Below are 72,089 nucleotides of genomic sequence, written 5' to 3' on the forward strand. Positions count from 1 at the left end.
GTATCGGGCAGCCGCCACGGCTTGTAAGCACAGCGGAAAGCCTTGTTCTACCGCATCAAGCTTTTTGCTGAAATAGGCTACCGGACGTTCCCTATCTCCATGAGTCTGAGTTAACACGGATCGTGCGAATCCCCCTACTGCATGGGTGAAAAGTGTGAAGGCCTTTTTATAATCGGGAAGGCCCAAAGTTGGGGCCGTTATCAGGGCTCGTTTGAGTCCTTCGTAGCAGCGTATTCGACTGTCCGTCCAGTTCACCATCCGTGGCTGGTCGTTTTTCGTCGCCTCATATAGAGGTTTTGCTAGTAACGCATAGTCAATTATCCATGTACGACAGTACCCTGCCATTCCCAAAAATCGCAACAAACACACTAACACTTCACTGTTATCCTTCACTTCACTTCAAAATTTCACTGTTATCCTATCAATACCTGGACATTTTTTCCCTTCCTTCCTAGATACGCGAATTTCACACCAGTATAAACCCACTGGAAAAATTATCTGAAAAATAACTAGCCTCCCAAAACCATTTCCCTGCAAGAGCGGGGTTAGCCTTGCGGTCCACATGACAATCTTTTTTATTTTGCTCTATCACCTCCCTTTGAGCAATAATTTAATTGGTGTGATTCCCATATACCCACTCCTGGTGGAGTTCTGTTCACCTGGTCTGCAGAGCCGTGATCCAATCTTCACCAGCCCCCAATCACCTTCTTATCACAAAACAACAGTCCATAACTAACCACTTTTCTTTATTTCCCGTCTTTTCCATCAACTTTTATAATCTTTTCCCCTCCCTTTCTTAGCAAACCTTGCAAAGTCACTTGTCATTGACAAATGATCCATCTAATTCGACTTTCCTTTAACATCTTCGCACTTTCCATGACCTTCTTCACACTTACTTTAAACCTTTTCTTCAGACACAACCCACATGAGTTATGAATACAATTTCCCCTTCCAGGCACGTGTCTAGTCACTCACAAAGTGTCCATAAGACAACGTCATCATATTTCACAGAACTCCACCACTCTATTAAATCCTAAACATGCCCAATGGGCAATCCACAAAAAAATCAAAGCATTTTCAGTCCCCCTTTCAGGGAAGTCAAATCAACCACCATTAAAGCACAAAACAGAAAACGACCATATACTCAGAGTATATGCCATATACTCAGAGTGAGACCCGAAAATCAAGCAGACAGACCGACAATCGAACCTGTCTTTCGACACTGCCGAACGACAAGTTCGCAGACACTGAGGGAGTGACATTCGACCCCCAGTAGATACCGCGGACACCGCTTTGGTCCGCACCAGCAACTCCCTCAAAATCAGTGTTCAGAGACATGACTCCATAGACAGCCAGAAAGCCAGACAAATACGGACACACACACACAGAGATTAATATATTTTTACAGATTAATATACAGAGATTAATAGATTAATATAAACAATTAATATATTGTCCACATTCATCTTGGTCAACCCAACCCATTCTGGCTCTCCCCAAGAGCTCTGTGTCCGGACAGACAGACAGATAAACGGACCGGGTGAAACCATAACCATCCATCCTTCCGATTGGACTCACGTCAGCATCACATGTCATTCTTGCCTTCATTCAACGCATTCTGTCATCCCACGTCGGCCAAATACAAGCCCCGGCCATGCCGTTGAATAAACACCCTGTCGGTTGACAGCCTATTATTTTTGACTTTCACTCCCATTCTCCCTTGCTACATCTGGAGAGCCGTTAATGTGGGGATGTAATTGAACACTTGTTTTAAAGCCCTGTCTACACATGCTCTCCATAACATTCTCATTATTCCCTGCCAATTTTACTCATCCGGATTGCCCAACGCCCGTAGGCAATTTGGGGAATCCCTTGTCAGTCAATGACACACATCAATGACACACACACAATAAACACAAATACACGCTGCAATGACAGATCATTCATTCCCTTATACACAAATACCATGTGACTGACCTTTCATTCTCCATACAATACAGTATAAATTCATGCACACTCATGCACACTTCAATCCTACTTACCTGTGAACTCTAACACATCCAGTGCGTAGCTTAACTTAAAATACTCATTATTCTACCTTTCTTGGGCTAGTCCCTCCTGGTAGTCCTAAGATCGGGTCGCCCCCCGATTCCTAACCTTAAACGCAGTTCTCACGCCGGAGTAACTTAATACCTATTATCTATCACCCACATATGGGTCTACCTGCTTCCCACGCAGGAAGCTTACCTGAGGGATATCCCTCCTTATCTCGGGCGCCCTGTATAATCGATTCATTACCCACTGCTGCTCTGGTTTAAACTAAATATGGTTCGGAATGCAAGCCAGGTGGTACAGCCGACAGAGGTCCACACGTCCAAAGCAAGGCAGGAGGCTTCAATTTCGATGTGCAAAAATTGCTTACCCAAATTAGGTGCCGGCAGGCCTCCCTCCCGACCTGGAACGTGAGGGTCCACCTCGTCTGCACACTTGGATGATCCCACTCCTGACACCAAAATTGTCGGTCGAAGACCTCAAGGGAAGGAAGAAGAAGAAGAATCAGAGCAACAATGTTTAATGGGATCGATTACAAACACACAGTGTGGAGCGAGGCTCAAGAATGCACCGCCTAACACGCAGCGGGCAATTCCTCAAGACACTCGCTAAAAAATAAGTGGAAAGGCATTTCATTTATAGCAAAATATTAGACAAGAATCTGCGCTAAAGACATAGCACTACTGGGCCATAAGGACAACACCTCCCATTGTCCCTTCCTACAGAAGGCCAAACTTAGACAAACAGATGTAAGCATTGGATGGGCTGAGCTTTTTTGGCTCTTTATCTAAACATATCAGACCCGAGCGCAGGCCGAAGTAAATATTCTCATACACTAGGCTAAATGGTAGATGAATGATTGGATACACGTGCTGAATACATTAACAATCAAGGATATGTAATGTCTATATTTCTCCCGAGGTTGGTTACGTCTTTGTTTTTAGGAGACATACTAGAAACTACAAAGATATATAATTAATTATTCCCTTTGCGAAGAAGGCGTTTAGCGACATGTTTTCTCTGTACGTGGGTCGCGACCATATTATCTACTGTTTGGCACATACATTCAAGGACTTGCTTACTGGGCTAAGGATCCACCCTGCACGTCGAGCCTCGAAACCACATTTTGTCCACTCGCCTCTGCCTGCAGCTGAGTTCAAATCAGTTTTCAGAAGCACGATATATAATTTCAGATGTTATACTCAATTGAGTCATGGGGTTTAAACCCTAATGGCTGACATATATATATATATATATATATATATATATATATATATATATATATATATATATATATATATACTAGAATATAAGACCCGTCGCTTAGCTGACGGAAATACCAATCTTTGCTGTGATGGCTAATCTATGGGGGAAGAAAAAAGAAAAATGAATCCTGGGAGATCTTGCTCTCTGTGCAGCGATAACCAACGTCACGTGTTGGCATTTGCAGTTTTGACTTGCATGTCCATGTACCCATAAAAAAAAATTGGGGGGGATCACAAACACTCCTGGAGTTACCCGAATCCACAGTAGTTGGATTTATTGAAATCCGTTAATCCAATCTCAAGTTATATATAACACGACAAACACGGCTCCTTTTATAATATAAATGTTTTGTGTCTGTTTATTTTTTTTTTTGTGTTTAATGTGTTAGCTTTCACATGAGCCTCGATTTTGTATACAGAAAAAAAAAAAGACCTCTTTTACCATCAAGACCCTTTCAATACTTTAGACACCTTTAGTTCCATTCACCCTTCCAACCTTTTATACCCTTTAAACCTTTACACCCATGGTTCTTAACCTGGGTTCGACCGAACCCCAGGGATTCAGTGAGCCAGTCTCAGGGGTTCGACGGAGGTCCTCCTAAATGCATTGCAATTTTTTTTTTTTTTTAAAGTTTTGTATCAATTTTGAATCTATGTGTAACTACGCTTATTATTAATATTATTATTATTTTGCTATGTATGTTACGAACGAATGGAAATGTTATTTGTAATTGTATTCCCATCCCATTCATGGTTTCTCTGGTCTGTGTTTAAGATGTTGTTTCACACTGACTGTAGCAAGTTGAATCAATGAGCAACTTGCTAATTATTCTGTTGATGGTGCTTACTTGCTTATTCACTTACTGGATTTTGGACTTTGCAGGTGTTCGGAAATTCCAGTGAATAGCCTTGATTAGCTTGCCGTGTGCCGTGCGTCATTGGTTGCGCCTTACTTTGGAGTTACTGATTAATTGAAAAGTAAGTTGGAAATGTTTGTGGATATGCAGGGCGGGTTCAGAGTTATATTAAAGTCAAAAGTGGATGGTGATTATAAAATATGATTGAATTTCTCAGAAAATTAGGTGGAGGTGATATAACTCCTTTGGTCGCAATTCAAAACTAACAATTCGCAGTTTTCTATGCAATATTATAATGGGATTTGAGGTGACAGAGTTGAGTAGATAATAAATCCCGTCATCGTAACTATAAGTTATGTTTTCTTCGTTAAAATTTCTCAGTTTTCAGAGAGGTACTGATTATATTTAAGCATGTTCCTTTTTTAATTTTTGTCATATAATTATTTGCCCGAACTCAATTAAGATCAGTTTTACTTTTTTTTTTTTTTTGCAGTATGTCGAGCAAAAAAAGGAAGTGGTCGGAGGATTACGTGCGGTAAGGGTTCACGTGTTTGATGGAACGGGATGGAAGTCAGCGTCCTCAATGCATGCTTTGCAATGTCAAGTTGAGCAACTCCAGCCTAGCACCAGCAAAACTACGGGAACACTTCAAAAAACTGCACGGCGAGGAGCAGTACAAAGACGCAACGCTGGATGAATTCAAATTGAAGAGAGTCCGATTCGACGCAAGTGCTACCTTGCCCACTCTCGGCTTCGTTCCAATTGACAAACTGATCCTCACCGCGTCGTATGAAGTTGCGTACCTGATCGCAAAGCAGGGCAAACCGCACACCGTTGGCGAGACACTGATCAAACCGGCCGCGTTGAAGATGGCCAACATCATGCTGGGAAAAGCTGCTGAAAACAAGTCGTCTCTCGTTCCACTCTCAAATGACACCATCAGATGCAGAATCAACGACATGAGCAACGACATCCTCGCCCAGGTAGTTGCAGATTTATTCGCATGCCCGACGAAATTCAGCCTTCAACTCGACGAGACCACCGACGTTTCGAATTTGAGCCAGCTCATCTTATTTGTGCGTTATGTCAAAGGAGACGAGATCAAGGAAGACTGTTCTGTTCTGCAAGCCTCTCATAACAACGATGAAGGCAGCTGACATGAAGAAGCTTGTGGACGACTTCTTCAGAAGCAACGGCCTCTCGTGGAACATGGTGTCTGCAGTTTGCTCGGACGGAGCTCCAGCCATGCTGGGATGCAACTCCGGTTTTGGAGCGCTGGTGAAGACCGTTGCACCACACATCATGGTCACGCACTGCGTCCTGCACAGACACGCGCTGGCATCAAAAACCCTGCCTCCAAAACTGGCCAATGTTCTGAAAATCGTCGTTGAAACTGTGAATTACGTGTGAAGCCGTGCTCTGAATCATCGCATCTTCAAAGAGCTGTGCAATGAAATCGGCTCTGAATTCGAAGTCCTTCTCTACCACTCTAACGTTCGATGGTTATCACGAGGGAAGGTAGTGAGCCGTGTTTTTGCCTTGCGTGTGGAATTAGCCCTGTTTTTGTGAGAACACCAGCATTGCCATGCAACGAACTTCCAAGAGTCAGAGTTCATCCTCGCCTTGGCGTACTTGGCTGACATCTTTGACACACTCAATCATCTCAATTGCCAGATGCAGGGCGGTGGAGTGAATGTCATCGAATCTGAAGAAAAGCTGAGCGCTTTCCAAAATAAGTTACCGTTGCGGAGGCCGCGAACAGAGAACGACAACTTTGCGAACTTTTCGCTACTGGACGAGTGCGTGAGCGGGATCGAAGACGAGTCTGAAGTTGGAGGCACTGCTGTATCGGGGGAGATGAAGCCAGCGATTGCCACGCACTTGGATGAGCTGGGAAAGTCATTCGACGGCTACTTCCCCGACCAAGAGCAATACCCAGCATGGGTGCGGCAGCCGTTTACTTTCGACATTGCAATGGCAGATGTCAATGACCAATACCTCGACGACCTCATCGAACTTCAGCAGAGCCAGACTAACAACAACTCTTCGGCACAACAACACTCTCAACGTTTTGGTGCCGCCAAATGGAAGGGTATCCTCACATCGCTAAAATTGCCCTCGAGATCCTCACGCCGTTCGTTACAACGTATCTCTGCGAGCATGCGTTTTCGAAACTGGTGGACATTAAAACAAAGAAAAGGAGCAGGCTTGCATGCGAAAATGATTTGAGGGTGGCCCTTGCCAAAACAAAACCACGCATTTCCCAGATCGCCTCCTGAAAAAAATAACAGAAAACGCATTAAGATGCAATTCTTCTTAATTTTTTGGTCAAATTTGAGGGGTTCCGTGAGTGTTTGGTGGGTTTCGTTAGGGTTCGGCGCCTTTAAAAAGGTTAAGAACCACTGCTTTACACCATAAGTCCCTTTTGACCCCTTAGACCTTAACACCAGTTAGACCCATTACCCTTCAGACTGATGACAGCTTGGACCCTTGACCATTTAGGGACCTTTTTTGGTTGCAAATAAATAATATAACCAATATTACATATACATTGATACAAAATAAATGTTTGTATTACGATTGGTATAAATCATGACAACACAGCAACATTTGCCACAGTCAGGTCATTATGCTCAATTAAAACAAGCCCGCTCCTCTGCAGTGATGATGTGTGGCGAGGCGAGCATTGCGAGCCGATCCATGCAAGTAAGTGTATAAAATCTGGTCAAAAGTCAAGGTCAATGCCATCTAAAACATGTAAAGCACCTATTAGGCCACAATTAGGAAATGTATCAACCTAATTTTTTATGCACAAAATTCCATCATGTAAAGCAGTTGATAGGTCAAGTTTTCAAAATTACCAAAATGCTGTTTCCATGGCAATTATTGTTTATTTGGATTTCACAAGTATTGTGCTCTGCACAACACATTTGTTTGTTTGTTTGTCTGCACAGAATGTGCCAACGTAGGCCACAAATGCCACCTAGTGATAGCCAGTAGTACACACTCTTTTTTTCAACTGCGTACATCTATAAAGCATGTACAATTAGAATGTGAATGTATTTGTAAAAATTATGTATAATTGTAATGTATAATTAGAATGCGAGTATGTCTATAAAGTATTCCGGTACAATTAGAATGTGAGTATGTCCATAAAGCACAAACCAGTATAATGTGAGTACGTCTATAAAGTATGTACAATTAGAATGTTCGTACGTCTGTAAAGTATGTACAATTAGAATGTTAGTACATCTATAAAGTATGTACAATTAGAATGTGAGTGCATCTATAAAGTATGTACAATTAGAATGTTAGTACGTCTATAAAGTATGTACAATTAGAATGTTAGTACATCTATAAAGTATGTACAATGAGAATGTGAGTACATCTATAAAGTATGTACAATTAGAATGTGAGTATGTCTATAAAGAATGTACTATGAGATTGTGAATAAGTCTATAAAGTATTTCGGTACAATTAGAATGCGAGTTCAGTGAATCTATAAAGCACATACTATAAAACCACACAAACAGGTCCTGGTGAGGGTATGCAATTTTTGATTGGTTGTTCTAGTTCAACTCCTTTGTTAATTCCTGAGAGGGAGATTACAAACACTTTTCTTCTTTCTGTGCTTGTGGAAGAGGGGAGGAATCCACACGATGAACATCCTTTTGCAAAATGAAACTGTTTGGAGGGTCAAAAACACATTAATGGTAGGTTTGATTCCATTTTTTCAATAACAATTGCACTCGTGGAAGCTTCTAAATGATCCTTTTGTGGTTTTGATCCTCTTTTGACAGATGCTGTTTTCTGGCTCTCCAGAGAGTAGACACATACTTGTTTGCAGGTTTGTGGAATGATCTGAGGTTGCCTTTGGTCAGATTTGCCTTCTAAATGGAGAATGCAAGTTGTTTCAGGGCAACCGCCTCACCACAGGATTCAGTGTACCAAGGGCAGGAAAAGGGTACGTTAACTGAAGACGAGATGGGATGAATTTGTGCACAAGAGAGAGAGCAGGATTCTGTGGAAGAATTCCCAGGCAGAATTAAGTCAGGGGCAGTATACTGTATATGAGAGACCAGATCTGAAGTGTGATGGGTGTTTGCAGTCCCTGGCAGTTTGCCCGAGTGAACTGCCAGACACGTCGGTGCTAAAGCTGGTCTCTCAGAACGGCCAGAGATGTTGACCTTCACAATCAGATGAGTCAATTGAGGCAGAGGAAGAGCAAGATACTTTGTCAGGGAAGTTAGTCTTCACCAAATCCAGAAGGGAAGATTTGTGATTGACAGAAATCCGGGTGGGGAAGTTTCCAGATCGAGTCAGTCCCATGGAGTAATAATCGAAGAAGAATCTAAACAACAGAAAAATAAATGAAAATTAACAAAACTTGGTTTGTAGTTTCACTAGTCCAATGCATTATTAATTATGTCGAAAGACAAGAATGCTATTGCTCATTGGAAGGCTTGCCAGGGTCTCGACATGATCATCAAGTATGTACATCAATGACAGGAGAATTATTGATTAAAAAGTTAAACCGGTCCCTAATTTGATTCATTTATCTTATGCATATCTTATCTTATCATATCTTATCATATCTTATGCATATCTTATCATATCTTATCGGGTGCAGCCCGAAGTGGAGATCGGTTTCTGAGGTTTGGGACATGGAATGTGGGGACAATGACAGGGAGATCAGGAGATGTGGTGGAAGTATTGGTCAGAAGAAGAGTGGACATATGTTGTGTGCAAGAGACGAGATGGAAGGGAAGTGGTGTGAGAATGGTGAAGGGTAGGCAGGGACAGAAATACAAGTTTGTGTGGCAAGGGTGCCCGGAGGGCGTGAATGGTGTTGGTGTCCTGTTTTCTGAGGAGTTTGTAGACAGTGTGGTGAGTGTGACTAGTGAGTGATAGGTTGATGATGGTGAAAATGATGATTGGAAAGCTCTTGGTGAACGTCATCTCGGGATATGCTCCGCAGGTTGGTCGAAGCGATGAAGAGAAGGACAAGTTCTGGTGTGCGATAGAGAAGCTGATGGAAAACGTGAAATATGAGGAAGTTGTTGTGGTGGGAGGAGACCTGAATGGACATGTGGGAAGGAGTATGGATGGTTTTGAGGGAGTTCATGGGGGTTACGGATATGGTGTGAGAAATGGAGAAGGTGAAAGGATTTTGGAGTTTGCTGATGGAGCTGATTTGTTGATTTGTAATACTCAGTTCCAGAAAGAGGACAATAAGCTTGTTACAATGTTACATACACGTCAGGTGGGTCGACGACAACCGTTGACTACCTGATGGTGAGTCGGCGAGATAGGGGGCACCTCCGGGACACAAAGGTGATCCCGGGGGAGGAGGCTGTTTCACAGCACCACTTGGTTGTCTGCGACATAAGGGTGAAAGGTGCGAGGAGAGCTCGGCGGGTGAAGTACCAACCGAGAATGAAGGTGTGGAGGTTGAAAGAGGTGACAGTAAGGGAGGCATTAAAAGAGAGGCTGAGTAGGGTAGAGGATGATGTGGTTGAGCTTGAAAGTGGTTGGATGTCAATGAAAGCTAGTCTGTTGGGAGCCGTTGGTGAGGTATGTGGATGGACAAAAGGACCACCGAGGCACTCGGAAACATGGTGGTGGGATGTTGAGGTTGGAAAGAGGATTGACGAGAAGAGGAAGAAGTTCAAAGAGTGGCAGAAGGCGAAGGGTACGGGAGCAGAAACAGCAGAGCATGAAAGTTATAAGGCAGCCAGGAAGGCTGCAAAGAAAGAGGTAGCAAACGCGCAGGAGGCATGTAGGAAAATGTTCGGAGAACGCTTGGATTCGGAAGAGGGTCAGAAAGCAGTATTCAGGATTGCAAAGCACATAGCGAAAGAGAGGTGTGATGTGATGGGGGTGAGTTGCTTGAAGGATGAAGTGGGACAAATCGTTGTCGACCCAGATGGAATTAAAGGAAGATGGAAAAGATATATGGAAATGCTGTTGAATACAGAGAATGAATGGGATGGCAACATCAAGAGTAACCCAGTTTTAGGACCGGCAGAGAAGATAACTGAGAAGGATGTTGAGGAAGCGATAAAAGCAATGAAGAGTGGAAAAGCGGGAGGGCCGACGGGAGTTGTGGGAGATATGTTGAAGGCAGCAGGAAGTTGGGGTGTGAAGAGAATGACAGAGATCTGTAATCTGGTGGTGAAAGAAGGCCGCATTCCAGTGGATTGGGAACTGAGTACCCTCGTCTCTTTATACAAGGGGAAAGGTGACCCTCTGGAGTGTGGCTCGTACCGAGCGATAAAGTTATTGGAGCATGGAATGAAGGTATTGGAAAGGGTGTTGGAGAGGAGGATAAGGAAGAAAGTGAAGATCGACGAAATGCAGTTTGGATTTATGCCAGGAAGAGGAACGACAGATGCGCTTTTCATTGTGAGGCAGTTGCAGGAGAAGTACATGGATAAGAGGAAGAAGTTGTTTTTTGGGTTTGTTGATCTGGAGAAAGCATTCGATAGGGTTCCACGCAAAGTATTGACATGGGCATTGAGGAAGTTAGGAGTGGAGGAATGGTTGATCAGAGTAGTGATGGCAATGTACAAAAGAGCACGCACAGCTGTAAGGACGAAGGACGGGAACAGTGGTGAGTTTGAGGTGAAGGTGGGAGTGCATCAGGGGTCGGTACTAAGTCCACTACTATTTGTAGCTGTGATGGAGGTGCTGGCTCAGACCGTAAATGAGGGTTTACCGTGGGAGTTGTTGTATGCAGATGATCTGGTGTTGATTGCGGAAAGTATGGATGGACGGAAGGAAAAGATGAACAAGTGGAAGGAATGTATGGAGACAAAAGGTCTGAAGGTGAATATCGGAAAGACAAAGGTGATGGCAAGTGGTAAAGCATGTGGTGAGGTGGAAAGAACTGGGAAGTGGCCGTGTGCTGTGTGCAGGAAGGGTGTCGGAGTGAACTCCATTCAATGTACAATGTGTGCTGAGTGGGTTCATCAAAAATGTAGTGGTCTGAGAGGGTCATTAACCAGTGTGGCAGCTACATTCAAATGTAAGGTGTGCACAGAGGGAGCTGCAGATGGAGGAAATGTTGAGTTGGATCTTGGAGACGGCGTGAAGCTGGAAGGTGTGAAAACATTTTGCTACCTCGGAGACATGCTGAATGGAGAAGGTGGATCAGACTCGGCAACGGTTGCTCGAGTGAGATGTGCATGGAAGAAGTTTCGGGAACTGAGTGGCGTGCTGATGAGGAGGAGAGTGTCGCTGAAGCTGAAGGGAAAGGTGTATGCTGCATGTGTGAGAAGTGTTATGATTTATGGGAGCGAGACATGGGTAATGAACGTAGAGCAGCAACGAAGGCTGGAAAGGGTGGAAATGCGAATGGTTCGATGGATGTGCGGAGTATCGTTGAGAGAGAGGAAGACAAATGATGAATTGCGAAAGATGATGGGAATATTGCCTGTGATTGATGCTGTGAAGAGGAACAGGTTGAGATGGTTTGGTCATGTATTGAGGAAGGATGAAAGTGACTGGTTGAGAAGAGTGATGGAAGTTAATGTAGAAGGAAGTAGAGGACGGGGAAGACCGAGAAAGACTTGGCTAAAGATGGTGGAAGAAGAAATGCGGGCAAGGGGGTTAACAAGGAGAGATGCAGAAAATAGGGCAAAATGGAGAAGATTGTCATGGGGACCGCAAGGCTAACCCCCGCTCTAGCAGGGAACATGGCCTTAAAATGCATGTTGTTGTGTTGTTGTATCTTATGCATATCTGAAGCATCCAGGTGAGTAAAGGTCGAATGTGCTGATCTTTGATTGGTGAAAAAAAGCACAAGATGACCAACCGCATGAGAAACAGAGATAGACTACGATGGGAATAGAATCCAAAGGTGTATAAAGGTCTTATTTGGAGAATTCATTGTAATTTTCCTAAAAACAACCAAAGAAAGAAAGATGTCACACTCAAAGGTCCTATCCTCCCCTAAAACCATATAACATACCCACAGGTGAATAGAAACAGATCAATATGTTTATCTTCATTTAGAAAATATTTTGGAGAAACCGTGCTGGCCATTTAAAAACACAAACGAGACAATTGAGCAAAGAATTGACGATTGTTTATTGGGAGATAAGGGTATTCATCAGCAATATTACCACGATGAAAGTGACCATTGCATGGATGACAAAAAAAACAAAACACACAACAAATGTAAAAAGTTTACAATTGTTTCAATGACAAGAGAAATACATTTGAAATGTTCCAGTTAGTCCTTTTGGAAGGACAAGGGGAGACTATGGGTCCTTCTTGCATTAAGACATGTTCTCGGTACATGATGTGTTGCTCATTTCCATGGGATTAGCAGAGATGTGCACCATGACCTACCTGGGGGGGAGGGGAGGGGGGGAATTGAGGAACCATCGTACACAGAGTAGGTAGATTCATCTGCAAAGTGTAACAATCGATTTTCCAGCAACAAAAAGGTCAAAGATGAAAAATGAAAAAGAGGTTTGGTGCCAGAAATCTACATGGATGGACACCAGCCTCAGCAGGTAGAGAGCATGGGAGAAACCTCCATTCAAAGCTTCAGCTTGTAAGTGTATAGATAAATGCAAAAGGCAGTCTCAAGAAAAAAAGTTGAATAACATTGACAGTTTAGTAATCAGGAAGAGTGCCAGATCCAATGTCAATCGAGAGGGCCATGACCTCCTGTCTGAGAATGCTTCAATCAATGTTCACACCAAAGCAGCGGTATGTCAAAGGTGCAATAACCGAGGAAGCCAAATAGAGTCGAGGGGGGCGGATTTGGCACGATTGTTACACATTGCCGATTTTTCCATGCACAGAGGTGGCCTTTGGAGAATCATCCGGAAAATGGCAGAGAAAGAAAGAGAAAGAGCTGATGAACAGTTTTTGAGTGTTAAAGTACTGATGCCGTCTGAACGAGTCAAGAATTGCAAGGAATTTCTCGCCTTAGGTTGGAGGCAAGGTCACACTGTAGGATATTGTCGGTGTGGGAGAGGAGGAGTAAAGGAAGAGGGATGAAGGACCTTTACCTTTCGTACAAAGGTAATTAGGCTTAGCGCAAACATTGTGCATTGCAACCCTATCCTTCGCAAGGTGAAGGAACAAATGAGTATTGCACTCCAAAAACGGCCTTGCAAGCACAATATTGTTGACCATTTCAAAGGTTTACAGATTTTAGTTTGCAACAAATCCGATAACTCTTTATTTTGACACAATATTCTAAAACGAAAATATAACAGAAAGTTAGGAATTAAATATTTGCTTTTAGACACTTCCAAAGTGCAAAACAAGTTTCAACAGCAATGATGATGTGTACAGTGATGGCTGATATCAGTGCGAGGTCAAAGTGTGGATATGTTGAGGGTGGGAAGGGGGTGGAGGGTAGGAGGGGCAGTTTGTACACAAATAACAAAACGCCCCTGAAGTTATATAAACTACTCCATTGAAAGTAAATAAATGATCGAAATGCATGACCTTATGGCCAGCCTGTATCCGTATGTAAACTGGGTATTCAAAAAGGAGAAGCATTGCATTCTGGGACCAATACAGGATCGTATTTTATTTAACCCAATGGTCTAAATGAGAAAGAAAAAAGAAAAAAATCAACATCCACTGGAATCAGAGGAAAATTTGAAGGGAAAGCAACGGGTAGGTTTGGAGTGGAAGGGAAAACCCACAGAAGATGAAGAAAACGAGGAAGCAATGCTATAATGCTCCAGGAAGCATCGTTTTGATTACCCCACAGTGGTTTCCTTAGGCTTCGTCGTCGTTCAGTCCTGCTTCCCTTCACGCCACTGTCGGGCTCCATCATTCCACGCGACGTACACAAACATAGCGAGAACTACGTGAACCGCAACGACAGCCACGATGGCAGCATAGAAGTAACTGTCGCGGTTGGACATTCCAAATGTGCCTGAAAAAGGAAGGGAAAAGGCAGTTAATCAGGAAAAAATATCTTCGTTTACACATCAATGTACTCCGTCCGCCGTACTTTTAAAAAATGATTTGTCACGGTAATATGATCGTGATAGGTGGTAACAAAGAAGGAAGAAGAGATTCAACAGGTGTTCACTCTAAGGCGCACTCAAATGATAAAATTGGACGGATATCATCGCAGAAGGAACTAGAACGCCACTCAGTTGAGCGCATACTCCCGCCGTGGGTCAAGTTGGAATAGTACGATTTCACAAAAGTTTGAGGGAGTAGTTCAGTGACAACACAAGACAAGACAACACAAGACAGACACTGCACAGAGATATATTTATATATAAGATTAAAAAGACAGCCACAAAACACGAAATTAAAAACACTTCACAGCCACAAAACACGAAATTAAAAACAACTCACAGCCACAAAACACGAAATTAAAAACACTTCACAGCCACAAAACACAAAATTAAAAACAACTCACAGCCACAAAACACGAAATTAAAAACACTTCCCAACCACAAAACACGAAATTAAAAACATTTCACAGCCATGAAACACGAAATTAAAAACACTTCCCAGGCACAAAACACGAAATTAAAAACACTTCACAGCCACGAAACACGAAATTAAAAACACCTCACAGGCACAAAACACGAAATTAAAAACACTTCACAGCCACGAAACACGAAATTAAAAACACCTCACAGGCACAAAACACGAAATTAAAAACACTTCACAGCCACGAAACACGAAATTAAAAACACCTCACAGGCACAAAACACGAAATTAAAAACACTTCCCAACCACAAAACACGAAATTAAAAACATTTCACAGCCATGAAACACGAAATTAAAAACACTTCCCAACCACAAAACACAAAATTAAAAACACTTCCCAACCACAAAACACGAAATTAAAAACATTTCATAGCCACAAAACATGAAATTAAAAACAACTCACTGCCACAAAACATGAAATTAAAAACATTTCACAGCCATGAAACACGAAATTAAAAACATTTCACAGCCATGAAACACGAAATTAAAAACACTTCCCAACCACAAAACACAAAATTAAAAACACTTCCCAACCACAAAACACGAAATTAAAAACATTTCACAGCCACAAAACATGAAATTAAAAACAACTCACTGCCACAAAACACGAAATTAAAAACATTTCACAGCCATGAAACACGAAATTAAAAACACTTCCCAACCACAAAACACAAAATTAAAAACACTTCCCAACCACAAAACACGAAATTAAAAACATTTCACAGCCATGAAACACGAAATTAAAAACACCTCACAGGCACAAAACACGAAATTAAAAACACTTCCCAACCACAAAACACGAAATTAAAAACATTTCACAGCCATGAAACACGAAATTAAAAACACTTCCCAACCACAAAACACAAAATTAAAAACACTTCCCAACCACAAAACACGAAATTAAAAACATTTCATAGCCACAAAACATGAAATTAAAAACAACTCACTGCCACAAAACACGAAATTAAAAACATTTCACAGCCATGAAACACGAAATTAAAAACACTTCCCAACCACAAAACACAAAATTAAAAACACTTCCCAACCACAAAACACGAAATTAAAAACATTTCACAGCCATGAAACACGAAATTAAAAACACTTCACAGCCACAAAACATGAAATTAAAAACAACTCACAGCCACAAAACACGCAATTAAAAACACTTCACAGCCAGGAAACACGAAATTAAAAACACCTCACAGCCACAAAACACGAAATTAAAAACACTTCACAGCCACAAAACACGCAATTAAAAACACTTCACAGCCAGGAAACACGAAATTAAAAACACCTCACAGCCACAAAACACGAAATTAAAAACACTTCACAGCCACGAAACACGAAATTAAAAACACCTCAGCCACAAAACACGAAATTAAAAACAACTCACTGCCACAAAACATGAAATTAAAAACACTTCTTCACAGCCACGAAACACTAAATTAAAAACACTTCACAGCCACAAAACACGAAATTAAAAACACTTCACAGCCACGAAACACGAAATTAAAAACACCTCACAGCCACAAAACATGAAATTAAAAACAACTCACAGCCACAAAACACGAAATTAAAAACATTTCACAGCCACGAAACACGAAATTAAAAACATTTCACAGCCACGAAACACGAAATTAAAAACACTTCACAGCCACAAAACACGAAACTTAAAAACACCTCACAGCCACGAAACACGAAATTAAAAACACTTCACAGCCACGAAACAAAAAACACTTCACAGCCACGAAACATGATTAAAAACCCTTCACAGCCACGAAACACGAAATTAAAAACACCTCACAGCCACGAAACACGAAATTAAAAACACTTCACAGCCACGAAACACAAAATTAAAAACATTTCACAGCCACGAAACACAAAATTAAAAACACTTCACAGCCACAAAACACAAAATTAAAAACACTTCACAGCCACGAAACACGAAATTAAAAACACCTCACAGCCACAAAACACGAAATCAAAAACAACTCACAGCCACGAAATTAAAAACACCTCACAGCCACGAAATTAAAAACACCTCACAGCCACGAAATTAAAAACACCTCACAGCCACATGATTTAAAAACACCTCACCACCACGTCATTTTACACCTCACCACCACATAATTCAAAATACCTCACCACCACGTTATTAAAAACACTTCACAACCACGGAAATAAAAGTTTCAGGGAGTAGTTCAGTGACAACAGACACTGCCCAGATATGTAGATATATACAGACTTGGCATTTAATATGGAATTTTTATTTTTCTTGACGGGTTTACTTTCTGAACTCAGTATATCAATCTGCTGAGTTTCTTTTACCCTTCGGTGATGTCTTTGTTGAAAGAACCATGTCACTGATTGTCTTTCGCAGCAAGAAGTCAATAACAGGATGATATCACAGGTGGCGTGACAAAATGTAAGGACAGGTACATTTGATGATTGGCTTCACAATCGGGTATATGAGGGTTGTTGCATTCTGGATTAGTGGAAAACAACTGCTGCACGTCTACAAAAGTTATTGCCGCTTCCTCTGGAGATGGTCCGTCAACTTGACAATGCTGTTTGTCATGGAGTGGTGGCTTTACGAAATTCTGGCATGAAACAGTGTGCTATTGCTCGGCAGTATGGCATCACTCAAGGTCAGGTGTCAAAGATCCTGAAAAGAAATGCTCAGAGGGGTGTCCCTACTCCAATACCGAGGCCAGGACGTCCACGCAGAACCACAAGGAGAGATGATCGCCAGCTGCACCGGTTAGTCTGCAATGGCCTTACCAAGTCAGCTAATCGGCTTAGGGCTGAGTGGCAGCAACTGACAAATGTGCCTGTATCCAGAAGGCTAGTCAACCAACAACTGGTTCAAGCAGGCGATCGTGCCAGGCGTCTCCTGAGAAAGCCAGGCCTGACCAGACAACGCAGCCAGCGCCGATTGCAGTGGGCCAGAGAGCACCGTCAATGGCAGCCAGGACACTGGAATCACGTGACCTTCAGTGACGAGTCTAGATTTCTGGTCTATCATCAAGATGGCCGCGTCCGAGTGTGCAGACAAGTGCATGAAGCCCACAACGAAGATTGTATAGTGCTAAGAGTCCAAGCTGGAGGTGGTGGGGTGACCGTTTGGGCTGCTTTTCATGCAGGGGGCAAAACTGACCTGGTTGTTCTGAATGGAAACCTGAACCAGTTCAAGTACAGGGTCATTCTGGAAGAAACATTGCTTCCATTTGCTCGTGCAGCCTTTCGAGGAAACTTTGTCTTCCAAGATGACAATGCACGGCCTCATCGTGCTCGCGTGATCCAACACTTTCTTGCTGACCGTGGTGTAGAGCATATGGAGTGGCCTGCCATGTCCCCGGATATGAATCCGATAGAGAACTTTTGGGCAGAATTAACGCGTCAAATCAACAACTTGGACCAGCAGCCTACCTCTGTGCGTGAATTGCAGCAGACTATTGTCACTGCATGGCAAGCGATTCCTGTCTAAACCTTGGCAAATCTCGTGAACAGCATGCCTCGACGTGTACGTGCTCTCCTGAATGCTCGTGGGGGTTACACGAAGTACTGAACTGTAATTTTACTGTCCATAATCCCAGTCATAATTTAGCTTTTGTTTTTGTTGAAAAAAAAATTGGCTAATGTGCAAAATCAAGAGATACTTCTGGAAAACGTACAGAACTTTAACACAGTACTGTCCGTGAATTGAGTTCGATATCAGTTTATATCACTTTCAAGGATCAATTTATTTGCTTCGAAATGTCAAATGTGGTTTTTGTTTGTTTTAAAGGTCACATTAACAAAATCTAGAATAATTTCAACATAATTCCAATGAACTTTTGGTTCGAAGGCATCTTGAAAAGTAAGTTCACCCCCACAAAAAAAATATTCCATATTAAATGCCAAGTCCATAGATAAATAAACCTGAAAATCGCAGAACCAGAATTATTTATTTGGTCTGGGAAGCCCATGCGAGGTTTCTTCTTCTTCAGCCTCTCACAACCCTGGGTGAATATGCGATCTTTTTTTAAAAAGTTGGAATTTTGCCAAATCTGTTTTATTCGTTTGTTAATATACCTCGGCCATTGACAAATCTGGAACTAAGTCTTTCTAAGTTCATCAAATACTGACACCGCGAATGACATTCACTGAGCTAAATGTTGATATCTCTTCCGAGGTATAAAAAAAAAAAAAGGTTTAACGCATTATACGTACCAAACGATACTTTTTATGAAATGGGGAAACCTAATACACACTTTGGTGGTTTTAAAATGACAGAATATGTCTTTATTAGGAAAAAAAAAAGAACACTGAAGCCGACGCTGCTAAAAAAAAAATACACCGCTCTAATGCATAACTACGAGTTTAAACTACATTTACAACAAATATGAAAACTATTTTCATATCACAATGTTAAATAAAGAATATATAGAAGATAATGTCAAAAAGAAATGAGCCCTATCTTCCAATGGTAAAAAAATCCTTCCAAAAATTCCTGGATCGGGAATAATATTCTGAGCTTCACCAAAAACTAATCAATTCTTCCTTATCCCAAGGGCAATCATCCCACCAACTTTCATCCAAATCCGTTCAGAACTTTTCCAGATATCTTGTTCACAAACACACACACACACACACACACACACACACACACACACACACACACACACACACACACACACACACACACACACACACACACACACACACACACACACACACACACACACACACACACACACACACACACACACACACACACACACACACACACACACACACACACACACACACACACACACACACACACACACACACACACACACACGAATGCATTACTCCTGCACAGGAAATTTCATACATTCTTCTCATGGGAGGTATGGAGGAAAGACAATCGTAACGTCTCCATGAGGTCATTCCACAAATGCTTTCATATCAATGGACCAAATGGTTGAAGAACAGCCGTCAACGGGATGATAAATATCCAGGAGCCATGAAACGATACTTTGGCCTGTTTGTCCTGAAGCAGTTTTCTGTTCTTTCTTTGTAATTTTCCTTGGTTTTTTCACTGTCGAGGACAATTTTGATTGAGGCATTTTAAGTTTATTTTGGTCCTTCATTTGAAAAGCCTGTTTCCCTTCAACAAGGCTGATCGCTTTTAGTTCAGGTAACTCAAAATCCAGGCTTAATCGTTGGGATATATTTTTACTGTCTCTACCAGGAGGCGAAGGGTACGGGAGCAGAAACAGCAGAGCATGAAAGTTATAAGGCAGCCAGGAAGGCTGCAAAGAAAGAGGTAGCAAAGGCGCAGGAGGCATGCAGGAAAATGTTCGGAGAACGCTTGGATTCGGAAGAGGGTCAGAAAGCAGTATTCAGGATTGCAAAGCACATAGCGAAAGAGAGGTGTGATGTGATGGGGGTGAGTTGCTTGAAGGATGAAGGGACAAATCGTTGTCGACCCAGATGGAATTAAAGGAAGATGGAAAAGATATATGGAAATGCTGTTGAATACAGAGAATGAATGGGATGGCAACATAGAGAGTAACCCAGTTTTAGGACCGGCAGAGAAGATAACTGAGAAGGAAGTTGAGGAAGCGATAAAAGCAATGAAGAGTGGAAAAGCGGGAGGGCCGACGGGAGTTGGGGGAGATATGTTGAAGGCAGCAGGAAGTTGGGGTGTGAAGAGAATGACAGAGATCTGTAATCTGGTGGTGAAAGAAGGCCGCATTCCAGTGGATTGGGAACTGAGTACCCTCGTCCCTCTATACAAGGGGAAAGGTGACCCTCTGGAGTGTGGCTCGTACCGAGCGATAAAGTTATTTGGAGCATGGAATGAAGGTATTGGAAAGGGTGTTGGAGAGGAGGATAAGGAAGAAAGTGAAGATCGACGAAATGCAGTTTGGATTTATGCCAGGAAGAGGAACGACAGATGCGCTTTTCATTGTGAGGCAGTTGCAGGAGAAGTACATGGATAAGAGGGGGAAGTTGTTTTTTGGGTTTGTCGATCTGGAGAAAGCATTCGATAGGGTTCCACGCAAAGTATTGACATGGGCATTGAGGAAGTTAGGAGTGGAGGAATGGTTGATCAGAGTAGTGATGGCAATGTACAAAAGAGCGCGCACAGCTGTAAGGACGAAGGACGGGAACAGTGGTGAGTTTGAGGTGAAGGTGGGAGTGCATCAGGGGTCGGTACTAAGTCCACTACTATTTGTAGCTGTGATGGAGGTGCTGGCTCAGAACGTAAAGGAGGGTTTACCGTGGGAGTTGTTGTATGCAGATGATCTGGTGTTGATTGCGGAAAGTATGGATGGACTGAAGGAAAAGATGAACAAGTGGAAGGAATGTATGGAGACAAAAGGTCTGAAGGTGAATATCGGAAAGACGAAGGTGATGGCAAGTGGTAAAGCATGTGGTGAGGTGGAAAGAACTGGGAAGTGGCCATGTGCTGTGTGCAAGAAGGGTGTCGGAGTGAACTCCATTCAATGTACAATGTGCGCTGAGTGGGTTCATCAAAAATGTAGTGGTCTGAGAGGGTCATTTACCAGTGTGGCAGCTACATTCAAATGTAAGGTGTGCACAGAGGGAGCTGCAGATGGAGGAAATGTCGAGTTGGATCTTGGAGACGGCGTGAAGCTGGAAGGTGTGAAAACATTTTGCTACCTCGGAGACATGCTGAATGGAGAAGGTGGATCAGACTCGGCAACGGTTGCTCGAGTGAGATGTGCATGGAAGAAGTTTCGGGAACTGAGTGGCGTGCTGATGAGGAGGAGAGTGTCGCTGAAGCTGAAGGGAAAGGTGTATGCTGCATGTGTGAGAAGTGTTATGATTTATGGGAGCGAGACATGGGTAATGAACGTAGAGCAGCAACGAAGGCTGGAAAGGGTGGAAATGTGAATGGTTCGATGGATGTGCGGAGTATCGTTGAGAGAGAGGAAGACAAATGATGAATTGCGAAAGATGTTGGGAATAGAGCCTGTGATTGATGCTGTGAAGAGGAACAGGTTGAGATGGTTTGGTCATGTGTTGAGGATGGATGAAATTGACTGGTTGAGAAGAGTGATGGAAATCAATGTAGAAGGAAGTGGAGGACGGGGAAGACCGAGAAAGACTTGGCTAAAGATGGTGGAAGAAGAAATGAGGGTAAGGGGGTTAACAAGGAGAGATGCAGAAAATAGGGCAAAATGGAGAAGATTGTCATGGGGACCGCAAGGCTAACCCCCACTCTAGCAGGGAAAATGGCCTTAAAATGCATGTTGTACCAGGAGGGCAAGATATAGACAAAAACTTCACATATTGTATTGGTTTGTTTGTTTTGATCGTTTGATTGTATTTTATTTGTAGATATTTTTTGTTTAATTCAAAAGTGCTCCCCAATTGGTGATTTCAAAACATCTTTGCAAGTTTTTAATTGAGCTCTTGTTCCATGTAACGTGCTATCATTTTTCAATGGTTTTCCAGTTTGTTTATATCTAGGCAGAATGTGAACAATGCCACGGTCAAAACGACCAATACCTGGTCTTACAATCGGTTTGCAAGTGTCCTTCACAGAACCGTAACGGCGGTCCAATGTTGACTGATCACCGCAGAACACACAACACACAACATGCATTTTAAGGCCATTTTCCCTGCTAGAGCGGGGATCACCGCAGAACAGCACCCTCATAATATGGCCTACCATTTTCCTATCTCAGCATTCTCATCTTATCTCAGCATTCTCATCTTTCAAAACATGTTTGCAAGTTTTCCATTGAGGCCTTATCGAGGTTCAAAAGCTTCATGTCCTTCTTCCATTTTGAGTTTTTGGTTATAATGTAGGCAGAATGTGACCAATGTTATGGTCGGGACACCCCATACCTGGTCTTATGATTGGTTTGTAAGTGCCCTTCACTGAACCGTAACAATGGTCCAATGTTGTTTGTTTTTTTTGTATACAAAGTCAAGCCTCGTGTAAGAGCTAACACATAAAAACACAGAAAAACATACAGAACCACACATGAAACATGTAATAAAGGGAGTGGGAGACAAGAGGGGGAGAGAGAGGGAAGTACAACAGCAGAGAACAGGGACATCAGTGGATCTGTTGAAGGGAGTTTGCTGGGGAGAGGGGGGAGGGTTACACGGTATAAACAAGATGGACACTACAGGTGACTTCATGAAAGAAAACGGAATTTAAAGGAGGTGGGTTTAGGGTGTATTAATGGGGGTTAAAAAAAAGATCAAGGTTTTGAATGGGGGAAGACAAGAGATGGTGGTGAACAGCTGTTTTAAAGACCTGGAGGAAGGAGTGGGATTGAAGAGAGTGAGGGAGTTTGTTCCAGAGGCGGGAGAAAAGAGGCATGAAGGAGTGAAGGTGAGCAGAGAGTCTTGATTTTGGCAGTTTCACCAGAAGAGGGTTTTTGGCAGATCTTGTGTGCCCTGTTGGAATATTAGCTATCTCAGCATTCTCTTTGTTGCATTTAGTCTTTTCATCAGTATCCATGACATGCATTAAAACGAGTTTTATTTTATCCACATCCTCAATATAAACTGATTCCAGCAACAGGCAGGACAGGGTTGGCGGCAGGAAGGGCATCCGGCCGTAAAACATTGCTTCAAAAAGGGGACCAAAAAACAACAACAACCACGGTCCCCGAAAAGGCCAACCCCCGCTTTGCGGGGAAAAATGGCCTCTAAACGGTGGTTTGGTTTTCAGCATTCTCTTTGTTGCATTTAGTCTTTTCATCAGTATCCATGACATGCATTAAAACGAGTTTTATTTTATCCACATCCTCAATATAAACTGATTCCAGCAACAGGCAGGAAACTTGGTCAGGGTACTGGACCGGCCTGATAATTTTTACATCCCCAACATGAATGGAGAGGACAGCCAGCCTTGCCTCCCCATCAGAAAGATGGAATGTACTGTACAAGAACGGTATGTACCATACAAGAACAGTAGTCTTTCATTAAATACGACCAAGTCGGGGATCAAGCCCACACTAGGCCATTCCTTGGCAAGCTCCAAACTGCCTCATTCAATATATTACAACATTTAGACGGTAATGAGGTGATATAAATTCAATGGTTGTTGAATCCTAAGTTGTTGAATTTACTGTTGTTGAATGTGTTGCTGTTGTTGAATCCTAAATCCAAAATTCAGTTGTTTAATTTATGACATAAATTCAATGGTTGTAAATAGCGTAGAAGTCACGCATTCGGGGATTCGATATTCGCGGACCTTGCGTATTCACGCTTCATACAATGTCACCAGCTTCTACATTCGCAGCACTGTACTTCACGTGTTCGCAGATATTCACGGGCGCCAAAACCATACCCCACTAGTCGCGCATAAAACACAAAGCAGCTCCAACCATCGATCTTCCACCAGCCACGCCCATAACAGTTCTAAAATCTTCCACCAGCCACGCCCATAACAATTCTAAAATAATCTTCCACAAGTCACGCATGAAACTACTTCCAGCCACGCATAAACCATTTCCTACCAGTCACGCACATACCAGTTATAAAAGCATCTTCCACGAGTCACGCATAAAGCAGCTGTATGTGCGCATTAAACGTCCTCCACCACCATCCTCCACAAATAATGATCAGGCTACCCACCCACCCATCCTCCATTTACCCACAACTTCTGCAAGTCTATGTATGTGTAGCATGTCCTGGGTCTCATTCGTTGTTCTCGTCCCGCTGCGATGCCTCTCGTTCATGAAAGTTTGCGCACATAGTTTGTCCCACGGCCTTGACCCGCTGTGATTCCTCATGCTCGTGAACTTTTGCGCACATCATTCGTCCTAAGTGTACGCGTAGTGTAGGAGATATGTCTGCTCCCAAGAGGCAGAAAAAAAAGTTATAAGCCCGAGTCAGAAAGTGGAGCTGCTTGACCGACTATCAAGAGGCGAGTGCAGCCTTTGTGGGCAGGCACTATGGCATGAATGAGTCGAACCACGAGTGATGCGGGTACGTGTGTTGTGGGTACGAGTGGCCCCAGTCACTTCCAAGCCAGCAGGGGAAGGTTTGACTGCTTCAGGAAGCGGCACGGTCTCCACAATGTAAAGCTCACAGGTGAGGGTGCCTCCGCGGACCACGAGGAAGCTGTAATGTTCCCTGCTCAACTCATTGAGCAGAAGGGTTATGTACCGTAGCAGGTTTTCAACGCAGACGAGACCAGCCTGTTCTGGAAGAAAATGTCCATGAGGATTTTCATCTGAAGGTGAGAGTGGACACTGGACAGTATGGGGCTTCAAGACTGCTAATGACCGGTTATCCTTTCTCCTCTGCACCAACACCAAAGCGGACTGCATTATTAAGTCAATGACGCTGTACCGTGTACTGAACCCATGTGCTCTCAAGGGCAAAAACAAGCAAACTCTGCCAGTATTTTGAAGAGCCAACGGAAAGACGTTGGTAACAGCTACCATCATAATGGATTGGTTCCATAACTCTTTAATCCCTCACGTGGAGAGGTACCTGACAAGAACCTCTCAGTCAAGGATCTCCTGCTGTTGGACAATGCTCCTGGTCACCCCGAGTTGCTGAAGGTGGCCCACGCCAATGTTGAGGCAATCTTCCTGCCATCAAACACCACCTTCCTGATTCAACATCTCGACCAATGGGTGATTTCAACGATTTAAAACGTATTACACCGGCCGCACCTTGCATGCTATTGATTGGGGAGGAACAGGAGGAGGGTGATAGTGAAGAGGAGGAAGAGATGGCGAGGGCCAACCTGACTTTCAAGTTCCTGGCTGAGATGCTGCCAGGCGAGGTCAGTTGTTGACAGGTTGCAAGATGCCGACTCAATGATGGAGTGGCACCTCCGGTTCAAGAGGGGGCTGGCTGATGTGTTTTTTTGGCCACACAAAGAGCTGCAAAGATACCTGCGGCACTCAGCGAAACAGCTCACGATCACCCATTTTTTCTTCACCCAGGCCCCTCCACCTCAACACCTTCACTACCCTCACCTGCGTCCCCTTTGTGCACGACTCATCAGCGACCTCACCTGAATTCCCTTCGGTGCACGACTCATCAGTACCCTCACATGCGTCCCCTTCAGAGGAGTTCATCAAGTTCACTGGATTCTATATCATAATCATCATAGTCAATGATCATCATCATAATCATCAAATGTTACATCGTACTGTACCTGTACCGTATGTTCAATAAAAATTGGAAACGGTACCTGCTGTTGTTGTTTTTATTTGTAAACATTTTTAATGAATCTGTAATCATGTGCATTTGTGTTCCTGAAACTCTCATGAATCACGAACCGCCGGTAACCTGTCCCACTTTTTCCCATTGAAACAATGCCCCGACATTCACGGATGTCATTTGCGGCATTTTTCAGGAACATATTCCCCATGAATGTCGGGGTTATACAGCACGAGTGATACCGGCTCCTTGAGCAAAATATGGTGTCAATATCAGGAAGGAATAAGTGGTTAAACGACTGGCATCATTCCACATTTACAGGAGAAAATTGCAAGTAGTCTCCCCACCCTCATGAGGGGAGAGTAGGGGTGGGTAGTTTGTACCCATGACCTGACCCTGGGAACCCAATCACGGATGTAATATTTGGTGGAGATTGGCCCAGCCATTTTCAATACACTAGCTTTAAAGCCATCACTTCGCTGATGGTAGTTGAACAACATAACTGGTTTATGTTACAGTACAGTAATAGGGTTTAGTGAGTCAATATTTGCAAAAAAAGAAAAAAAATTCCAGAAACATGTTGGTTACTGTTATCAACGCAGCATTAGCTTTAGCATTACCGTACCGTGTACAGTACCACCACATATTCGCCAAAAACAACATGAATTTGTTTTATGTTCCTAGGTATATCCGTTTTCTTTTTTTCACAAGTTATAAAATGCAAGTCCCATTGAGTCGTGAATAATACACCAATGTAATACAACATGCATTTTAAAGGCCATTTTCCCTGCAAGAGCAGGGGTTAGCCTTGCGGTCCCCATGACAATCTTCTCCATTTTGCCCTATTTTCTGCATCTCTCCTTCTGCATCTCCCCTTGCCCGCATTTCTTCTTCCACCATCTTTAGCCAAGTCTTTCTCGGTCTTCCCCGTCCTCTACTTCCTTCTACATTCATTTCCATCACTCTTCTCAACCAGTCACTTTCATCCTTCCTCACATGACCAAACCATCTTAACCTGTTCCTCTTCACAGCATCAATCACAGGCTCTATTCCCATTATCTTTCGCAATTCATCATTTGTCTTCCTCTCTCTCTCAACGATACTCCGCACATCCATCGAACCATTCGCATTTCCACCCTTTCCAGCCTTCGTTGCTGCTCTACGTTCATTACCCATGTCTCGGTCCCATAAATCATAACACTTCTCACACATGCAGCATACACCTTTCCCTTCAGCTTCAACGACACTCCCCTCCTCATCAGCACACCACTCAGTTCCCGATACTTCTTCCATGCACATCTCACTCGAACAACCATTGCCGAGTCGGATCCACCTTCTCCATTCAGCATGTCTCCGAGGTAGCAAAATGTTTTCACACCTTCCAGCTTCACGCCGTCTCCAAGATCCAACTCAACATTTCCTCCATCTGCAGCTCCCTCTGTGCACACCTTACATTTGAATGTAGCTGCCACACTGGTTAATGACCCTCTCAGACCACTACATTTTTGATGAACCCACTCAGCGAACATTGTGCATTGAATGGAGTTCACTCCGACACCCTTCCTGCACACAGCACAGGGCCACTTCCCAGTTCTTTCCACCTCACCACATGCTTTACCACTTGCCATCACCTTCGTCTTTCCGATATTCACCTTCAGACCTTTTGTCTCCATACATTCCTTCCACTTGTTCATCTTTTCCTTCAGTCCATCCATACTTTCCGCAATCAACACCAGATCATCTGCATACAACAACTCCCACGGTAAACCCTCCTTTACGTTCTGAGCCAGCACCTCCATCACAGCTACAAATAGTAGTGGACTTAGTACCGACCCCTGATGCACTCCCACCGTCACCTCAAACTCACCACTGTTCCCGTCCTTCGTCCTTACAGCTGTGCGCACTCTTTTGTATATTGCCATCACTACTCTGATCAACCATTCCTCCACTCCTAACTTCCTCAATGCCCATGTCAATACTTTGCGTGGAACCCTATCGAATGCTTTCTCCAGATCAACAAACCCAAGAAACAACTTCTTCCTCTTTTCCATGTACTTCTCCTGCAACTGCCTCACAATGAAAAGCGCGCCTGTCGTTCCTCTTCCTGGCATAAATCCAAACTGCATTTCATCGATCTTCACTTTCTTCCTTATCCTCCTCTCCAACACCAATTCCAATACCTTCATTCCATGCTCCAATAACTTTATCGCTTGGTACGAGCCACACTCCAGAGGGTCACCTTTCCCCTTGTATAGAGGGACGAGGGTACTCAGTTCCTAATCCACTGGAATGCGGCCTTCTTTCAACACCAGATTACAGATCTCTGTCATTCTCTTCACACCCCAACTTCCTGCTGCCTTCAACATATCTCCCACAACTCCCGTCGGCCCTCCCGCTTTTCTACTCTTCATTGCTTTTATCGCTTCCTCAACTTCCTGCTCAGTTATCTTCTCTGCCGGTCCTAAAACTGGGTTACTCTCTCTGTTGCCATCCCATTCATTCTCTGTATTCAACAGCATTGCCATATATCTTTTCCATCTTCCTTTAATTCCATCTGGGTCGACAACGATTTGTCCCACTTCATCCTTCAAGCAACTCACCCCCATCACATCACACCTCTCTTTCGCTATCTGCTTTGCAATCCTGAATACTGCTCTCTGACCCTCTTCCGAATCCAAGCGTTCTCCAAACATTTTCCTACATGCCTCCTGCGCCTTTGCTACCTCTTTCTTTGCAGCCTTCTTGGCTGCCTTATAACTTTCATGCTCTGCTGTTTCTGCTCCCGTACCCTTCGCCTTCTGCCACTCCTTGAACTTCTTCCTCTTTCTGTCAATCCTCTTTCCAACTTCATCATCCCACCACCATGTTTCCGAGTGCCTCGGTGGTCCTTTTGTCCATCCACATACCTCACCAACGGCTCCCAAAAGACGAGCTTTCATTGACATCCAACCACTTTCAAGCTCAACCACATCATCCTCTACCCTACTCAGCCTCTCTTTTAATGCCTCCCTTACTGTCACCTCTTTCAACCTCCACACCTTCATTCTCGGTTGGTACTTCACCCGCCGAGCTCTCCTCGCACCTTTCACCCTTATGTCGCAGACAACCAAGTGGTGCTGTGAAACAGCCTCCTCCCCCCGGGATCACCTTTGTATCCCGGAGGTGCCCCCCATCGCGCCTACGCACCATCAGGTAGTCAACGGTTGTCGTCGACCCACCTGACGTGTATATTATCCTCTTATTATTAACAAGCTTATTATACTCTTTCTGGAACTGAGTATTACAAATCAACAAATCAGCTCCATCAGCAAACTCCAAAATCCTTTCATCTTCTCCATTTCTCACACCATATCCGTAACTCCCATGAACTCCCTCAAAACCATCCATACTCCTTCCCACATGTCCATTTAGGTCTCCTCCAACCACAACAACTTCCTCATCTTTCACATTTTCCATCAGCTTCTCTATCGCACACCAGAACTTGTCCTTCTCTTCATCGCTCCGACCAACCTGCGGAGCATATCCTGAGATGACGTTCACCAAGAGCTTTCCATTCATCATTTTCACCATCATCAACCTATCACTCACTCCAGTCACACTCACCACACTGTCTACAAACTCCTCAGAAAACAGGACACAAACACCATTCACGCCCTCCAGGCACCCTTGCCACATAAACTTGTATTTCTGTCCCTGCCTACCCTTCACCATTCTCACACCACTTCCCTTCCATCTCGTCTCTTGCACACAACATATGTCCACTCTTCTTCTGACCAATACTTCCACCACTTCTCCTGATCTCCCTGTCATTGTCCCTACATTCCATGTCCAAAACCTCAGAAACCGATCTCCACTTCGGGCTGTACCCTGCCCATATGTAGTTGTAATTGTCATGGTAATCGTCATGGTTCTCTTTTTGAGGCAATGTTTTTCTGGCCGGATGCCCTTCCTGACGCCAACCTTCTTAGTCGTCTTACGACACTCAGGGATACGGTGTACCTATTCTAATCGAGTACACACTGGGAAACGTTTAAAATATGGAAATTCTGGGGGGGGGCAGAGGCCCCCCAGGGGGGGGTGGTGGAGGGCGGCGTCAGCATCACGGCTGCGGTTTAAACATATTTAAATAATATTTAAACAAAACCATGCAAAATAATCTGGGAAAAGTCTCTAAGTGAGGACGTGGATTTGAGAAAGAAGGGGCAGAGGTGGAAGAAAAACGAGATATAGGGGGCGGGGCACAAGTCGAGACGAGGAGGAGAGCGAACAAGCACGTGTCCGGGAGGGGAGAGAAAGAATTAATAAAGAATTTTTTGTTTGTTTGTTTTGTTTTTAAAACGTTGGACAAAGGGTAAGATGTTCCTGAGAGGTAGGGGGGAGAAAAGAAAATCAAAGAAACAAGCAAATACTATGAAGGAAAGAACCTATATTCACAAAATACTGACGGGGGGGGGGCGGGAGCCTGCAGAGGCCAGGCCACGCATGAGGTGCGAACAAAAAACGACTAATTACACACAAATTAGCAATAATTACAAAACCAAAACTAAATAGAAACACACAATAACACATACACAATAAAATAACCAGTGGAAATTTGACAAAGACACGAATGGGAAAATACTCAAACTTTGATGTCGTGGAGAGATCAAGTGTAATGTAATCAGTGTAATGTAATGTAATGGCCTAGTAAGTAAGAGATCAGTGTAATGGCCTAGCCTAACGCTAGATGTAACAACATTATGATGTCCCAGACAAAACACCATCTTACTAAATACGTCATCCCGACGCCTAGTGTCTGTCATTCAACCTATTACCTACAGACATCAGATAGTCACATAGAGTCAGATATATGGATCATGGTGTTCATTTGCTGTCTTGCTTTGGGACTTGGTTTTTTGGGTTCACAGTAACTTTTGGGTATTCTGGGTCTTTGGGGTCTTTTGGGTCCTCGGAGATTTTTGGGTCATGAGGGTCTTTTTGGTCCTCAGGAACTTTTGGGTCTTATGGGTATTTTTGGTCCTCAGGGGCTTTTGGGTCATCAATAACTTTATGGTCATCAAGGGTTTTTGGGTCATCTGGGTGTTTCGAGGTCTTTTTTCTTTTTTTTGCATACAAGATCGAGGCTCGTGTAAGAGCTAACATTAATGACAAAAAAAACAAACGGACACATAAGACGAAATAAAGGGAGCGGGAGACAAGATGGGGAGAGAGGGGGAAGCACACAAGTACAACATTTGAGAGCAGGGACATCGGGAGATCTGTGAGAGGGAGAGGGCTTGGGGGGAGGAGGCGTGGGAAGGGGGTTGGGGGTGGGAGAGGTAAAAAACAAAACAAAAAAAAACACATGGACACAGCTAGGACTTCCAGGAAAGAAGTCGGTATTTCAGAAAGTGGATCTGGGGTGAATTAACGGGGGTAGAAAAGATCAAGGTTTTGGATGGGGGAAGATAAGAGATGGTGGTGAACAGCTGTTTTAAAGACCTGGAGGGATGAGTGGGATTGAAGAGAGTGAGGGAGTTTGTTCCAGAAGTGGGAGAAAAGAGGAATGAAAGAGTGAAGGTGAGCAGAGAGTCTTGATTTTGGCAGTTTCACCAGAAGAGGGTTGCAGGCAGATCTTGTGCGACCTGTAGGAGTATTTGGGTAACAGAGCACAGACAGTGCTGGGGAGGCAAGGCCAGAGAGGAGTCGGTAGAAGACAGAAAGACCACCAACCTGCCTGCGGTGAGTGAGTGAAAGGCCCTCAGAGTTAGCTTCATCGCAGGAGATTCCAATGATTCTGAAAGCTTTGGTTTCAACAGCGTGAAGCCGAGATAGGTGTGAGGCAGGAGCACCAGCCCAGAGGGGAGAGCAGTATTCCATTGAGCTGTGGCTGAAAGCCTTGTATGTGGTGAGGAGCTCAGGTGTGCCAAGGAAGGACTTCGCACGACGGAGGATGCCCAGTCGGCGACTGGCTTTGGAGGCCAGATTTGAAATGTGTTTTTCCCAGGAAAGATCATGGCAGATTGTGAGACCCAAGAGCTTGAGTGACAGAACTTCTTGGAGAGGATTGTTGAGAAAGTAGATGGGAGGGTTGTCCAGACGGTTTTTTCGGAGAGACATAGTGAGAGTGTGAGATTTGTCAGGACTGAAAGACATGTTCCACTTGTTTAACCAGTCTGTGATTTTTGGTGTCTTTTTGGTCTTTGGTGACTTTTGGGTCATCTGGGACTTTTGGGTCAGAGTCTTTTGGGTCATCATGGAGTTTTGGGTCATGTGGGTCTTTTGGGTCCTCGGTCTCAAGTGTTAAAGGGTCTTCCAAGGTCTAAGGGCTGGCTCCCAGCAGTCTAAAGGGTTAAAAGGTACATTTGAAAAGTACGCAATTAATTAATAAACGTCAAAAAGTATGACTGACACTGACACTGTCACTCGCACTGACATGACACTCGCACTGACATGACACTCGCACTGACATGACACTCGCACTGACATGACACTCGCACTGACATGACACTCGCACTGACATGACACTCGCACTGACATGACACTCGCACTGACATGACACTCGCACTGACATGACACTCGCACTGACATGACACTCGCACTGACATGACACTCGCACTGACATGACACTCGCACTGACATGACACTCGCACTGACATGACACTCGCACTGACATGACACTCGCACTGACATGACACTCGCACTGACATGACACTCGCACTGACATGACACTCGCACTGACATGACACTCGCACTGGCATGACACTCGCACTGGTATGACACTCGCACTGGTATGACACTCGCACTGGTATGACACTCGCACTGGTATGACACTCGCACTGGTATGACACTCGCACTGGTATGACACTCGCACTGGTATGACACTCGCACTGGTATGACACTCGCACTGGTATGACACTCGCACTGGTATGACACTCGCACTGACACTCGCACTGACACTCGCACTGACACTCACACTGACAATCACAATGACACTCACAATGACACTCACAATGACACTCACAATGACACTCACAATGACACTCACAATGACACTCACAATGACACTCACAATGACACTCACACTCACCATTTATCGTAGATTTATAGTAGATAGGATAGTTTTATTTCTATTATTGACGATGGCACCATTTTATCATTTATCTGGCAGGCTGGTAGGATAGCCTGGAGGTATGCACACTCACCTCTGAGCTGTCTAGACTGGGTTTGATTCAGTGCTGTGCCCAAACCGAGTTCCCGAACTCGAAGAGTTGCGCTTCTGAGCTGAGTAGGAGTCAAGCCGGGTTTGGCTGTCAACTCGGAAAAGAACTCGGATATTTTCCTGCCACATGAAATGAAATAATTTTGGGGTGTGGTAGAAATGTGCGTTGGTATGTTCATCAAATGTGCTTCGAATGATCATGTTGTTTCTCTGTGAGCTTTAAAGCAAAATGCTTAACAACAACCTGGCGCTACCCGATTTAAACAATGCTATCGTGCTACTCGAGCAAATGCCGTCCAGGCCGTCGTTTCCAGTTAAAATCGAGCCTCCTGTGACAACTTCCCCCAAACAAATTTCTTTTTTGTTAGCAGCAGTTACAGAGAGTAGGAAGAGGAAAAGAAAGAAAAAGAGAGAAAAATAAATAAATGCTGAGTCAGAAGGAGGAACTAACCACTGTCGTTTTGCACTCTCCAAACAACAATCCCCCCATGGGGCAGCTCACAAACACTTTGCCCTCAAAGCGACAGACACAATAGTGAAACACAACACTCAGTCCCCTCCCAAACCCCCACCCCCACACTCCCACACACTACCATCACAGTCGATGCGAATTTCATCCCTTCATGCACTCATCGTACACGAAGAAAAAAAAAAATACTTTGAAGAAATAGAAGTTTCCTTCCCTTCCCCTCCCCTCATGCTGCGCCTTCCAATCCCCTCCCCTCTCCTCTTCTCTTCTCTTCTCTCGCTGCGCCTTCCCTTCCCCTTCCCCTCTCCTCTCCTCTCCTCTCCTCTCCTCACGCTGTGCCTTCCCTTCCCCCTCTCCTCACGCTGCGCCTTCCCTTCCCCTCTCCTCAAGCTGCGCCTTCCCTTCCCCTCTCCTCTCCTCTCCTCACGCTGCGCCTTCCCTTCCCTTCTCCTCACGCTGCGCCTTCCCTTCCCCTCCCCTCTCCTCTCCTCACGCTGCGCCTTCCCTTCCCCTCTCCTCACGCTGCGCCTTCCCTTCCCCTCTCCTCACGCTGCGCCTTCCCTTCCCCTCTCCTCACGCTGCGCCTTCCCTTCCCCTCTCCTCACGCTGCGCCTTCCCTTCCCCTCTCCTCACGCTGCGCCTTCCCTTCCCCTCTCCTCTGCTCACGCTGCGCCTTCCCTTCCCCTCTCCTCATGCTGCGCCTTCCCCCTTCCCCTCTCCTCACGCTGCGCCTTCCCTTCCCCTCTCCTCTCCTCTCCTCACGCTGCGCCTTCCCTTCCCCTCTCCTCACGCTGTACCTTCCCTTCCCCTCTCCTCACGCTGCACCTTCCCTTCCCCTCTCCTCCAACCAAACATATCTCTGGAACTACCACTGTGAATTTTGGGGAGGGTGGTGGAGGGTTTTTGCATGTTTGTACATCTTATATAATTGAGCTGCAAATTGGAAGGAACTAGAATGGCACTCGGTAGAGCGTATACCTCTGCCAGGCTGAACAGTTTATGTTTTGTATCCCACTGATAGGCTGGATCTGGATCCAGACAGGAACCAAAATCGAATTGGCTTGTTCTTGTCACTTATCCAACACATTCACCTTGTATCATCCAAACTTTTTGAAATATTGTGCTATATATTGTTTTTTGGCCCCATCTGCACAATGGTGAATAATTACTTTTTTTAAAATTATCAGATCCAGATTCATATCTTCATCAAAATGGAATCAATTCATCCTCGTCACACAACCAATCTGTCCACCAAATTTCATCCCAATCCATCTATAACTTGAGATATCCTGCTGACAGACAATTTTGAATCCAAGTATGATGGCCATTTTTGCTAACATACGGAGGCATCTCTCTGAATCGCTTGCTCTGCTTGTCGATCGGCCAGGCAAGCGGTTGATATGGAACGGCTGGCTTTGAAAGCCATAGCAAGCAATACAAAGGTGCAATACCATAGCAAGCAATACAGAACATGCCATGGGTCTCATAGCATCGCATGCTCTGGGTTAACTCTGATTGGTTGTTGTTGTTGGTGGTGATGTGGCCCTTCCGTGTACTTACATATATATATATATTTTTATTTTTTTAAATATTATTCAAGAAATATTACTAGCCTGGTGCTGGCTTAGCGGTTCGGGTGCCGGCTTGGGATCCTAAGATCCAGGGTTCGAATCCCAGTGGATCGCTGAATTAACGCCAGGGGGGTTGACTCAGCCTGTCATCCTTCCGAGGTCGGCAAATTGAGTACCAGTTCACTGGTAATTCCCTGTGTGTCGCAAGAGGCAACCAACAGGGTCGGCGGCAGGAAGGGCACCCGGCCGTAAAACATTGCTTCAAAAATGGGACCACGGTACCCCAAAAAGTCCAACCCCTGCTCTGCGGGGAAAAATGGCCTCTAAAGGTGGTTCTATTCAAGAAATATTACTATACATATTTTGTTTGCTCCTTCTGTGTCCTTCCAAAGGGTTCCTGCTTTGGTAGAATAATAAATGTTTCCGTTCGAAATGCTTCATGAAGAAACCATTAGTACTTCTTCTTCTTCAAACTAGGAACGAGGCTTTTAAAACGGGAAACTTTGTAATTAAGCAAACAAATTTTTGTTCCAAGTAAATTGATTTATTAGCTTTTCAACCAAGTAAATCCACTACAAAACAATATTATAACCAAGTAAACCACAGTCAAGTAAATTGCCATGTTCAGAATCAAAACAATAATGCCTTTCCAACGGTACCATTTTTATTTTTCTACAACAGCAGAAACCCTTTAGAATGAAGTGTGACGGAACTCGGCTCCTTATATATACGGAACTTCTTGTATATAGATTATAGGATGGAAGGAATGGAAATTAACTTCGCACTATTGGTACAGCTGTCAGATCATCCCAGTGACTTGGTGTGAATCCCAGCGGGCTGCGTCAAAGGAGCCTCGGCACCAGACTAGTTGGATCACGTGCCTATTGGGCACGATACCGTGCTGGTGGGAACTCCAACCCCTCCCCCAAGCTGGTAGAGATGCCGCACTAATGGGTGCCGTGCATCCAATTACAATTAATGGCTGAGCGGAGCCAGGGAGCGCATGGCACGGTCTTGTTATGAATGCTGATCCAAAGTGTCCTTCAATGGATGTGCCAAATTTCACCAAAGATCACAACCACTCAAACCAAGCATCTATCTATAATTCCAGTAATCTCTGTGTGTGTGTGTATGCGACCGCTGTTTCTCGACAACTACCGGTCCGATATACTTTAAACTTGCCAGGTATATTGCTGGGGACCCGAGGATGTGCCTTTTCAAGGTTTCATATTAATCGGACAATTACTTACCGAGCTATGTCCAAAAAACGATTCAACCAATCAGAGAGCAGCGAGCTATCGCGTGTGCCGAACGTGGCGAACACACTCTGCCTCGGACGGCACATTTGAGAGCGTATTCATTTATTTCACGTTGGCAAACTATGTTGCCGCTATGTTGGCGTTAAACTATGTTTTAAAACTAATTAAAACCATTTCATGTAAATAGAGGGGGGGGGGGGGGGGATTGTCACTGTACTCGCAAGCCGTTCGCCGTTCGCTTTGGCGTTGCGAATGGACCAAAACATTTCATGGACCAAACCATTTCATGTAAAGCGTTCGCCGTTCGCTTTGGCGTTGCGAATGGACCAAAACATTTCATGGACCAAACCATTTCATGTAAATAGAGGGGGGGGGATATAATTTTAGATATATATATAGTACGGGCATGCCCTAGTCTATCTATAATTCCAGTAATCTCTGTGTGTGTGTGTGTGTATGTGTGTCTGTGTGTTTGTCTGTGACCGCTGTTTCTCGACAACCACGGGTCCGATATACTTGAAACTTGCCAGGTATATTGCTGGGGACCCGAGGATGTGCCTTTTCAAGGTTTCATATTAATCGGACAAGTAGTTACCGAGCTATGTCCAAAAAACGATTCAACCAATCAGAGAGCAGCGAGTTATCACGTGTGCCGAACGTGGCGAACAGACTCTGCCTCGGACGGCACATTTGAGAGCGTATTCATTTATTTCACGTTGGCAAACTATGTTGCCGCTATGTTGGCGTTAAACTATGTTTTAAAACTAATTAAAACTAATTTGCGATTCTTTCGCTTTCCTGCGCGTTTGTGCACGCTATGGCGATTTCTTTACCAAACTCCGCAAGCCGTTCGCTTTGGACCAAACCATTTCATGTAAATAGAGGGGGGGGGGATTGTCACCGTACTCGCAAGCCGTTCGCTTTGGACCAAACCATTTCATGTAAATAGAGGGGGGGGGATATAATTTTAGATATAGATATAGTACGGGCATGCCCTAGTATTTAGTAATGAAAGCCACACGGGGCGGCAGTACAAAGGGAAGCAAAATAACAACCAACTAGAACGGCACTCGGTAGAGTGCATACCTCCCTCAGGGTGAACAGTTTTCATTTTGTATCCCACTGATAGACCGGATTTGGATCTGGAACTGAACCAAAATCGAATCGGGTTATTCTGGTCACCTACTCAACTCATCAACCAAGTTCTGTCACAACTTGTCCGCAACGTTTTGAAATATGCTATATATTGTTTTTGGCTCTATCTCTCAATGGTGTAAACTGGTCATGTCCTTGCTGCAGGCAAAAAGGAATCTCCGTGCTTCAGCCCGGCCTGAGAGGAGAAGAGTGGGCATGGCTGGCTGAGTAAGGCGTGGCACAGCTTGGCAGCTTTAGCAGACATCAAGTGGCTCCCCCAGAGATCGGTTCTGGGCATCTCCTGCTTGCTCCTCTCTGCACACGTGCATCTTTATAACATTTTCTCCCAACCACTGCTGTGACATACTTTGCCCCTTCCCTCACAGCCACTATTGGCCCGAAGGCCCCATTTGATGGGGAGGGGACCATTTGCGCTGGAACAATCACCACATCTGAACTCCAACTCAAACCATTTGCAGGAGACATTTTATCAAGATGGCAAAGGATTCACACAGAAAACGCTGCCCACGGGGCAGCTCACAAACACTTTGCCCGCAAAGCGACAAACACCATAGTCAAACACAACACGTAGTCCCCTCCCAAACCCCCACACACTACCATCACAGTCGATGCGAATTTCATCCCTTCATGCACACATCGTACACGAAAAAAAATAAATAAAAACTTTGAAGAAATAGAAGTTTCCTTCCCTTCCCCTCTCCTCTCCTCACGCTGCGCCTTCCAATCCCCTCCCCTCTTCTCTCGCTGCGCCTTCCCTTCCCTTTCCCTCTCCCCTCCCCTCCTCTCCTCTCCTCTCCTCACGCTGCGCCTTCCTTTCCCCTCTCCTCATGCTGCGCCTTCCCTTCCCCTCTCCTCACGCTGCGCCTTCCCTTCCCCTCTCCTCACGCTGCGCCTTCCCTTCCCCTCACCTCACGCTGCGCCTTCCCTTCCCCTCTCCTCTCCTCTCCTCACGCTGCGCCTTCCCTTCCCCTCTCATCTCCTCTCCTCATGCCGCGCCTTCCCTTCCCTTCTAGTCAGGTTCACTATGTCAATAAATTATATTTCGTTCAAAATCATGGTAGATTAGCAAACCTATACATTTTTGGAAAGGTTATAGCATAAGGAAACTAAAAATCAATGTTTACATTTGGAGAGATACCTGTATGGTGGCCATTTTGGATTTTCAAAATGGCCACTGTAAAATACATATTTTGTTCTATTTCTGCCTCTAATTACCCGAAAACTTTTTAAAATATACTAAACCTATATTTTCAGGGACAAGGAATCCAATGAAAGTATCAAATTAGTGCTATGGGGAATGGTAAGACACGAATCAAAGGTTTTGAATTGCAAAATACTGTCTTTATATTCGCGATAAGTTGCATAATCAAATACATGTTATCATTTTGTACAGGCAGTTAATAACATCAAAATGTGTCACAATAATTCATATCACCAAACATACACAGGCAGTCAGCAAAATCATATATACACATGCAGTCAGTTTCACTTCACATCTACACAGGCAGTTAATGACAAAATATACACAGGCAGTCAATGGCATCAAACATACACGATTACAGAATATGCCATTTAGAGTTCGTCATCACTGTCCTGTGTGTCGTATCCGACAATATAGTCCGCATCGTTTTCACAGTCCGTTCCACACAAGCAAAGGTCGGTCAAATTGATTGGCAAATCGAATTGGTCGAATGGTCGATCGAATCGAATCGATCGAATTGGTCGAATGGTCGATCGAAGCGATTGGTCGAATGGAATTGGTCGATTGGTCGAATTGGTCGAATCGAATTGGTCGGAATTGGCAAATGTAAACATTGATTTTCAGATTTTCCATGTAATAACGTTTCCAAAAATGTATAGGTTTGCTAATCTACCATGATTTTGAACGAAAAAAACATAGTGAACCTGACTATTCCCCTCTCCTCACGCTGTGCCTTCTTCCCCTCTCCTCTCCTCACGCCGCGCCTTCCCCTCTCCTCACGCTGCGCATTCCCTTCCCTTCCCCTCTCCTCACCTCTCCTCACGCTGCGCATTCCCTTCCCCTCTCCTCTCCTCACGCTGCGCATTCCCTTCCCTTCCCCTCTCCTGTCCTCACGCCGCGCCTTCCCTTCCCTTCCCTTCCCCTCTCCTCTCCTCTCCTCTCCTCTCCTCTCCTCATGCCACGCCACGCCTTCCCTTCCCTTCCCCTCACGCCGCGCCTTCCCTTCCCCTATTCTCGCGCTGCGCATTCCCTTCCCCTATTCTCGCGCTGCCTTCCTCTACCCTCTTCTCGTGCTGCTTTCCCCTCCCCCATTCTCGTGCTGCTTTCCCTTCTCTTCTGCTTACACTGCCTTACCTTCCCCCTCTCCTCACGCAGCCTTTCCCTTCCCCTTCCCTCCTCCCCTCCCCCTACCCCTTGCATGCCTCGACCCCAACCACCCTCCACCGCCCCCCCTCCACCCTCATTCTCCACCACTCCCCCGCCTCTGCTCCCCCACTCTCTTAATATTCCCATCACGAAGTGACTCCGCGTTGCCCGGAAACGCCGAGTACCTTTGCTAGTATCTCAATAAAATTGCAATTTAGAGTTTCCACCCAAACGACGCCACTTTTTCTCCATCCTAAGGTAGGTGGGAGATTTCATAAATTTCTCAATACAATTATGATTTGAGTTTCCATCCATACGAAGTTGCTTGCTCTCCACATGGAAACACAGTCAACAGGTTCGGCATTAGCGGTTTTGTCATTTACCGCAAGTGGAAACATCAACTGGTTCCGTAACATCCCAATACAATTGAGATTTTGCGTTTCCACTGATACTTCTGTGCAGCTTTTGGGGTCGCTGCATGTGTGATAAAGTGGGTGGGAGTTTTCATAAAATTTCTCAAAAAAATGTTTTTGAGACCTCGGCCTCTCACCCGAGCGTAGCACGGATACTTCGCTAGTATCTAATTGATTCTAATATCACAACTACATAACCTCACGCATATTCTAATACATTCACTATTGGAAATAACTAAAGTATTCTATGCAATGTTAGCCCCTACAAGTCATTTCCACAAAACTGTCAACTGTCAGGTAACTAATTCATCACTATCTTTTCCTGCACAGGACATCGTTTTATTGCAATGAGAGCAGTGCTGTGGCCAGCTGTACCTGTCAATGCAGCTTCGGTCGTGCGTTCTGCATGCAATTGATTTACAAATCGATTTTCGGCATGATTCTAGCTCTTCCATGAGCCTCAATCCTGTAAAAGGGATAAATTATTTAATTTTTTTTGCAAACTTATCTAAATTCCAAGAAGATCTGATGCCGGGTATATTTTTTTAACCAAAATTACCGAACCGGCTCCTGACCAGCTAGAAATCCTCGTGCTGTTGTTTCGCATGCAGGGAGGCGCATCGATTTGAGTACCATCCCTCGGATGGACGTTAAACTGGGCGTACCATTTGACATTAGTCGGTGGATGTTAAAGATCCCAGTATCCTTTGCAAAGACCAGGAACCTGAACTAATTACAAAATTCCTGCCTGGACTGAGGGCAGCAAGTGGTCTTCTTGGAGGTCCTTGGCACCAGGTTACACCGCTTGCTATTTTAGTGTGCTTGTTGTCTGGGTAGCAACGTCCATGCCGTAAACAAATTGGTGAGGTGGTTCGCACGTTTCATCTTAATGGGCCTTCGTCGTGGTCTGAAGGGCAACCGCCAGCATATCTAGCCAATCTCTCCATTTGTTCCCATGCATCACACCTTGTTTTCTTTGCTCCTCTTTGATCATCATTTCTTGTTCACTGTGGTCTCCAATATAGTTGTAGAGGATCTCATTGTGCATTCATACTTACTTTTATCTGGCACACTTCTTGGTTCATTGGCATCCTAAAGTAATGGGACTCTCTGCCATTCCTATTCATTTTGGTCTGGAATAGGAGCGATACTCTTAAGTAATGGGACTCTCTGCCATTCCTATTCATTTTGGCCCAGAATAGGAGCGATACTCTTAAATAATGGGACTCTCTGCCATTCCTATTCATTTTGGCCCGGAATAGGAGTGCTACTCTTAAATAATGGGACTCTCTGCCATTCCTATTCATTTTGGCCCGGAATAGGAGTGCTACTCTTAAATAATGGGACTCTCTGCCATTCCTATTCATTTTGGCCCGGAATAGGAGTGCTACTCTTAAATAATGGGACTCTCTGCCATTCCTATTCATTTTGGCCCAGAATAGGAGCGATACTCTTAAATAATGGGACTCTCTGCCATTCCTATTCATTTTGGCCCGGAATAGGAGTGCTACTCTTAAATAATGGGACTCTCTGCCATTCCTATTCATTTTGGTCTGGAATAGGAGCGATACTCTTAAGTAATGGGACTCTCTGCCATTCCTATTCATTTTGGCCCAGAATAGGAGCGATACTCTTAAATAATGGGACTCTCTGCCATTCCTATTCATTTTGGCCCAGAATAGGAGCGATACTCTTAAATAATGGGACTCTCTGCCATTCCTATTCATTTTGGCCTGGAATAGGAGTGCTACTCTTAAATAATGGGACTCTCTGCCATTCCTATTCATTTTGGCCCAGAATAGGAGCGCTTCGCTTAAGTAATGGGACTCTCTGCCATTCCTATTCATTTTGGCCCAGAATAGGAGTGCTACTCTTAAATAATGGGACTCTCTGCCATTCCTATTCATTTTGGCCCAGAATAGGAGCGATACTCTTAAATAATGGGACTCTCTGCCATTCCTATTCATTTTGGCCCAGAATAGGAGTGCTACTCTTAAATAATGGGACTCTCTGCCATTCCTATTCATTTTGGCCTGGAATAGGAGTGCTACTCTTAAATAATGGGACTCTCTGCCATTCCTATTCATTTTGGCCCAGAATAGGAGTGCTACTCTTAAGTAATGGGACTCTCTGCCATTCCTATTCATTTTGGCCCAGAATAGGAGTGCTACTCTTAAGTAATGGGACTCTCTGCCATTCCTATTCATTTTGGCCCAGAATAGGAGTGCTACTCTTAAGTAATGGGACTCTCTGCCATTCCTATTCATTTTGGCCCAGAATAGGAGTGCTACTCTTAAATAATGGGACTCTCTGCCATTCCTATTCATTTTGGCCCAGAATAGGAGCGATACTCTTAAATAATGGGACTCTCTGCCATTCCTATTCATTTTGGCCTGGAATAGGAGTGCTACTCTTAAATAATGGGACTCTCTGCCATTCCTATTCATTTTGGCCCAGAATAGGAGCGCTTCGCTTAAGTAATGGGACTCTCTGCCATTCCTATTCATTTTGGCCCAGAATAGGAGTGCTTTTTTTTTTTTTTTTTTTTTTTTTTTTTTTGTATACAAGATCGAGGCTCGTGAAAGAGCGAACATTAATCACACAGAAAGACAAACAGACACATAAAACAAATAACATCGGGAGCGGTAGACAAGATGGGGAGAGAGGGGGAAGGACACAAACACAACATTTGAGAGCAGGGACCGAGAGACATGGAGACATCGAGAGATCTGTGGGAGGGAGAGGGCTTTGGGGGGGAGGCATGTGAAGGGGGGGAGGCATGTGAAGGGGGTGAGGCATGTGAAGGGGGGGGGGGGGTGGGAGAGGTATAAACATATGGACACTGCCAGGATTTCCAGGAAGTAAGTTGGAATTTCAAACAAGGTGGATCTGGGGTGAATTAGTGGGGGTAGAAAAGATCAAGGTTATGGATGGGGGAAGATAAGAGATGGTGGTGAACAGCTGTTTTAAAGACCTGGAGGGAGGAGAGGGATTGAAGGGAGTGTGGGAGTTTGTTCCACAGGCGGGAGAAAAGAGGAATGAAAGAGTGAAGGTGAGCAGAGAGCCGAGATTTCGGCAGTTTAACCATCAGAGGGTTGCTGGCAGATCTTGTGCGACCTGTAGGAATATTTGGGGGACAGAGCACAGAGAGAGCTGGGGGAGCAAGGCCGGAGAGGAGTCGGTAGAAGACAGAAAGACCACCTACCTGCCTGCGGTGAGTGAGTGAAAGGCCCTCAGAGATAGCTTCATCGCGGGAGATTCCAATGATTTTGAAAGCTTTGGATTCAACAGCGTGAAGCCGAGCCAGGTGTGAGGCAGGAGCACCAGCCCATAGGGGAGAACAGTATTCCATTGAGCTGCGGATGAAAGCCTTGTAAGTGGTGAGGAGCTCAGGTGTGCCGAGGAAGGACTTCGCACGACGGAGGATGCCCAGTCGGCGACTGGCTTTGGAGGCCAGCTTGGAAATGTGGTTTTCCCAAGAAAGATCATGGCAGATAGTGAGACCCAAAAGCTTGAGTGACAGAACTTCTTGGAGAGGATTGTTGAGAAAGTAGATGGGAGGGTTGTCCAGTCGATCTTTTCGGAGAGACATAGTAAGAGAGTGAGATTTGGCAGGATTGAAAGACATGTTCCACTTGTTTGACCAGTCTGTAATTTTGTCCAGGTCTTCAGAGAGTGAGGAGGCTGCAGACTGCCGATCTGAGGGAAGAGGAATGGAGCGGCAGAGAGTGGAGTCATCAGCAAAGAGATAGAGAGGATTTTCCAGAGAGTCAGAGAGATCATTGATAAAGACCAGAAAAAGCACAGGGCCCAGCACACTTCCTTGGGGAACTCCAGCCTGAACAGGAAGGGGAGATGAGAGAAATCCATTCAGGGCCACACGTTGACTACGACCAGAGAGGAAGTCCGCAAGCCATGCATGGAGATTTCCATGGATACCATAGGAGGAGAGTTTGGTGAGCAGAGCTGGGTGTCAGACCGTATCAAAGGCCCTTGATATGTCAAGGGAGACAGCTCTGATTTCCTGTTTGGCATTGAGGACCTCCATCCATTGTTGAGACAGCAGAAGCAGCATGTCCAGAGTAGAGTGACCTGGTCTGAAACCAAATTGATGATCAGAGATCAAGCCATTGGAGAAGAGGAAAGATTTCATATCCGAAGCAATGATGGATTCCATGACTTTGCTGATAATTGGGAGCAGGCTGATTGGTCTGTAGTTGCAAGGATCTGTTTTTGCACCTTTTTTGTGTAAAGCGGTAATGTTAGCTGATTTCCAGGATGCTGGCAGATGACCTTGAGCAAAAGATAGGGTGAAAAGAACAGAGAGAGGGTGAGATAGAGCGGCAGAGCAGGATTTTAAGACCCGTGGGCTGATGCCGTCTGGTCCAGTTGCAGAATCAGAGTCGAGGTTTCACAAAAACTCCTCCACCTTGTCAGGAGAGAAGGACACAGAGTCCAGGAGCAGTTGGGTTCGACTGGGAAAGGTGGGAACAGAGAGAGATGGGTTTGGGACTAAGGATTTCGAGGCGAACACAGAGTTGAGGCATTCGGCTTTGTCACGTGCGATGTCAACTGTGTGGCCATTTGAGGTAAGGGAGGGGATGGAGGGGGAACAAACACCAGAAACGGATTTGACCAGACGCCACCAGGATTTGGAGGAAGGAGACAGGTTTGAGAGTTCATTCTTGAGTGAGGAGAGATAGTGCTTCCTGGCACTCCTGAGGGTAGACACACACTTGTTCCGAGCTTGGTGGAAGGAACTGAGATTTCCTTCAGTTGGATTAGCCTTCCAAGAGGCAAAGGCAAGTTGTTTCAGGGCAACTGCCTCACCACAAGATTCAGTGTACCATGGACGGGAGGAAGGGTAAGACAATTGAAGGCGAGATGGGATAAATCTGTGCATGAGAGAGATCAGTTTGCTTTGGAAGAATTCCCAGGAAGAATTGATGTCAGAGGCAGTGGAGATGGGAGACCAATCCAGACGATTGATGGCTGCTTGAAGACCGTCCCAGTCGGCCTGAGTGAAATGCCAGACTCGTCGACGCTGAGGAGGCTCTCTGAGAATGGCCAGAGAGATGTCCACTTTGACAAGCACATGATCAGAAGAACCGATTGGAGCAGAAGAAGAGCAGCAGACATTAGCAGGGAAGTTTGTCATAACCAAGTCTAGAAGAGAAGATACTCCATTGGCTGAGATCCGGTTCGGGAAATTGACAGATTGTGTCAATCCCAGTGAGTCACAGAAGTCCTTTGCTGAGGTGCCATGACTAGTGAGAGAGGAACCCACACCCAACCAGGTGGCATGATGACAGTTGAAGTCACCACATATGAGGAAGAGAGAGTTGGGATGAGTGGATAGAAGTTGGTCCATGTTGTCAGACATTGAAATGTAGATGGAGTCATCACTGTTTGGGGGACGGTACAGAACACATATGAACAAAAGGTGGGAGCGGAGAGGAAGCCGTAACCAGAGGTACTCCTGCGGGTGAGGAGGAAAGAGAGCAGTGCAAGGAGAGTGAGGAAGAGAGTTTTTGACAAAGATAGCCACCCCACCACCAGGCCGAGGCTCAGGTCTATCATACCGGAGGAGGGAGTAACCAGGAAGAGATATTAAGGAATCAGAGACATCTTGAAGGAGGAAAGTCTCTGTTAAGCAGATCAAGTCTGGATTGTCAGAAGCAACCTGTATGGAGAGATCAGTCAGGTTTGAGCGAAGGCCCCGGATGTTTGAGGTCCATACCGTTAATGAAGAGAGAGGGGGAGCATCGGGTACAGGACAGGGGAGGGGAGGAGTAGGGTAAGATGAAGGATGAGAGGGAGAGGTAGGGAGAGCAGTTGATAGTGTTTCAGATGTTGCAGAAGAGTTCCAAGAAAGGGAAGGATGAGGAGGATGAAAGGTTTGCTGGTGAAGGGATGCGGCACAGTGAGGGGTTGTTTGAGGGGGGGCAGAGGAAAGTAGAAGGTTTGGGGGGGGTGGAGGTATGAGATAGAAGGGAGACGAAGTGGGGAGGAGGCAGCTTGGAGGAGGAGGGGGGAGGAGAGAGAATTGGAGAGGAATGGTATGGGGGGAGAATTGAATGGGAGGGATTGGGGGGGAGTTTTGAAGGGCAGGAGTGAGGGGGGAGTTTAGGAGGGGAGGGGCAAGGGGGGAGTTTTGGAGGGAAGGGGAAAGGGGGGAGATCAGGAGTGGAGGGGCAAGGGGGGGGATTAGGAGGGGAGGGGCAAAGGGGAAGTTTAGGAGGGGAAGGGCAAGGGGGGAGTTCAGGAGTGGAGGGGCAAGGGGGGAGTTTAAGAGTGGAGGGGCAAGGGGGAAGTTTCGGAGTGTAGGTGCAAGGGGGGGGATTTGGATGGGAGGGGCAAGAGGGGAGTTTAGAAAGTGGATGATTAATGAAATTGATGATTAATGATGATTAATGCTACTCTTAAATAATGGGACTCTCTGCCATTCCTATTCATTTTGGCCCAGAATAGGAGCGATACTCTTAAATAATGGGACTCTCTGCCATTCCTATTCATTTTGGCCCAGAATAGGAGCGATACTCTTAAATAATGGGACTCTCTGCCATTCCTATTCATTTTGGCCCAGAATAGGAGCGATACTCTTAAGTAATGGGACTCTCTGCCATTCCTATTCATTTTGGCCCAGAATAGGAGCGATACTCTTAAATAATGGGACTGTCTGCCATTCCTATTCATTTTGGCCCAGAATAGGAGTGCTACTCTTAAATAATGGGACTGTCTGCCATTCCTATTCATTTTGGCCCAGAATAGGAGTGATACTCTTAAATAATGGGACTGTCTGCCATTCCTATTCATTTTGGCCCGGAATAGGAGCGATACTCTTAAATAATGGGACTCTCTGCCATTCCTATTCATTTTGGCCCAGAATAGGAGCGATACTCTTAAATAATGGGACTGTCTGCCATTCCTATTCATTTTGGCCCAGAATAGGAGTGATACTCTTAAATAATGGGACTGTCTGCCATTCCTATTCATTTTGGCCCGGAATAGGAGCGATACTCTTAAATAATGGGACTCTCTGCCATTCCTATTCATTTTGGCCCAGAATAGGAGTGATACTCTTAAATAATGGGACTGTCTGCCATTCCTATTCATTTTGGCCCGGAATAGGAGCGATACTCTTAAATAATGGGACTCTCTGCCATTCCTATTCATTTTGGCCCAGAATAGGAGTGCTACTCTTAAATAATGGGACTGTCTGCCATTCCTATTCATTTTGGCCCAGAATAGGAGTGATACTCTTAAATAATGGGACTGTCTGCCATTCCTATTCATTTTGGCCCGGAATAGGAGCGATACTCTTAAATAATGGGACTCTCTGCCATTCCTATTCATTTTGGCCCAGAATAGGAGTGATACTCTTAAATAATGGGACTCTCTGCCATTCCTATTCATTTTGGCCCGGAATAGGAGCGATACTCTTAAGTAATGGGACTCTCTGCCATTCCTATTCATTTTGGCCCGGAATAGGAGTGCTACTCTTAAATAATGGGACTGTCTGCCATTCCTATTCATTTTGGCCCGGAATAGGAGCGATACTCTTAAGTAATGGGACTCTCTGCCATTCCTATTCATTTTGGCCCGGAATAGGAGCGATACTCTTAAATAATGGGACTGTCTGCCATTCCTATTCATTTTGGCCCAGAATAGGAGTGCTACTCTTAAATAATGGGACTGTCTGCCATTCCTATTCATTTTGGCCCGGAATAGGAGCGATACTCTTAAGTAATGGGACTCTCTGCCATTCCTATTCATTTTGGCCCGGAATAGGAGTGCTACTCTGACACTAAGTCCACTTTGTGTGGATAAATTAAAGGAATTAATACAGGAGCATGTGCCCCGGCTTTGTAAGTCAGACAAATGATTCACCTGAAAGGTTGGAGAAAATAATCGGCAATAACGAACAAAGCAAAATAAAACATCAGCAATAAAGAGGTAAAACCGGGGCATCTCACCTTCAAACACAAACACCTTGGAAGCGAAATACAGGCCGATAGGCAACGTGACCATGAGGACGGTGAAGAACATGAGGGTCCGGAGTACAGAGGATGCCAAGCCATCCCTGCAATGGAACCATACATAGAATGACTGAATAAAACGGTGTACCCTCATTCATATCCGGTTATACGGTTTGCCCAATGCTTACATTGTAACCATTTGGCATTCAAGGGAGGAAGAAGAGTCTCGCGACTCACAGGTATCAGGTTCAAACAATGAAAGGGAGTAATAACACCTTTCCGTAAACCATTCGATTCTCGAAGCGACACTTACCCGCTTGACTCGGGCTCCACCACGTCCCTCACGCCTAATCCCACACTGTCCCCCTTTAGCATTACGAAGGCAGTACAGTATGAGTGTTAAAATCACAGAATGGCAGCGAAGGGTCACAGCTCACAGTCCATATATCATATATGTGGAACCTTAAATCCAGCCCAACCTGACATTCAATGACAATGTTCCGGCAAACGCCAGAGATTTTGCCTCAAAAATTAATGTTAGTGACATACGCAAGAAAAAAATATAGCGAGAAAAATCAACAAATCAGATTTCATACAGATACAGTAGTAATGTACTGATAATAAACCGCCTATACACCGTCCAACGTGTTTTTCATACCCAAACAGGAAACAGCTACAAAAACAGGAAACAGCTACAAAAACAGGAAACAGCGACAAAAACAGGAAACAGCGACAAAAACAGGAAAAATCAACAAATCAGATGTCATATAGATACAGTAGCAGTGTACTGATAATAGACCGCCTATACACCGTCCAACGTGTTTTTCATACCCAAACAGAAACAGCTACAAAAACATAAAAACCAACAAATCAGATGTCATACAGTAGTGTACTGATAATAGCCCGCCTATACACCGCCCAACATGTTTTTCATACCCAAACAGGAAACAGCGACAAAAACAGGAAAAATCAACAAATCAGATGTCATATAGATACAGTAGTAGTGTACTGATAATAGCCGCCTATACACCGTCCAACGTGTTTTTCATACCCAAACAGGAAACAGCGACAAAAACAGGAAACAGCGCCAAAAACAGGAAAAAGCGACAAAAACATAAAAACCAACAAATCAGATGTCATACAGTAGTGTACTGATAATAGACCGCCTATACACCGTCCAACGTGTTTTCCATACCCAAACAGGAAACAGCGACAAAAACAGGAAACAGCGACAAAAACAGGTAAAATCAACAAATCAGTTGTCATATAGATACAGTAGTAGTGTACTGATAATAGACCGCCTATACACCGTCCACCGTGTTTTCCATACCCAAATAGGAAACAGCGACAAAAACAGGAAACAGCGACAAAAACAGGAAAATCAACAAATCAGATGTCATATAGATACAGTAGTAATGTACTGATAATAGCCCGCCTATACACCGTCCAACGTGTTTTCCATACCCAAACAGGAAACAGCGACAAAAACAGGGCACAGCGACCAAAACAGGAAAAATCAACAAATCAGATGTCATATAGATACAGTAGTAGTGTACTGATAATAGACCGCCTATACACCGTCCAACGTGTTTTCCATACCCAAACAGGAAACAGCGACAAAAACAGGAAAAATCAACAAATCAGATGTCATATAGATACAGTAGTAGTGTACTGATAATAGACCGCCTATACACCGTCCAACGTGTTTTCCATACCCAAACAGGAAACAGCGACAAAAACAGGAAAAATCAACAAATCAGATGTCATATAGATACAGTAGTAGTGTACTGATCGCCTATACACCGTCCAACGTGTTTTCCATACCTTAAACTTCCCAGCCACACCGCATCCATTACACTGCCAAAGGTTTCATAGACACAAGAAAATAGCCCTGGTCGTCTCCCCGGCTCCCTCGCAGGGAGCAGTCTATCTTATCTCGAATTAGAATTGGACATTGTTTTCTCAATTTTTATCTTCACAGGATCGGGTGCCATCCCTCGGGGTGGTGTGATCGGTGTAAGGTTCCCGAAGATCTGGACCATGTTTTTTCCTTTTGTCCACGTTATAATAATGCTCATTGCTAGATCTCATCTTCAGCTTTCTGTCCGCGGAATGGGGATCACGTGGTCAGGTCTGCCGGAAGCCTTTTGCTGACTGGATCTGAAACATCCTGGGTTTTGTAGAACAGTTTTAAAGTATATCAAAGATACGGGGTTAGCAGTGTGAGGCTCTAGTTTTTCTAGTGTATACCTCCTGGTTTGGCTTTGTTTGGATGTTGGGGTGCGTGGCGTATATAGAGCCTCGCGGCTCTGAAAGCGCCATTAAACCTTTAAAAAGGAGAAGAAGAAGAAAATAGCCCTTCTTCTTCTTCTTCTTCTCGCCGAAAAATATTTCCACGTTCTTGTGGCCTTGGTCCAAATATTTCACGAACCGGCTGGGCAAGCCGGACGTTCGATTAAACTTAGGACAGGAATTTGTAGTTTGTTCAGGTTGCAGGCGAACTCACTGGCTAACAGGGGAAGCTCATTTACTGAAGCCATTTGTCCGCCATCCTTGCTCTCCCATGGCATGAGTTCCCACAGGCTGCATCGTAACTTAGGTGAATGGCACTTACCGATGAAATGTGATTCCTCTAATCCTCTTATCCTTTGATGACGACCGTCCCGGTGTTTACAACCATAAACAGCACACTATGGCATTTCATAAATACTATAACAATGTGGCGGACACGAAAGCTCACTGGCGTGAGGGCATCATTCCACGCACCAAGTGGGCGGCGGCCACGCCCGAGGTGTAGGCGTGGCCGCGGGATATACACTGGGCGCGCAGCCCAGAGCGCTCCAGTGCTACAGTTGAGCTCTTATAATAAAGACTTAAACTTACCGCGTTGTCCGCTTCCTTCTTGTTGTACAAGTAAGCGTGCGTAGCACCGCGCTTCATTGGTGACCCTCCGACGTTCTGGTCAGCCGTCGCTGACCACCCGAACCCGCCACAGCAATGGCAACCAACGCGGACCAAATGAAACTCCCCGAGTTCTGGGAGACGCAAGCCGAAGTCTGGTTCCTGCAGGCAGAAGCCCAGTTCCGACTTCGAGGCATCACGGTGGACGAGACCAGGTACTGCCACGTGGTCGCCTCCCTCGGGCCCGGCAGGGCCGCCCGCGTCGTGTCGGTCCTTAGGAACCCACCGGCCGAAGGCAGGCACGAGGCGATCAAGCGTCTCCTCCTCGCTACGTTCGGCCTCACGATGGACGCACGGGCCGACCGCCTCCTGGACCTCCCCGAGCTCGGTGACATGCGACCGTCGGTCCGCATGGACCATATGCTGTCGTTGATGGGCAACGAAACCCCGAACGATCTTTTCCGGGCGTTATTTCGACGCCAGCTGCCAGCACGAGTCCGCCTCGCGTTGGCCGGTTCTGTGACGAAGGAACCCCGAGCTCTCGCTGCCGAGACCGACAGGTTCTTCGCGGCTTTGGACGCGCAGGCGAGTTTTGCGTGGCCGTCGCGCATCCCGAGGCTGACCATGATGCTGATGCACCACACCTCGGGGATCCCGAGGCTGATGCACGCCGCGTGGCCGCCGCCACGCCACGCCCACCACCACCGCGAAAACCACGGCCTCCGCCTTCGCCGCAAACCTGGTGCCATTTCCAAGCCAGGTTTGGCCACAAGGCGAGGAATTGTTGCCCGCCGTGCTCCTTCGGCGAGTCGGGAAACTACAAAGCCGGCGCTCGGTAGCGGCCCTGAGCGTCGGCCATTCCGGCAGCCTTCTTTTTATAACGGACACCTTGTCCAGGCACCGTTTCCTATGTGATACGGGGGCACAGGTGAGCGTTATCCCTGCCTCTACGTCCGACAAGCACACCGCAGGCCAGGGACCCACGTTGCTTGCCGCGAACGGAACACCCATACGCACATTCGGGAAGCGCTGCCTCTCTCTGTGGTTCGGAAGGCAACGCTTCGCGTGGACGTTCGTAACCGCTTGTGTCCCCATGGCACTGCTCGGTGCGGAGTTCCTCTGTGCACACGGGTTGTTGGTCGATGTGAAGAACAGACGTCTCGTCCAGGCTGAAACGTTCAGCTCGCTTGCTTGCGCGCTGAGCAGCTCGTTGAGCGGCTCACTGAGCAGCTCACCGAGCGGCTCGCCAAGCGGCTTGCCGAGCGGTTCGGTCCCAGCGAGGTTAGTTTGTACGCTTCCAGCAGCGGACGACTTCACCCGCCTCCTCGCCAGCTTCCCGGCCCTTACGCGGCCCACCTTCTCGGCGGGGGCCGTCAAGCACGGGGTGGAACACCACATCCCCACCGCCGGGCCACCGGTCTACACCCGGGCACGCCGCCTCGAGCCGACGAAGCTCGCGGTAGCTAAAGCGGAGTTCGCTATGCTGGAGCGGCTCGGCATCGTGCAGCGCTCCGAGAGTGCTTGGGCATCGCCGCTTCACATCGTGCCAAAGCCCGGCGGGGGATGGCGACCGTGCGGGGACTACCGGCGCCTCAACGACGCCACCACCCCCGACCGCTACCCCGTCCCCCACATCCAGGACTTCTCCGCCCGGTTGGCGGGCATGTCCTTCTTTTCGAAGGTGGACCTCATACGCGGCTACCATCAGGTCCCCGTCAGGCCGGAGGACATCCCGAAGACGGCGGTCATCACGCCGTTCGGACTTTTCGAATTTCTTCGGATGCCCTTCGGTTTGAAGAATGCGGCTCAGGCGTTCCAGCGACTAATGGACAGCGTCTTGCGCGACTTGGATTTCGTGTACGTCTACCTGGACGACATCCTCGTCGCCAGCGCGTCCCGCGAAGAGCACCTTCACCATCTCCGCACGCTCTTCGAACGTCTGGGCCAGCATGGCCTCATCGTGAACCCCGCCAAGAGCCGGTTCGGCGTCACCGACATCGACTTTTTGGGGCACCGCGTCACCAGGCACGGGGCCGTCCCCCTACCGGCCAAGGTGGAGGCGGTGAAGGGGTTTCCGCGCCCCTGCACGATCAAGGGGCTCCAGGAGTTCCTGGGCATGGTAAACTTTTACCATCGGTTCCTGCCCAGCTCCTGCGCCCCTTGCACGAGGCCCTCCGAGGGAAGCCGGCCAAAGGTGACGTTACCTGGACCGAGCAGATGGACGCGGCGTTCGCAGGCGCGAAGCTCGCCTTGGCTAACGCCACCATGCTCGCACACCCGGCGCCCGATGCACCGATCGCCCTCACCACCGACGCCTCGGACTACGCGGTGGGCGCGGTGCACGAGCAATGGGTGCGTGCTGCTTGGCAACCGCTGGCGTTCTTCAGCCGGCAGCTTCGCCCGCCCGAACACCGCTATAGTACCTTCGACCGTGAGTTGCTCGGGCTTCACCTGGCGGTCAGGCACTTCCGCCATCTGCTCGAGGGCCGTGCGTTCACGGCCTTCGTCGACCACAAGCCACTGGTCTTCGCGATGGGCAAGGTCGCCGAGCCGTGGTCGGCCCGGCAGCAGCGTCACCTCTCGGCCGTGTCCGAATATACAACGGACATCCGGCACGTCGCGGGGAAGGACAACCCGGTGGCGGATTGCCTTTCCCGGTCCGTCACCCACGCAGTCCACCTTGGCATCGACTATGCCCGGATGGTGGCGGACCAGGCCGCCGACCCCGGCGTCCAGGCCTTGCGGACCGCCGTCACGGGCCTCCGCGTCACCGAGGTGCCGTTCGACGGCGCGGCCCTCTTGTGCGACGTCTCCCTCGGGCGGCCTCGCCCCATCATGCCCGCGGGCTGGCAGCGCCAGGTTTTTGACTCCATCCACGGCCTGTCCCACCCGGGCAAAAAGGCCTCCCAGAGGTTGGTCGCCAACAAGTTTGTCTGGCATGGCCTCCGGAAGGCCGTCCGCGGCTGGACCAGGACGTGCCTCGCGTGCCAGCGCGCGAAGGTGCACCGGCACACCCAGGCCCCATTGGCCCCGTACACAGTGCCGGAACGAAGGTTCGACCACGTACACGTGGACCTGGTGGGACCTCTGCCCCCCTCGCGGGGTTTCACCCACGTCCTGACAATGGTGGACCGCACCACCCGGTGGCCGGAGGCCGTGCCTTTGGCGACGGCGGCGGACGTCGCACAGGCTTTCATCGCCACCTGGGTCGCCCGGTTCGGTGCCCTCTCGGACATCTCGTCCGACCACGGCCCCCAGTTCACCTCGGAGCTCTGGGGGGCGGTCGCGTGGGGGCTCGGGGTCCAGCTGCACCGAACCACGGCCTACCACCCCCAGGCCAACGGCCTGTGCGAGCGGTTCCACCGCTCGTTGAAAGCCGCACTCCGGGCCACCCTCCGCGACGGCGGCTGGGTCGACAGGCTCCCCTGGGTCCTGCTGGGCCTCCGGACGGCGCCCAAGGACGACCTGCGCGCATCCGCGGCGGAGTTGGTCTTCGGACAACCGCTGCGGGTGCCGGGCGAGTTCCTCCCCGACCCCACGGCACCATGGTCCGCGGCGCAGGAGCGCTCCGCGCTGCAGGAGACAGCCCGGAGGTTCGCCCCGGTGCCGACAGCGCACCACGGGCACCCGCCTACGCACGTCGCGCTGGAGCTTCGCAACGCGGAGTACGTCTTCGTCCGGCACGACGCCCACCAGACACCACTGCGGCCCCCGTACAACGGGCCTTTCCGCGTGCTGGAGACCGGGGTGAAACATTTCACCTTGGACATCGGCGGTACTCCCGACCGTGTCTCAGTGGATTGCCTCAAACCGGCCCACCTCGACGTGGACCACCCACCGCCGGTGGCTCGGCCCCCGCGTCGGGGCCGCCCCCCTGCAGGCAGACCCCCGGCACCGCCCAGGCCCGCCGCCCCCTGGTCCTGCACCCATCCTGGGTGCAGCCGGAGGCATCCCAGCTGGCATCCCTGCACCCCGGACGCCGCCGGTCGCCAGAGGGCGCTTCGGCTGGGTCATCCGTTTGCCCCGCAAACTGGCCCTCCAGGTGCGCGGGAATTCTGGGGTGGCGCGTGTGGCGGACACGAAAGCTCACTGGCATGAGGGCATCATTCCACGCACCAAGTGGGCGGCGGCCACGCCCGAGGGGTAGGCGTGGCCGCGGGATATACACCGGGCGCGCAGCCCAGAGCGCTCCAGTGCTACAGTTGAGCTCTTATAATAAAGACTCTTAAACTTACCGTGTTGTCCGCTTCCTTCCTGTTGTACAAGTAAGCGCGCGTAGCACCGCGCTTCAACAATGCTTTTTTCAACCTGGGAATGGACTAAAATCCAATGGGAGGGGACAAAAATGAAGAGTGGAAGGTGGATTTTCATAGGACATATGTATGCATCTTGAATTGTATTTGCATTGACACAAAGTCGCAAGCACGTTTTTTTTTTTGTGACAGAAGGAATATGGCGGATGGAGCACTTCTGTTGGCTTCCGGTAGATTCAGGACCGCCCGAGAAATTAACATTAGGCACGCTATCCAGTTAATATCGAGATAAGTGGATTCCAATCCAAACGTCGAAAGGAAAAGAGAGAGGGACAAAAAATTGTTAAAGAACTAAGTTGACACGTGATCCTCCCCGCCGCTAATTTGGCTCGTGCAGCGTGGGCCATCCAGATCTGATCTACACGTAATTACGTCATTACGCAAAATCTGTCCAACAATTACTAGTACCGACTGCAAAGCCGCAATGAGCCGGCGAAGCCAAAACCTCTTGCCACTATTTTACCCATCACCATGGCATCAGTAGGTTAGGTAGTTGGTAGTAGGTAGGTAGGTAGTTGGTAGTAGGTAGGTAGGTAGTTGGTAGTAGGTAGGTGTAGTAGGTACCGTACCTGGTAAGACTTGGTAAAAGAGAAGAGCAGACAGTCCTCCCCAATGGCAATACCTGCATACAATAAATGTCACAATGTCACAGAGGTTTGGGACATGGAATGTAGGGACAATGACAGGGAGATCAGGAGAAGTGGTGGAAGTATTGGTCAGAAGAAGAGTGGACATGTGTTGTGTGCAGGAGACGAGATGGAAGGGAAGTGGTGTGAGAATGGTGAAGGGTAGGCAGGGACAGAAATACACGTTTATGTGGCAAGGGTGCCTGGAGGGCGTGAATGGTGTCAGGGAATAAATATTCATATTGACAATATTGCTAGAATATATCTCAATGTAATATTGTGTAAAGTGGAATATGTTTTACTTTACAAATGAGACAAGAGCAATATAATTCAAGACAGAATGTGTACCGCTCTTGGACTGCCATCTGTGTCTATCAATAGTTAGCCTGTGTTCCATAGATGGAGCACAGGCTGCAAATTCCCCCTCAGCAGGTCAGAGCATTTGACCTCTTGAACAGAAATAATGTGGTGCTCTCAGTCTCCCAAAATAGAGGGCTGGCCAAAGAGCCAAATAAAGGCTTTTGGATGAAGGAGTCTGGGCCTTTAAAAACCAAGAGAAAGTTGCGATTGGGAAGAGAGAGAACTGGGAGAGTGACGGAGAAGCAGTGGACTGGGAGAGTGACTGAACAACTGAAGACCAGTTGACCTGATCAACCAACTGGAGACTGGTCAACAACTGAACGAGGTTCAACAAAAGACCTACAGAAGGAGCTACAGCCACGACCGACAGAACAACGTCATTAATATCTAATTAGTACATTTAGTAGAATACAGCAAAACTCTCAAAAGTGAATAAAACATTGATTTTGCTAAAACGAGTTTCTGGAAGTTTTAATAGTAGAACAGGAGTAGAAATAATTCTACCACAGAATTGGTGGCCCGTACGGCCCGAAACTCCCCGAAAATAATTAATTTTCCAAGAAGGGGTACATTTAATGAGATATTACAAAGACTTATAAGAGCTACTGTTCTTCCTTATAGCAGTGGGAAAAGTGAGAATTAGAACCAAATGAATCTATAAATGAATGTGATAGGGATAATATCCTCAATTTGTGTTACTTATTTGATTGTGGGTAAAGAAATTATTTTATCGTAATGGATTGGTAACAGCAGCCTGCAATGTCCTGAGAGTGTGCATCCATGTAATTATAAATCCCAGATTTGTTTTTACAAACAACATTTTGGTAGCGGTCTTATGTGGGCGAGCACTTCCTTGGTAGAAAAAGGTACTGCATGTTGGCAGCCACTTTTGCGGCCATTTAGGCCAAATAAATTGAGAGGAAATTGTAGTTCAATAAGTAATTTACACATGGCTATTTGTAAAAGGGAAGTTGTTGCGATGGGAAACATTTCTGATGGTTTATTAAAGTGTTATAATATGACATGTGTCAAGGCACACTATTGGATGGGAAAATTAGATCTGGTTATAGAATGAATTTGCTGACCCTTTGAAGTAAATTCTTTGAATTGATTGTTTTACTAGTATTTTGAGTTCAACTTGGAAATAGTTTGGTAGAGCTTTGTCAACACCTTTGGTTGTGGTATTTTGGAACAATTCACAGACCATAGGGAGTTGATAAGAATAGAAATAAATATAGACCCCAGGAGATAGGGGCATCAGGATAAGGCAAATAATTCTTCTTCATCAGGATAAGGTGAGATTTCTCGCGAGATCTTGGAGACGGCGGCAGGGATTTTCGAAGCTCCACACTGTCTCCACGTTTTTCGAAGTTAAGTCTGTTCACAATTGTATTTTGTCGAAACTGTATTTATCTTTCGGTGTGTGAAGTTATTGTGTGCAACTTTGGTTGTTTCTCGGCGTTTATCTTTCATAAATTGATCGTCTGTTTGCCGTGTCGCGAGCAAGGCCTTGTACAGTGTGCACTGTACAACCTTGAGGCTTTGTTTTTCTCTCAGTGGTCCGTCGTTTGTGATCCAATAACTTTCGTTCTCTGTATTCCCAGGCTTTTCACCCATAGCCTACTTCCTTGTGTAAATCTCAACTCAAAAAAACAAACAAAACAAACAAAAAAAAAACATTTCCTTCTCTGTTCTCATTCGTTTATTCATTCTTATTCGTTCGTTCGTTCTTCGACCACGTGTTTCTCCCCCATTTCCCCAGATAGTTTTCACTCATTAACCTTCAATGTTTACACTTTCCCCTCAAGTTATGTATTCCGTCATATTTTATAACACCTTTTTCTTCTTCTTCTTTAAAAGGCTGCTTTCGACTTGCTCACCAAATCAATTCATCCCAAAAAAAATATCCATCTCCTATAGTGCCTTTGTTCTACATTCCCTAAACTCTCCTGCACTCCATCCTCCATCCAGCGTCCTTAAACATATTTTTAACTCGAAGGTCACAAGAAACTCATTTTGCAATAAATGTTCGTTTCCCATAAATCGTACACTTTCAAAAATCCAATCTCACCCCTCCCCTCCAAATCTTCCCCATAACCCCTCCCCTCCAAATCTTCCCCATCACCCCTCCCCTCCAAATCTTCCCCATCACCCATCCCTTTCAAATCTCCCCCCTTGCCCCCTCCCTCCTAAACTACTCCCTCACCCCTCCCCGCCAAGACGCCCCCTCGCCCCTCCCCTCCTAGACTCCTGCCTCACCCCTCCCCTCCAAATCTCCCCCATATCCCATCCCTTTCAAATCCCTCCCCTTGTCCCTTCCCTCCCAAACTCCCCCCTCACCCCTCCCCTTCAAATCTCCCCACCCTCATTGCTTCTCAATTTCCCCCCGCTCACTCCCCCTCCTCAAAGCGTCCTCCCCGCTTCTTCCCCCTTCAAACTCTCACCTCCATCTCCCCCAACCTTCTGCCTCGCTCTTCCCCCTCCTCAAATAACACCTCATTGTGGCTCACACAATCACCATCAAACCTTTTGTCCGCCCCATCCTTCCCTTTCTCCGAGCTATTCTGAAATCTCTGACACACCTTCAACAGCTCTCCCTACCTCTTCCACCTCTTCCACATCTTACCCTACCCCTCCTCCCCCCTGTTCTGTATCTGATGCTCCCCCTTCCTCTTCATTAACGGTATGGACCTCAAACATCCGGGGCCTTCGTTCAAACTTAACTGATCTCTCCATACAGGTTGCTTCTGTCAAACCAGACGTGATCTGCTTAACAGAAACTTTCCTCCTTTATGATGTCTCTGATTCCATAGTATCTCTCCCGGGCTACTCCCTCCTCCGGTATGATAGACCTGAGCCTCGTCCTGGAGGCGGGGTTGCTATCTTTATCAAAAACTCTCTTCCTCACTCGCCCTGCACTGCACTCTCTCCACCTCACCCCCAGGAATACCTCTGGCTACGGCTTCCCCTTCGCTCCCACCTCTTGTTCATATGTGTGTTGTACCGTCCACCAAACAGTGATGACTCCATCTACATCTCGCTGTCTGATGATATGGACCAACTTCTATCTACTCATCCCAACTCTCTCTTCCTCATATGTGGTGATTTCAACTGTCATCATGCCAGTTGGCTGGGTGTGGGTACCTCTCTCACCAGCCATGGCTCCTCAGCAAAGGACTTCTGCGACTCACTGGGACTGACACAATCTGTCAATTTCCCGACCCGGATCTCAGTCAACGGAACATCTTCTCTTCTGGACTTGGTTATGACTAACTTCCCTGAAAATGTCTGCTGCTCTTCTTCTGCTCCGATCGGATCATCTGATCATGTCCTTGTTAAAGTGGACATCTCTCTGACCATCCTCAGGGAGCCTGCTCAGCGTCGACGAGTCTGGCATTTCACTCAGGCCAACTGGCACGGTCTTCAAGCAGCCATCAATCATCTGGACTGGTCTCCCATCTCTACCACCTCTGACATCAACTCATCCTGGGAATTCTTCCAAAGTAAATTGCTCTCTCTCATGCACAGATTTATCCCATCTCGTCTTCAGTTGTCATACCCTTCCTCCCGTCCATGGTACACGGAATCTTGTGGTGAGGCTGTTGCCCAGAAACAACTTGCCTTCGTCTCCTGGAAAGCAAATCCAACGGAAGGAAATCTCATTTCCTTTCACAAAGCCCGAAACAAGTGTGTGTCCACCCTCAGGAGAGCCAGGAAACAATATATCTCCGTTCTCAAGACCGAACTCTCTTATCTGTCTCCCTCTTCCAAATCCTGGTGGCGTCTGGTCAAATCCGTTTCTGGTGTTTGTTCCCCCTCCATCCCCTCCCTTACCTCAAACGGCTACACAGCTGACTCCGCACGTGAAAAAGCTGAATGCCTCAACTCTGTGTTTGCCTCTAAATCTTGTGTCCCAAACCCATCCCTCTCTGTACCCACCATACCCAGTCGTACCCTGCTGCTCCTGGACTCCGTGTCCTTTCCTCCTGACAAGGTGGAAAAGTTTCTGTCAACCCTCGACTCTGATTCTGCAACTGGACCCGACGGTATCAGCCCACGGGTCCTAAAATCCTGCTCTGCTGCTCTATCTCACCCTCTCTCTGTTCTCTTCACCCTCTCTTTTGCTCAAGGTCAACTGCCATCTGCTTGGAAATCAGCCAACATCACCGCTTTGCACAAAAAAGGTGCAAAAACAGATCCTAGCAACTACAGACCAATCAGCCTTCTCCCAATTATCAGCAAAGTCATGGAATCCATCATTGCTTCTGATATGAAATCTTTCCTCTTCTCCAATGGCTTGATCTCTGATCATCAATTTGGTTTCAGACCAGGTCACTCTACTCTGGACATGCTGCTTCTGCTGTCTCAACAATGGATGGAGGTCCTCAATGCCAAACAGGAAATTAGAGCTGTCTCCCTCGACATATCACGTGCCTTCGACACGGTCTGGCACCCCGCTCTGCTCACCAAACTCTCCTCCTTTGGTATCCATGGAAATCTCCACGCATGGCTGGCGGACTTCCTCTCTAGTCGTCGTCAACGTGTGGCCCTGAATGGGTTTCTCTCATCTCCTCTTCCTGTTCAGGCTGGAGTTCCCCAAGGCAGTGTTCTGGGCCCCGTGCTTTTTCTGGTCTTCATCAATGATCTCTCTGACTCTCTCGAAAATCCTCTCTATCTCTTTGCTGATGACTCCACTCTCTGCCGCTCCATTCCTCTTCCCTCAGATCGGCAGTCTGCTGCCTCCTCACTCTCTGAAGACCTGGACAAAATCACAGACTGGTCAAACAAGTGGAACATGTCTTTCAACCCTGACAAATCTCACACTCTTACTATGTCTCTCCGAAAAGATCGACTGGACAACCCTCCCATCTACTTTCTCAACAATCCTCTCCAAGAAGTTCTGTCGCTCAAGATTTTGGGTCTCACTATCTGCCATGATCTTTCTTGGGAAAACCACATTTCCAAGCTGGCCTCCAAAGCCAGTCGCCGACTGGGCATCCTCCGTCGTGCGAAGTCCTTCCTCGGCACACCTGAGCTCCTCACCACATACAAGGCTTTCATCCGCAGCTCAATGGAATACTGTTCTCCCCTATGGGCCGGTGCTCCTGCCTCACACCTAGCTCGGCTTCACGCTGTTGAAACCAAAGCTTTCAGAATTATTGGAATCTCCCGCGATGAAGCTATCTCTGAGGGCCTTTCACTCACTCACCGCAGGCAGGTAGGTGGTCTTTCTGTCTTCTACCGACTCCTCTCCGGCCTTGCACCCCCAGCTCTCTCTGTGCTCTGTCCCCCAAATATTCCTACAGGTCGCACAAGATCTGCCAGCAACCCTCTGATGGTTAAACTGCCGAAATCTCGGCTCTCCGCTCACCTTCACTCTTTCATTCCTCTTTTCTCCCGCCTCTGGAACAAACTCCCTCACTCCCTTCAATCCCACTCCTCCCTCCAGGTCTTTAAAACAGCTGTTCACCACCATCTCTTATCTTCCCCCATCCAAAACCTTGATCTTTTCTACCCCCGCTAATTCACCCCAGATCCACCTTGTTTGAAATTCCAACTTCTTTCCTGGAAGTCCTGGCAGTGTCCATATGTTTTATACCTCTCCCACTGCCCCCTTCCCACGCCCCCCCCCCCCCCAAAGCCCTCGCCCTCTCTCACATCTCTCGATGTCTCCATGTCTCTCGGTCCCTGCTCTCAAATGTTGTGTTTGTGTCCTTCCCCCTCTCTCCCCATCTTGTCTACCGCTCCCTATGTTATATGTTTTATGTGTCGGTTTGTCTTTCTGTGTGATTAATGTTCGCTCTTTCACGAGCCTCGATATTGTATACAAAAAAAAAAAAAAAAAAAAAAAAAAAAAAAAAATCAGATTTATGTTACATATTAAGGGATTTTTCTTTAGTCACATTTTAAGAAGTTGTTAGTTTGGTATATAATGTTGAATGTCATTGACATATAATTATGTTATAGGTATGAACATATACGAGGAGTAGCAGCTGAGATACTCCAATATTTGTTTATTGGATTAGTGGTTATATTGGCAATAGTTTTAGTAGTGGCTTGCTTGAAAACCTTAGTGACGGTGGGTTTGAATAAGATAACAAACAACACTATGATAGTGCAAGCAGCCACAAAAGAGGAAATAAACAAAGCAACAAATGAGGAAATGAATGTGGAACCACAAGAGGAAGAATACGTGAATACATGAATACTGAGATTCAACGATTGAATCAAGTGATCTTGCAAATGAATACAGTAGAGTTAAAATAAGGGCATAACAAAATGTTGTGAACTATGTCCGTTTTACAAGATCGATGAACTCATATCACCACAAGTTACACTGTTAAAGAAAAACAAAAAGCGGGGAGGACTATGCTAATAATACATTATGCATAGTTTGCTTGTTTGCAAGATTTGTTGGGAATTAGATATTCCTGTTTGTGATTTCAATCATATATACTCATTATTAATGCATTTATTTTCTTTGAAGTTGAGTTACAACACCTGCATGAGTTAAATTTTTGAATTATATGAACCCGAAAGCAATTGTGGATGCTATTCTTAGTTTAGTAGTAAAAAAACACATATCTGATTTGAATATTATTCGTATGAAGTTGTTATAAAATATAGTGATTTCATGTTACAATGTACCCCATCTGATTCAATCTGTGTGGAGAGCAGATATAAATGTGGCTGAGTAAAGGGAAGACCAGATCACATCCCAAATGCAGTGCTAACGACATCTGGGAAGAAGTTTGAAAGGACAATTTGTGAAAAATGAAGTTAATTCTGGCATACACCCTCTTTCTCAAAGAATGATGAAGAAATACTCCTTTGTAAGATGGATGTTTACCTTCACCAAGGGAAAATTATGTGACCATTTGTCTGGGTCACACTGCAACATATGGAAAAGGGCGATTACTTACTTTGTTTGAATACCTCGAACATTCATCACATCAGCAATTGCAGGACGACGACATTTTACCTGCAACGTCTACGGGATACGGTGACGTGTGTCATTACTTCACCAACTTCCGGGGAGCCAGCATGGAGCTGCAAGCGAACGGCTGCGCCTTTTCCTTCACAACAGCTGTGCATGATTCTGCTGTGTGCTCCTGGTATGGACCATGGACAACTGAGTACCATGGTCCCAACATCATCATTGCGGATGCATCCGGCATCCCTGCTCCACATCTTGTTGACAAATCAACATCACATCAACACTTGCTCCATGCTCACGATGTGTGAGGAGGCAAGTCGACTACAACTGGATGGAGGCCTTGTTCAAATCTACTATGGCTCACAGCAAGAGTGGCAAGGATGCTGCATGGAGAGCAGGGTCAGTCTATGACTCTGCCCAGCTATCAGAACAGCAGAAAATCCTACGCAAATAGTGTAGGTGTTATGAAGACAACAGGAGAAAAATGTTTTATGCTGAAATTTCAAACACAAGTGATCCGCCCCCTTTTTTTCAAACAAAGAAAGTCAATATTTGATTAAAGGCAAACATTTTGCCAAATGTTGCAGATGCTTTATTATTTAAATGATGAACTGAAATTATTGCGTTTTGGTGAAGGTGAAATGTTTTGTGATCTTTATGCAAATGAGTTGAATTGAATTATCAACATAGAAAGAGTCAATGAACAAGGAAATGTATTGTGATCAAAATTCTTCCAGAATGACGGTGTATGCCTTAGGAAATTGAATTACCAGATTAGTGGTTTGAATATTTAATGTGGTAATGTTTAGATTAATGGTTAATATAAACATAAAAGAAAAAAACTGGGGATTGTCAGGGAATAAATATTCATATTGACAATATTGCTAGAATATATCTCAATGTAATATTGTGTAAAGTGGAATATGTTTTACTTTACAAATGAGACAAGAGCAATATAATTCAAGACAGAATGTGTACCGCTCTTGGACTGCCATCTGTGTCTATCAATAGTTAGCCTGTGTTCCATAGATGGAGCACAGGCTGCAAATTCTCCCTCAGCAGGTCAGAGCATTTGACCTCTTGAACAGAAATAATGTGGTGCTCTCAGTCTCCCAAAATAGAGGGCTGGCCAAAGAGCCAAATAAAGGCTTTTGGATGAAGGAGTCTGGGCCTTTAAAAACCAAGAGAAAGTTGCGATTGGGAAGAGAGAGAACTGGGAGAGTGACGGAGAAGCAGTGGACTGGGAGAGTGACTGAACAACTGAAGACCAGTTGACCTGATCAACCAACTGGAGACTGGTCAACAACTGAACGAGGTTCAACAAAAGACCTACAGAAGGAGCTACAGCCACGACCGACAGAACAACGTCATTAATATCTAATTAGTACATTTAGTAGAATACAGCAAAACTCTCAAAAGTGAATAAAACATTGATTTTGCTAAAACGAGTTTCTGGAAGTTTTAATAGTAGAACAGGAGTAGAAATAATTCTACCACAATGGTGCTGGTGTCCTGTTTTCTGAGGAGTTTGTAGACAGTGTGGTGAGTGTGACTAGAGTGAGTGATAGGTTGATGATGGTGAAAATGATGATTGGAAAGCTCTTGGTGAACGTCATCTCGGGATATGCTCCGCAGGTTGGTCGAAGCGATGAAGAGAAGGACAAGTTCTGGAGTGTGATAGAGAAGCTGATGGAAAACGTGAAAGATGAGGAAGTTGTTGTGGTAGGAGGAGACCTAAATGGACATGTGGGAAGGAGTATGGATGGTTTTGACGGAGTTCATGGGGGTTACGGATATGGTGTGAGAAATGGAGAAGGTGAAAGGATTTTGGAGTTTGCTGATGGAGCTGATTTGTTGATTTGTAATACTCAGTTCCAGAAAGAGGATAATAAGCTTGTTACATACACGTCAGGTGGGTCGACGACAACCGTTGACTACCTGATGGTGCGTAGGCGAGATAGGGGGCACCTCCGGGTGCCTCCGGATCACAAAGGTGATCCCGGGGGAGGAGGCTGTTTCACAGCACCACTTGGTTGTCTGCGACATAAGGGTGAAAGGTGCGAGGAGAGCTCGGCGGGTGAAGTACCAACCGAGAATTAAGGTGTGGAGGTTGAAAGAGGTGACAGTAAGGGAGGCATTAAAAGAGAGGCTGAGTAGGGTCGAGGATGATGTGGTTGAGCTTGAAAGTGAAAGTGTCAATGAAAGCTAGTCTGTTGGGAGCCGTTGGTGAGGTATGTGGATGGACAAAAGGACCACCGAGGCACTCGGAAACATGGTGGTGGGATGATGAAGTTGGAAAGAGGTTTGACGAGAAGAGGAAGAAGTTCAATGAGTGGCAGAAGGCGAAGGGTACGGGAGCAGAAACAGCAGAGCATGAAAGTTATAAGGCAGCCAGGAAGGCTGCAAAGAAAGAGGTAGCAAAGGCGCAGGAGGCATGTAGGAAAATGTTCGGAGAACGCTAGGATTCGGAAGAGGGTCAGAAAGCAGTATTCAGGATTGCAAATCAGATAGCGAAAGAGAGGTGTGATGTGATGGGGGTGAGTTGCTTGAAGGATGAAGTGGGACAAATCGTTGTCGACCCAGATGGAATTAAAGGAAGATGTAAAAGATATATGGAAATGCTGTTGAATACAGAGAATGAATGGGATGGCAACATAGAGAGTAACCCAGTTTTAGGACCGGCAGAGAAGATAACTGAGAAAGAAGTTGAGGAAGCGATAAAAGCAATGAAGGGTAGAAAAGTGGGAGGGCCGACGGGAGTTGGGGGAGATATGTTGAAGGCAGCAGGAAGTTGGGATGTGAAGAGAATGACAGAGATCTGTAATCTGGTGGTGAAAGAAGGCTGCATCCAGTGGATTGGGAACTGAGTACCCTCGTCCCTCTATACAAGGGGAAAGGTGACACTCTAGAGTGTGGCTCGTACCGAGCGATAAAGTTGTTGGAGCATGGAATGAAGGTATTGGAAAGGGTGTTGGAGAGGAGGATAAGGAAGAAAGTGAAGATCGACGAAATGCAGTTTGGATTTGTGCCAGGAAGAGGAACGACAGACGTGCTTTTCATTGTGAGGCAGTTGCAGGAGAAGTACATGGAGAAGAGGAAGAAGTTGTTTCTTGGGTTTGTTGATCTGGAGAAAGCATTCGATAGGGTTCCACGCAAAGTATTGACATGGGCATTGAGGAAGTTAGGAGTGGAGGAATGGTTGATCAGAGTAGTGTTGGCAATGTACAAAAGAGCGCGCACAGCTGTAAGGACAAAGGACGGGAACAGTGGTGAGTTTGAGGTGAAGTTGGGAGTGCATCAGGGGTCGGTACTAAGTCCACTACTATTTGTAGCTGTGATGGAGCTGCTGGCTCATAACGTAAAGGAGGGTTTACTGTGGGAGTTGTTATATGCAGATGATCTGGTGTTGATTGCAGAAAGTATGGATGGACTGAAGGAAAAGATGAACAAGTGGAAAGAATGTATGGAGACAAAAGGTCTGAAGGTGAATATCGGAAAGCCGAAGGTGATGGCAAGTGGTAAAGCATGTGGTGAGGTGGAAAGAACTGGGAAGTGGCCCTGTGTTGTGTGTAGGAAGGGTGTCGGAGTGAACTCCATTTAATGTACAATGTGCGTTGAGTGGGTTCATCAAAAATGTAGTGGTCTGAGAGGGTCATTAACCAGCGTGGCAGCTACATTCAAATGTAAGGTGTGCACAGAGGGAGTTGCAGATGGAGGAAATGTTGAGTTGGATCATGGAGACGGCATGAAGCTGGAAGGTGTGAAAATTTTTTGCTACCTCGGAGACATGCTGAATGGAGAAGATGGATCAGACTCGGCAACGGTTGCTGGAGTGAGATGTGCATGGAAGACGTTTCGGGAACTGAGTGACGGGCTGATGATGAGGGAGTGTCGTTGAAGCTGAAGGGAAAGGTGTATGCTGCATGTGTGAGAAGTATTATGATTTATGCGAGCAAGACATGGGTAATGAACGTAGAGCAGCAACGAAGGTTGGAAAGGGTGGAAATGCGAATGGTTCGACGGATTTGCAGAGTATCGTTGAGAGAGAGGAAGACAAATGATGAATTGCGGAAGATGATGGGAATAGAGCCTGTGATTGATGCTGTGAAGAGGAACAGGTTGAGATGGTTTGCTCATGTGTTGAGGAAGGATGAAAGTGACTGGTTGAGAAGAGTGATGGAAATGAATGTAGAAGGAAGTAGGGGATGGGGAAGACCGAGAAAGACTTGGCTAAAGATGCTGGAAGAAGAAATGCGTGCAAGGGGGTTAACAAGGAGAGATGCAGAAAATAGGGCAAAATGGAGAAGATTGTCATGGGGACCGCAAGGCTAACCCCCGCTCTAATAGGGAAAATGGCCTTTAAAATGCATGTTGTATGTTGTTGTTGTTGTATATATGTGTATGAATATTATATGTATTACTTCATCTGTTCGAATATTCACAAAACCATTCAATAATATAAGAGATTGACACAGCCAGTAGTACCATAATTACTCATACGGGTTTATATACTGTGCGGATTGCGGAGGTGATTGGTAATATATAAAATTGTTACTCAAGATGGAAAAAGTTTGTAAACGTCATGACGTTAAGACGTAGCAGAGTTTAAAGTGGAAAACGTGGTTATGAAAGTTACATCTCATGCTCTCACGAGGAGTCTGTTGTATTATAAATTATATACAACCAAATGGAGCATGAAAACGTGTTTTGAAGGTGTCATTTGGCACCACACCCACTTCGCGCTCGCCACACCCACTTCATGCTCACCACACCGACTTCGCGCTCGCCACTCCCACTTTGCGCTTGCCACACCCACCCCCATCCGCCTCACCTTCTCTCTCCTCCCCCTCCTTCTGACACCGATGTCAGAAGTTTTTCTATCCAAGATGGCTGCCAAACCTCATGACCTATGACATCATCATTTTCAAACTATATGCAACAGTGCTGTTAGATGATGTTTGTAAAATTTTGCATCGATAGGGTGAGCGGTTTCAGAGATATAATTATTTAATATTTTCCTTCAATCCAATATGGCTGCTAAACCATGTGACCTATGATGTCATAAATTAAATATTTCAATACAAATGGGTCATAGCCCATGTGCATGCAATTTCAGATTTTTAGGATAAGGAATTCGATTAAAACATTTTGGCTGGTGTACCACTTCACCTATGATGTCATCATTATCATTCTTTTGCTCCCCATTGGGAGTACTTGACAATGTGCCAAGTTTCAGATTTTTCCATTCAGCGGTTTCCAATAGATAGATTTTTTAATTATTTCCTTTAAATCCAAGATGGCTGCCATACCACGTGACCTATGACGTCACAATTATCATGAAAACATTCTGCATGTGTGTCACTCCTACCCTGAAAGTTTCGTCTGTATCAGACATATTGTTGCTGAGAAAAACGAGGTTTAGCCTGTATTGGTCCAAGAGCTAGGGTACCTTTTGTGCAGCGTCTGAGGCCAAAAGGTTTGATCAACTTTTCTAAACCAAAATTTAATGCACATTCCAAAAATCCATTTCTTATGTGCCGCAAATGTTGCGGTTTGGGTGAAAAATGCGTTTTTTTGTTGTTATTTTTCTATATTTTGGCGAAATCTGAAAATTATGCTTTAATTCTAGATATCAATTTTACTCTCTGGTATATGGTCATGTGAGGTATCAAAATAAAGCTACTGACCTGGAGATCACTCAAGAACACAAATAATTAGAAATTAAAATATAGTTGCCAAGGTAACAGCCATTTGAGTGGCTCTGAAGTCCAAAAATATCAATTTCACGGTGCAATACATTGTGCATTTTAATGTGGAATCAGAGGCCAAATGGTTTTTAAAACATTTCTAAATCATAATTTTATGTAGAATCTGAATATCAATGTCTTACAAGCTAGACATGAAGCCTGTTGGGTGAAAATCACATTTTTGTTGGTTATGCGTATTACACAGAAAACTCTGAAATTGGGTGTTAATTCTAAATACCATTTTATCATCATTTATATTCGCATGTGAGGTATCCACATGAAAGTATTCACATACAGTGTATATACATGTATTTTCCAAGGATAACAGTATTTTTAGAGTGAAGTATAGTTGCTTTGATAAACAACACTAATCCTGAGCTGATTGCTTATAAAGGTTGACGACTAGCACCTACTAATGAGTCTATCATCATATATATCGACCATCATATATATCTATCATCATATATATGAGTCTATCATCATATATATCGACCACCCTAGAAACCATTAATATGTTGTTATGAAATATATTGCATGTGATTGGTTGCCATGGTAATGGGATTCATTATTAACAAAGTGCAGATCATTACACAAGAAATAAGCTTCTGTAGGGGAAGTGGTGGGGCTCAAGACGCCAATGGTCGGGAACAGGTTTTACAAAAGGTCTGGTTTATTAACTGGTTATTCACTTCATTCGTTTTACCAAATAATACCGTTTAACTCAATGGACCAGGTTAACTCTATTCGCATGGTCCTTCTCGTTCGGCCGATGTTCCTCCGCCATTCCCGTCGGGCAGAGGTTCTGAGTATGAGTGCTCTCTCTCAGCGCTGTTCACAGGGTTCCGTTCCGTTCCGTAGGTCAGAGCTTCTGGTGACAAGTCTCCTGACTCATCGTTTGCTCTGGTTTTTATGGGCCTTGTCGCGCTAATCCTTTCTCCGCTAATGCCCCGAGGTCATGCATGCACCGAGTCCTGGCACCAGCTCGCTCCCCTCCTGCTGCGAGTTCCGTTTACCAAACGATAGGGGGGTGCTCCAGCCTGGGGCTGTGACCAGGTGGACAAGAGATTACCATGTTCGTGCACATTCTTGGCATCCATTTACGAAATCGTTACCAGTCTTAATCAATGAGTTACCAGTGCCAATCAATAAGTTACACTGAGTTACACTTCCACAATTCCCTCATCTTTTTGTTTTTGTTTATATTAACCATTAATCTAAACATCAATATAAGTAAACAGTCAATCACTACAAGTAAACATCATTACAAGTATAAGTAAATAATCATAACTTTGGTAATCAAATTCCCTTAGGCATACACCGTCATCCTGCAAGAATCACAAAACATTTCGTTGGTCATTGACTCCTTCCATATTGTTCAATCTATTGCATTTGCATCACAAATATCTTTTCAAAACAACACTTCACCATCACCAAGATACAACAATTTCACTTCATTTTCAAGTTTTGTAAAGCATCTGCACCATCTGGCAAAAACGTTTGCCTCCACACAAATGTTGACTTTGTTTGAAAGGAAGGGCTGATCACTTGTGTTTGAATCCAGGTATGAAACATTTTCTCCTAATGTCTTCATAGCTCCTGCACTACTTCGTGTAGGATTTCGCTGTTGTGGTAACATTGCGGAGTCATAGACTGACCCTGCTCTCCTTGTAGCATTCTTGCCACTTTTTGCTGTAAACCATTGTAATTCCTGAACAAGGCCTTCACCCAGTTGTAGTCGACTTGCCTCCTCCCTCATTGTGAGTGGGCAGCAAGTATTGGTATGACGTTGATTGGCCAGCAAGATGTGGAACAGGGATGCCGGATGCATCCACAATGATGTTGGGACCATGGTGTTCAGGTCATCCATGGTCCATACCAGGAGTGGCCCGCAGAATCGCGCACAGCTGTTGTGAAAAGGCACAGCCATTGGTTTGCAGCTCCATGCTGGCTCCCCGGAAGTTGGTGGAGTAATAACATATGTCCCCGCATTTCACAGAGGTTGCGGGTAAAATGTCGTTGTCCTGCAACTTCTGATGTGATGAATGTTCGAAGCCTTCAAACAAGAGTAAGTGATCGCCTTTCTTTCATATGTTGCAGTGTGATCCAGGCAAATGGTCACATAAATTTCCTTGGTGAAGGTAAGCATTCATCTCCAAGTTACACGGGAGAATGTCTTCATCATTCTTTGAGAAAGAGGGTGTATGCCATGATTAACTTCATTTTTAGCCACAAATTTTCTTTCTCGAACTTCTTCCCAATTCCGTTAGCACTCCCTTCAAAATGTGATCTCGTCTTATCCTTATGCTCAGTCACATCTGAATCTGCTTTCCGCACACACTGAATCAGATAGGGTACATCTTACCATGAAATCAGCATAATCATGTATATCTTCCGACAGTTTCACATTCAACAATTTGTTGTTTTTCCTTAACACAAAAAGTTATATTCATTTATATGCGTCACACAAATAATATTCAATCAGGTATGTATTTTATTACTAAACTAAGAATAGCATCCACAATTGCTTTCAGGTTAATATAGTTCAAAAATTAACTCATGCAGGTATTTTAGCACTACTCTAAGAAAATAAATTGTATATGATTACAATCACAAACGGGAATACCTAATTCCCAACAACAATTTTCCAAACCAACAAATTAAGCATAATGTATTATTACCATAATTCCTCTCCACTTTTTTCTTTTCCCTCTTTTTTTTTTTTTTTTTTTTTTTTTTTTCTAACAGTGTGTCACTCGTGGTGATATGAGTTCACTGATATTGTAATTGACACAACTCATAACATTGTCGTTATGCCATTATCTTAATTCTACTGTATTCATTTGCAACATCACTTGATTTAATCTTTTAATCTCAGTAATTATGTCGCCATAAAAGTCTTCCTTTTCTGGTTCCACATTTCTTTCCTCATTTGTCACTTCATGCGTTATCATCGTGTTGTTGGTTACCTTATTCAAACACACCGTCACTAAGGCTTTCAAGCAAGCCACCA

General features: G+C 45.6%; 1 protein-coding gene across 3 annotated transcripts; it reads right to left on the minus strand.

The window, feature by feature from the left end:
* Positions 1–12,241: 12,241 nt before the first annotated feature.
* On the minus strand, positions 12,242–49,229 carry VMA21 (vacuolar ATPase assembly factor VMA21). 3 transcript variants are annotated; one of them, XR_013623281.1, is made up of 5 exons: positions 48,509–48,863; positions 48,193–48,299; positions 22,929–23,071; positions 13,910–14,084; positions 12,242–12,529 (listed from the first exon to the last, which is right to left on the minus strand). XR_013623281.1 is itself a non-coding variant. In XM_068114333.2 (4 exons), exons 1-3 carry the CDS (start codon positions 48,568–48,570, stop codon positions 13,942–13,944), a joined length of 312 nt encoding a protein of 103 aa, XP_067970434.1. In that variant the 5' UTR covers positions 48,571–49,229; the 3' UTR covers positions 12,242–12,529; positions 13,910–13,941. The 3 variants fall into 3 exon arrangements, 2 of the variants coding, with proteins under 2 accessions (XP_067970434.1, XP_067970435.1); XM_068114333.2 differs by lacking the exon at positions 22,929–23,071 and having other exon boundaries at positions 48,509–49,229; XM_068114334.2 differs by lacking the exon at positions 22,929–23,071 and having other exon boundaries at positions 12,390–12,525; positions 48,509–48,833.
* Between the last annotated feature and the right edge of the window lie 22,860 nt (positions 49,230–72,089).

Source organism: Myxine glutinosa, chromosome 4 (assembly GCF_964187855.1).
Source record: "Myxine glutinosa chromosome 4, kmMyxGlut1.1, whole genome shotgun sequence".
Classification (NCBI taxonomy): Eukaryota; Metazoa; Chordata; class Myxini; order Myxiniformes; family Myxinidae; genus Myxine; species Myxine glutinosa.

What these genes read in the sequence shown, in the direction of transcription:
- VMA21 (XM_068114333.2), bottom strand. Translation starts at nt 48,570, where the DNA reads ATGCTAAAGGGGGACAGTGTGGGATTAGGCGTGAGGGACGTGGTGGAG. An exon ending in GTGGAGCCCGAGTCAAGCGG is followed by an intron (nt 48,300 to 48,508) that starts GTAAGTGTCGCT and finishes GTTCCATTGCAG; the next exon opens with GGATGGCTTGGCATCCTCTG. An exon ending in CAAGGTGTTTGTGTTTGAAG is followed by an intron (nt 14,085 to 48,192) that starts GTGAGATGCCCC and finishes TTCCTTTTTCAG; the next exon opens with GCACATTTGGAATGTCCAAC.